At 38.8% G+C, this 69,256-nt stretch overlaps 4 protein-coding genes across 5 annotated transcripts; 2 read left to right on the top strand and 2 right to left on the bottom strand.

Moving 5' to 3' along the window:
* Positions 1-3,990: 3,990 nt before the first annotated feature.
* LOC148854318 (cytochrome P450 704B1-like) lies at positions 3,991-6,782 on the top strand. Its single transcript, XM_088941221.1, has 6 exons — positions 3,991-4,433; positions 4,531-4,746; positions 4,897-5,193; positions 5,331-5,717; positions 5,948-6,148; positions 6,261-6,782. The coding sequence occupies exons 1-6, from the start codon at positions 4,110-4,112 to the stop codon at positions 6,438-6,440; spliced, it is 1,605 nt and encodes a 534-aa protein (XP_088797347.1). The 5' UTR covers positions 3,991-4,109; the 3' UTR covers positions 6,441-6,782.
* Positions 6,783-21,043: 14,261 nt separating this feature from the next.
* LOC148854317 (galactoside 2-alpha-L-fucosyltransferase-like) lies at positions 21,044-24,869 on the bottom strand. Its single transcript, XM_088941297.1, has 2 exons — positions 24,374-24,869; positions 21,044-22,618 (listed from the first exon to the last, which is right to left on the bottom strand). The coding sequence occupies exons 1-2, from the start codon at positions 24,615-24,617 to the stop codon at positions 21,156-21,158; spliced, it is 1,707 nt and encodes a 568-aa protein (XP_088797423.1). The 5' UTR covers positions 24,618-24,869; the 3' UTR covers positions 21,044-21,155.
* An 18,476-nt stretch (positions 24,870-43,345) lies between these two features.
* Positions 43,346-56,811, top strand: RPE (D-ribulose-5-phosphate-3-epimerase). The gene is made up of 10 exons (XM_088942052.1): positions 43,346-43,700; positions 44,653-44,773; positions 45,089-45,229; positions 45,374-45,487; positions 47,260-47,338; positions 47,967-48,076; positions 48,152-48,208; positions 49,062-49,131; positions 49,271-49,356; positions 56,602-56,811. Exons 1-9 carry the CDS (start codon positions 43,582-43,584, stop codon positions 49,318-49,320), a joined length of 861 nt encoding a protein of 286 aa, XP_088798178.1. The 5' UTR covers positions 43,346-43,581; the 3' UTR covers positions 49,321-49,356; positions 56,602-56,811.
* Positions 46,121-63,827, bottom strand: LOC148854315 (phosphate transporter PHO1 homolog 3-like). Of its 2 annotated transcripts, none has more exons than XM_088942050.1 (13): positions 63,009-63,827; positions 60,706-61,069; positions 60,555-60,603; positions 60,378-60,449; positions 60,148-60,277; positions 59,763-59,883; positions 59,204-59,459; positions 58,987-59,091; positions 58,821-58,865; positions 58,581-58,730; positions 58,183-58,461; positions 57,932-58,068; positions 46,121-46,400 (listed from the first exon to the last, which is right to left on the bottom strand). In XM_088942050.1, the coding sequence occupies exons 1-13, from the start codon at positions 63,631-63,633 to the stop codon at positions 46,241-46,243; spliced, it is 2,493 nt and encodes an 830-aa protein (XP_088798176.1). In that variant the 5' UTR covers positions 63,634-63,827; the 3' UTR covers positions 46,121-46,240. The 2 variants fall into 2 exon arrangements, with proteins under 2 accessions (XP_088798176.1, XP_088798177.1); XM_088942051.1 differs by lacking the exon at positions 46,121-46,400 and adding an exon at positions 57,382-57,733.
* Between the last annotated feature and the right edge of the window lie 5,429 nt (positions 63,828-69,256).

The raw sequence follows: 69,256 nt of genomic DNA, 5'->3' as shown, positions 1-69,256 counted from the left end.
TTAGTGTGTAACTCGTGACCCAATTGGAAATTAAAATAAAATGTAGCATTTTTAACATACATATTAAACAAAAGTAAGCATGATAAATAATAAATGTATTTATTAATGATGGAAATGGAATGTAAAATTTAAAACCAATTGGAAATGAAAATGTTTTCCTATTCTCTCTCATTAAATCCTATATTTAAGATATATTTTTCTCATCATTAAATTATTGTAATTAAATCTACAATATTAATTTTAATAGTATAAAAATAAATATTTTGAAAAGTAATTTGAAAACAAAATCATTTTCTTTCCTCCCAATGGTGGGCAAGCAATTCGACCATTTGAGGTCAAATGGATTAATGAATAATGTCATAATTAAGTAATAAAAAATAAAATAAATAAGTATGAAATGTAAAAAGTATTTTTATTAATTATTAAAATGGAAGACCAATTTTAAAATCTACCTAGAAACAAAATGATGTCATAGTCGAATAATAAAATTTTAAAAAATAGAAAATACAAGGAATCACAAAAATAAAAATAAAAAGGTAGAGAAAATTTTGGGCACATATCTAATGTTATACATTTATAAAAAATAAAATATTTGGTTCATCTTTAATATTATGCATTCATTATGTTGAGCAAAAATAAGCATTATACATAAGAAATAATTATATCAATGATGGAAATGTAATACAAAATTTAATGTCAATCTAGAAATCAAAATATTTTTCTTTTTAGGTGGTGGGTTAGTGGTTTGGGTCAAATGACAGGTTGCAGGTTGATTGTACATTTAAAATTAGGTTAAGTGTGATAAGTAAAAAATATTTCTATAATGTAAATAAAATATATAGTTTAAAGGAAAATCATAGTCAAAGTCGATTGTACATTTAAAATTAGGTTGTAGGTTGGCTAAGAAAGCAACAAAACTCTAACAATCGGCTCTACATTTTAAATTATAAAAACCCCTACCTTGTCATCGTAGACTTATGTGGTTATTGTCAAGATGAGACTCTTAATCCATGTTAGGCACAACAAAAAACCTATACCGAAAATATGTTTTTAGTTTTTCTCCCGCTCCCTCTATCTCTTGATCCCCCTCCCTTATCTCTCATTCTCATAGTAATCTCTCTCTCTCTCTCTCTCTCTCTCTCTCTCTCTCTCTCTATATATATATATATATATCGATCTCCCTCAATCTTTCTCTTGCTCCCTCTCTCAATATTTTTTTTATTTTTCTTACAAATTTATACAATATTAATCAAACTATATAAACGAACTAAAGGGACCAACAACTTGTACAATCAAGTTATCAATTTCTATTAAGTTAGTGTAAATTTCACAATCAAGAGTTTCTCACATGATTTTATTGCCTTAATATGAAGAAATTAAAATTTAATTTTCATCTTAACTATGATATATCTAAAATTCAAGTAATTAATATGAAAAAAAATCACGCACAACCCATGTACTTAATTACTAGTCATTCAAAAGGAAAGAATAGCTTTTACAAATAGTGTCAAGTCTGTTAGGCCAAAAACTTTTGTTTTGTCTATTAGGTCAAAAACGGAAGAAACCTAAATCTCAAGTCTATAATTAGACGATAATTTCTTACTTTATACCTTGTTCTAACGAATTCAAAGGATAAGAAGAAATCACAAATGTAGAAAAACTACGATGACAATTCGTCCAGAAACAAAAGCATATATATATATATATATTAAATATTTATATTATTTTTATTATATATATATATCAAAACATATTTAAAACATTATTTATAATTTAAAAATTTTATTTATTTTAAGTAAATTTAATTTAAAAAATATATATTGTTATCTAAAAACATTTCAGGGATTTGGGTCCCCACGGGGAATCCATCCCCGTCTGGGATCGGGAATGGAGAAGAACAAATTTAATCTCCAATGGGGATCAAGGACGAGGATGGCCAGATGGGGGTTAATTTCAGAATCGGGGTCGGGGACGGGGAATATGATTCCCACCCCGTTGCCATTCCTAGAAGAAGGTGCAAGAAAGGGGAGGTTTTTGTCCACATTTGACAAAAGCCACATAGTGAAAAGGAGAAAGTTTTCTCTAAGGGCAAAATTGGATTTTTCAATAAGCTTAATGCACATGATGTCATGTACTAAATAATGGAGAGGCAATGTATGGGAGGTTTTTGTCTGCTGACATCATTCAAAGGGGAGGTTTAATCCAATTTAAAAAGTGAGGGGATGTTTCAGTATTTAGGTGAAACATTAGGGGAGATTTAAGTCTTTTACCCCAATTTTGTTTGTGTTTATGCTTTGGGGCTCAAAAATGTTTTAGCTATAGGTTTTTTATGTTCGTAAAAGCAATTTTTACCAAATTCTCAAAACACCATTGTAGCACATTTTTATTTCCCAACTACCCAAAAGATCTACAACCATGTAATTTTGTCCTCTCCCAGGATTTTGTATTCTAAATTATCTGAAGCTAGGTTTCTCACAGAAAACTACAAATAGGAAAGATGAATAGATGGGTTTGGGTAGCTTGAATATAACAAGCGATTAATACTGCCAAAACAACAGCTAGCTGAAATAACTGCCCTTTTTGTTGAGTCACATGAAGTTTGTTTGGGTTTCTATTTATTCACACAATACACATGTTTTTTGTGCATGATAATACTTGAATGAGAATTGTGATTATTATTGTTCATTTCTTTTTCCATGAGGTAATTCAATTATTCAAATTAAGTAAAACTTTTTTTTTTTCTTTCCATCCACGAAACCAACGGTAGTTACACATATATATGGGGAACCATGTGAATAGGGGTGTAAACGGTATTCGAAACTCTGAGTTTGAATTCGAGATTTGATTTAATTAAATTGAAATTGGATATGACATGATTTGATTCAATAAATATCCAAACTGATTACATATATTATAAATATAAGTTATATATATATATATATATATATATATATATATATATATTATTTACGCAAATAGAATATTTATATATTAATATACACATTTGTATTAATTAATTAAAACAGTTAATTGGTCTGATTTAGATATTGAATTCTCTAATTTAATTTGAATTCACTCCAATTGCAATTATAAGTTGAGATTGGCAATTGATGAACTTACATGTAGGGGGTGAGCAAATGAGAAGGTTTTACCTAGAGTTGAATGGAACCAACCTTGAACCAACTCTACCCAAGCTGTTACTAGGTAGAGTCTGGTTCCAAATTCTTGAAATCGACATCCACCTAGGTTAATTCTAGGGCCTAGGGGTTTACCTATCCAATTGACCTTGGTGGAACCGGCCTTGGAATCAAACTTGCCTTGAAATAAATCCCAATACTTAGAGGATGTGAAGATTTGAAAATCAAGTTTTTAAAGTTATATATATAATTTTGAACTATATTATTATTATAATTGTTGTTTTTATTATGGCTCAATTTGGAAGGAGTACAAATACAAATACGTAGAATGCAATACCTTGTATTTTGTATTATTTTGTATGTATTTGCACTATACATATTTGTATTTGTATCATTCCCAAACTGAGTATAAAAGTCAAATATGTAAAGAACATGTTCCATTTTTGTAAGCAGGGAGTTAAAGAAATAATAGGTTTCAACCACTAAGACCAAAACTGACCCTGAAACCAATCTTGACACTTTGACAGGATAAGTTCCAACTTTTGGCTTGGAACTGAACCGAACAAATCCATGTTAACCCCTACTTACATGTACATGCAGATGCAGTATGCTAGGAATAAACAGAGGATGAATATGTGCTACAAGAATACATGCACGTATATTTATATGTATATATCTATGTCTGTGTAGATTAGGAATATTAATTATATAATATGCATATTCTTTGCACATCCAACATATTTTTATATTTAATATGCACAACTTGAGTTAGGTTTCCCACACTAAAGGAATGAAGACATCCTTACACCCATACACAGGAAGATTGCTGGTAAAAGATAGCAGGTTCATTGGTTTCACCACTTAATCACCCACATCTTAGCTACTGTTTTCCCATACCTTTTATAAGCACCAAATCCTCTTGACATATCTGTTAAAATTTACATAGCCCTTTCTATTCATTTTGTTTCTGAAATGGAAGAACAGAATGTTTCATCAATTTCTTCATCCCCAACTGGATACAGCAAGGGAATGGTGGTGTTCATTTGCATGCTTATATCATGGGTCTTTGTTCATAGATGGAACCAGAGGAACATGAAAGGACCTAAAACATGGCCTCTTGTTGGAGCAGCAATTGAACAGCTAATGAACTACAACCGGATGCACGATTGGCTTGTGGATTATCTGTCTGAATTGAAAACTGTGACGGTTCCTATGCCCTTCACTACTTATACTTACATTGCAGATCCTGTTAATGTGGAGCATGTTCTCAAGACTAACTTTGCTAACTATCCCAAGGTAAAATATATTAAGTCAAGTAGATTAATTTTCTTGTTTGTCCTTGAAGATAGATCCTGAATTTCTAAGAAGAGCTTATACTTTTCTTTCTTTAAAGGGTGAAGTTTACCATTCGTACATGGAAGTTCTGCTTGGAGATGGGATATTCAATTCAGATGGGGAGTTGTGGAGGAAGCAAAGGAAGATTGCAAGTTTCGAGTTTGCATCCAAGAACCTGAGGGATTTCAGCACCATTGTATTTAGAGAGTATGCCTTGAAGCTCTCTTATATTTTATCCCAAACATCTGCTCAAAACCAACAAGTAGACATGCAGGTCACTAGCAACTCTCTGACCCTATATCTATATTCTACTCACAAGTTTCTGCTCTGTTATATGTCCCTAATAACATACATTTTAAATCTTACATTTTGTAACCATAACCATGTTGCATTGCTAATGGGTTCTGGAATTTCTCTTGGTTAGGAATTATTAATGAGGATGACCTTGGACTCTATATGTAAGGTGGGATTTGGAGTAGAAATTGGAAGCTTGGCTCCTGAGTTACCTGAGAATTGCTTTGCTCGGGCTTTTGACACTGCAAACATTATCGTCACTCTTCGGTTCATTGATCCTCTTTGGAGAATAAAGAAATTCCTCAATGTGGGCTCTGAAGCTCAACTTGATGAAAGCATTAAAACTATTGATGGTTTCACATACTCTGTGATTAGGAAAAGGAAAGCAGAGATACAAGAAGCTAGAGTTCACAGTAAGGATGTTAAGGTAGGCAGGCTGATGATGATTAAACCATTTTGTTAATTGTTACCCAAAATCCAAAACTAGGAACTTAGTTTATTTTTCGCTCTGTTGCTCTGTTTATTCCTCATTTAACGGATTAAACCTATGATGAGTTTTATCAGATAAAGCATGATATACTGTCAAGATTCATTGAGCTGAGCGAGGACCCAGACAACAACTTAACTGACAAGAGCCTAAGAGATGTGGTCCTCAACTTCGTAATTGCTGGACGTGACACAACGGCCACAACGCTCTGTTGGTTTATCTACATGATAATGACTCATCCACATGTAGCAGCTAAGCTGTACTCAGAGCTCAAAGCAATTGAGGAAGATAGGGCTACAGAAGAGAAGCTCTGTTTGCTTCCATACGACCCAGAAGACCACACATCATTCAAGGAAAGAGTAACCCAATTTGCAGGGTTCCTAACTTATGATTCGCTTGGAAAGTTGTCTTACTTGCATGCAGCCATTACAGAGACACTTCGTTTATACCCCGCAGTCCCTCAGGTGTGTCATCTGTCTCCAGTTCTTATTTGAGACTGATATTTCAGGAATCGTTAAGCTCATAAGGCAGTGACCGTGACATAGTACATAAAATTATGTGGGAGACATTAAAATGGTGGTCCAGAACCAGAATCCTGACCTGAGACCGGAAATTTCTACTACATTTAATGGGTTTAGTTTTTGCAGAGTAAATGTTTGGTTGGATCCATCTGAAAATGAATGTACAATTGCAGGACCCCAAGGGCATCCTAAAGGATGATGTGTTGCCTGATGGAACCAAACTTAAAGCAGGAGGGATGGTGACCTATGTCCCCTACTCCATGGGGAGAATGGAGTACAATTGGGGCCCTGATGCAGCTACTTTCAAGCCTGAGAGATGGTTCGAGGATGGCTTCTTCCACAACTCCTCCCCGTTCAAGTTCACTGCATTCCAGGTAACTTTAGTCACTCTTACTCGTACTGGAGTAGACAGACAGACAGAGTCACCTTCATTCCACAAATTAACCTCCTCATTATTATATATTAACGTGCTCCTTTGTTTTGCAGGCTGGGCCCAGGATATGCCTGGGGAAGGACTCCGCATACCTGCAGATGAAGATGACACTCGCCATCTTGTGCAGATTCTTCGAGTTCAGACTGGTGCCCAACCATCCTGTCAAGTACAGGATGATGACAATTCTATCAATGGAACATGGACTGAAGCTCACTGTAACCAGACGTTCTTAACTTGTCACTTTGTAGATTAAGCTAATTTAGGCTTTCGATCTGTTGTTTTTAGATGTGTTGTAAATCTTTTTATTTACTACTTCTACTTGAGGCTTACAACCTTTTCAATTTAAACACATGATGTTTGATGTGAAGAAGGCTGTTGCATATTCATTGCACTCTCAAGTCTCAACCCAAACCCAAGTAGTTCTTTGACATGTGAACCAGATTCGTTTCGTTCATTAAGGGGGGTATTTTGTATTGTGGAAATATCGAAGATTGCTTGGTTTGAGGGTGCAACGTAGTTTGATATAGTATATGAAATTGCATTGAAATAAATCAAACTAATGTTTTAACTTTTAATCCTGACATGGGTTGATATAGACCACATCATATATGTACACGTAGGTTTCATATCATAATGATGTGGCATAATCATGATTGGCTCAATGGTTCGATTTGATCCTTAGATTGGAATATTAGGGTAAACATATATATACATATCTTTTTATGAGCAAAAAAGAAAGGGAAAAGAAGGCAGAAAGGCCAGTAAAAAAAAAAAAGCAAGGAAGAAGGAAAAAGAGGAGGTGGGCGTTCATTAGCAATGATGACACTAACGGCAACAACAACTCTCAGATCTGACCTCTGACTTCATCTCAATCCATCCCCCATCTCTCAATCTCATTTTTTTTCTGTTAATAATTTTAAAAAGAATTAAATAAATTTTTATTAAACAGCAAATTACATCTCTAGTCAAACGGTTTAATAATTCAACCATTTAAGTCAACGGTTTTCTAACTAATTCAACATTTAAAAAAAAAGGTGGTCCAATCCAAAACCAAACTCGAAAGCATGACCAATTCCTAGGTCAAATGATTTGATCATACAATCCGGTTCGATTTAAAAAACAGTGGTAAAAGGACGCAACTCTAATGTACTGTCGACCTATTGTAACAATTGTAGAGGCTGAGTAAGGCTTTGAGTTGACTTGTCCAGAGTATTATGCGAATCCGAGTTTGAAATTTGATTCGATTGAACTGGATTTGGATAGATCAATTTACAATCCAATCAAATTTTGAGGTATCCCAATCTAATTTGATTAAGATCTGAGCCTAGTGATATTTGCATATACAAGTGCTTATTAATATGAAATATTGGCGAAGATGATTTAAATATCATATTTTTATTAAATTCTGATAATAATCAATCCGAATCCGACTCGTTTAAAGAGACCGAGGGTGGGACCATGTGTCTAAAAAGCAGTTACAAATTTACACGACATAATGCTGAGTGATCTTATCAGCCATTAGGGCTGTAAGTTGGACCGGGTTAGTTGGGTTTGAAGCCAATCTTAACTCAATCCTAAGTTCTAAATCCTCAATCTTAACCCAATCCAACCTTCAACCCAATATTTCCAACTCTAATCCTACTTCAACCCCTTACCCAATCTAATCTAATTCAAAGTCAACTTTAGGTTGGGCCCAACTCAACCTTCTTCCCATTCCTTAAAATCTCATAAAACTATTAGTATTTATTTGTTAATGTTTTTATTGGTTCTTTTGGTTTTAGTACAAAATTCAGAAAAATAAGTGTTTGAAATGACTATAGTTTTATTATGAGTTATGATAGATCTTTTATGGGCGGAAAACATTAGAGAGGAGATAAAAAATAAAATATCCAAAAAACATAAAATATGTTATTAAGGTTTTAGTGTCTTTTTATTTGAGATTAAGTGAAGTGATTATCTTAAAAGAAATACATGATAGTATGTAGTGAGGGCTATACAACTATCATACAACTAAACAAATCAATGTAAGATATATAATATATATAACACATATTTATATATGACATATACTATAGAGTCGGGTTTGGGTTGGGTCGGGTTGCCCAAGGGTTAAATCCTAAACCAATCCAAAATAAAGTTAGGTTCATGAATTTCAACCCTAACCCTAACCCGAGTATCAACCCGACCCAACCCAACTTGACTTTTTTGAGTTGGGTTCGAGCCAACCTAGCCCAAGTTGCAACCTTATCAGCTACTACCTGTTGGGCAATGATTAAAATATCGATATAATACATCTGATACGAGGTGTATCATATGAGTATTGGTAACATCAAGCATAGGATATGCTAAGGATGTCCACAATTTGGTTAACCGAACCATGGGCAATTTTTGCAAACCGAACCGATATCATTGGTTTTTTTATTTCTCCAAACTGAAACTAACCCGGTAACACTGGTTAACCGGTCTGTTGGTTTTGGTTTTTGACAAGTTTGGCTCTTCGGTTTTTATATTTATAATTTATTATATAAATACATGTATAATATTAGATTATAAATAATAAATTATATGTTATATATTATAAATATTTTAAAAATATATAATATATTTATAAACAGATTACTATAAATATAATATATGCATATATTTATATATATATATATAATGAATATATATTTATATATAGTATATATAAAATATACATATAAACATATATACTGGTCGGTTCGGTTAACTGCCAGTTTTTTTGTAGGTTAACCGAAAACAGAACCAGTCATTCGGTTTTTCAAAAATACCAAACCAAAACTGAATCGATCGGTTCGATTAATTGCATTTTGCTTTTTAGTTTTCTCAATTCATTTCGGTTTTTCATGGACACCCCTAGAATACACTATGACTAGAGGTGTATCTTGCTAGTCGTGCATATCGGACTGATATGGATATGTGTCATTCTGTATCGCATTGTATCGTCTGATACATACCGATACGAACCAATAATCCACATCGCTATGCGCGATACACGAATGCACATACGCATGCCTTTTCCTAAAAAAAAGAGCATTGAGGTGATTCAAACTTGAGCATATATTCTTAAGCCATGAAGCTATCCCAACACTTATGTGAATATGTAAAATAAAATAACCTTATATATATATTAAAACAAAGCAGTCAAAAAATTCTCTTTTTTTTTAATTTTTTTAATTTTTTAATTTTTTAATTTTTTTATTCCATGTCATTTTTGAAACAACCAATGAGATGTACTTTCCCTATAACCTAAATAATCTCTCATATATATATTAAAATAAAGCGGATAAGAAATTTTCTCCTTTTTTTGAAATTTTTATTTTATTTTTTTATTCCATGTCATTTTTAAAACAACCAATGAAATGCACTTTTCCAATAACCTAAATAATTTCTTTTCCTTACATTTCTCCTAAACTACCTCCCCTACTTTCTCCAAAATTATCTCTAATTCCTATTTATCTTCTAAGTTATCTCTAATTGCTATTTATCTCAAAAATTATCTCTAATTTAGTAGAGGATTTCTCTCCTAAATTATCTCTAATTCCTATTTATCCTCTCCCCAACTTTTTATCTATATCTATCTAAAGAAAGTTTGGATTAAAAAATTTAAGAGTTATTTAAATATTCTAACAAAATTATATAATAACTTTAAAAATATTTATTAAAAACACAAAAAAATAAATTTATATTTTTACAAAATATATCACGAAATTATGTACTTACAACCTAAAATCGGTTTTCTAGATTATCAATTTAAATTTTATTCAAATAATAAAAACTTAACATTAAAAATAAAATCTTATTTAAATATTTCAATAAATAAATATCGTAAATAACAAATATTATAAATATATAAGTAACTATATAACAAAATATTTAGTAATATGTAATAGTTTTAAATAAATAAAATTCAAATAACAAAAAAAATTAAATATTTTACATATTATTTAAATATTTAAATAAATATTTAACATAACTAGATTTTAAATAGTTAAAATAACAAAATTATGTAATAAATTTAAAAAATTTCTTAAAAGTATAAAAATAATTATGGCATAATATTGAAATTAATAATAATTCAATATCTTACAAAATTAATAATTAAATAACTTTAATAATAATTTAATATTTTTACATAATATTGTAAGTAATTAATTTCACTTATATCAATTAATAATTTGATAAAATAACTTTCATAAAAGTTGATATTTATTAATAATAACTTTAAACTCTTAATACATATTTATTACATAATTATATATTTTAATATTAATATTTATTGTATTTCAGTAATTATTTATTATTTTTTGTGATAAGTGTATTTTCAATATAATTATGTATAAATTTATTTTTGTTTTTTTATTTATCAAAAACTCTTGATAATTATTGGAGATTAAACTACTATTATTGAAATTTTTAAATTTTGTTTATTAAATATTATACTATTTTTTACTAATTTAATATATTTTTAGTACTTATTGTATTTTTGCAATTATTGTGTTTTCCATTACCAATATATTTTTCAATAATTGTGTATTTTTGCTATAAATTTTCAACAATTATTGGAGATTAAAATATTATTATTTATCAAAGATGAGACTATTAATTTATTTGAAATTATGAGTGTTCATGATTTGGTTTGGTCCTGTTGAGTTGTAAGTTATTTTGCCAACCAAACTGACCTGGTCAGTTGAAACAAACTGACCATTTGTGAAAATTGACCCACTCAAGTTGTATTAGTTTGGGTCGATTTTTTTGTTTTGTTAGTTGGTTCAAAAGATTTAAATTTGAAAATTAAATTTAAATTTTAAAAATTATAGTGCAATTGTTAAAAAATAAATTTAAAAATGAAATTTATGATATAAAACATGTTAGACTAAGAAATATGGGAAATTTCTCACTTTTTCATATTGAAAATTATATTTAAAATATAAAATATTAATGTATATCAATGGTCAAGTCATCCAATTTTGGTCGATTTACAAATGGCCAAAGCAAAACTGATCCAATATGGTCAGGTCAAGTTGATCGGGTTGATCGGTTTCATCAATTTAATGAATAAACCTAACTGAAACTAATTATAGTTATTTTTGTATTATAAAAAATTATTAAAAGTAGTATATAAAATATGAATAATTATTAATTATTTATAAATTTGAAAATATAAAATAGTTGTATACCCTTATGTAGGGGTGTCAATTGGACTCGATTTGGTCCAATCTGGTCTAGTCCAATGTAAGTCCATTACAAATGGACTTGGTCAAATCCAGTCCAATGAATATTTTGGAGCAATCCAGAGACTGTCCAATCTATTCAAATTCCTGTTAATTTAAATTGGTTTCAACTCAAACTTGGTCAATTGGCACCTATGTTCTTATTTTCTATCAATGGACCAAATTTTGGCTCAGTCCAATATAAATTCATTATGGATGGACCAGGTCCAATCCAATGTTTCATATTGGTCCATCCAGTCCGTCCAAATTCAATGTCTTATTGGTCTATCCAATCTGTTTAAATGGATTTTGATTTGGACAGAGTCCAACCCAAATCTGGTCCATTGACACTCCTACTCTTATGTGTTTCTATTAGGGTCATTTAGTAGAACAAACCTTAGAGTTTTACACATTTACTTAAACCTACCTTATACTTTTCATTTTAATAAAATATCTCATATATTTTACAACTTAATTACTTAATCAACCTTTCATTAAGGAGTGTTTGTTTTGCCATTAGGGCCATGATTTTTTATTTCAAAAATACCCTTATCACTTTTTTGTACAGAAAACAAAGTTGACCAAATATAGCCAATAGAGTAGTTGCTCGTGTCTTATTAGGGGCAAAAAAATGATATTTTTATTTTTATTTTATTTTGATAAAATTTATTTAAATGAACATTAGAGTCGGCACTATCATTTTCCATTATCATCTAATGGAAGATTGATTAAATACAGAGTAAATTATAAGTGGTGCTTTAGTAAAATACAAACTATAGGTAAATTTTATTAAATCCATGAAACTATAAGGGGTGTTTTAGTAAATGACCCTTTCTATTATTTAGCTCTTTCTTAACAAATCCCATGCATCACACAGGTCCCTGCTAGTACATATTAAATATTTATGTTTAACAGCTCCAACTAAGAATTAAAAAAATATTCAAAATTAGAATTTTATAAAATGATGGAATAAATAATATATCAAATCCATATTTGTTTTAAAAGATTGTTTCAATTTCAAGAAATTTAGATAAATATAATATTAATAATAAAATATATATTTTAATACTTAAAATTTATAATTTTGAACATGACTTAGTCTACTAATATGCATTCGTATCAAAAAAAGATTTTGAACTTTAGAAATATTATAGAAATAAAATATTAATAATAGAATAATTATTTTAGTACTTAAAATTTATAAATTTGCATAGAATATGTATTTTAAAATTTTATTTAATTTAAATTATTAATTAATATTTTAATTTACTTTAAATTACAACATATTTTTTTTTTTACAAAAATTAAAAATTGTTTACAAAATATTCAAGAATACAATATTAAATTAGATGTATCAAATATACTAATCTACATTCCTATAAAAAGATTTTTAATTATAAAAATTTATAGAAATAAAAATATTAATAATGAAATAATCATTTTAGTAGTTAAATTTTGTGAATTTGCCAATGATATGTTTCTTAAAAATTTTAATATATTTTATAAAATTTTGGTTGAGATTATATATTTTATAAATTACTAATTGATATTTTAATTTACATTTGATAATTTAATATTTAGTTAACTTCTTTGTTAATGTAGAAATGTAAAAATAGTAAAATAGAGAATAGCTGATATAATAATTAAAATATAATAGGAGCATATGTTTTGCATTTTGGATTCTTGATTGATACATTATAAATACGATTGTTTGATATCAATATCCTATTATATTAATTGTAATATATTCTTTCATATGCATTATATATATTTATACATTATTTGTTATTATTTCATCTTTATTTAATATTATTAATATACTTATGAAATTTTTATATGTTTTCCTATCATATCCAAGCATTTCCATATTATTCGTCCATATCCATACGTTTCCAAAACTTATCTATATCCAAGTTGTCCGATAAGATACTCAATACCGATACTTTAATCCTTGCTACTTGACATAAAATAAAGACTTCAATCTGGCGGTTAATGGAGAACAATGGACTTTTATGGAGGCCAATGAAGTTGATGGGATGGTTAAATTAAAGGGGTTTTTATATTTCAGTCACCTGAGAAATCTATGAATTGTGATGATTAGGAAGAAAAATGGCCACGGCTCCAACCTTCATCAACAGTCAAATCTATGGCAACATTGTACAAATTTCTGAACTCTGAAGCAAATTCATGGTTTTATGGTAGTCCATGGTTTCAACTCTAGTCGTTCTGCATTGAGAGAGATTATCTACACCTGCGTTGTTGCCCTTTCTAGGGCCATGGATTACACACATTTGAGAACATTTTTTATGTTATATATCCATCATATTGAATAAAATAATTGTTAAAATAAAAGTTCTTTTTATTTATGATAAAAATGCAATACAAAATTTAATAATAATAATAATAATAATTGTTATTTGTTACAAGCATTTAAGTTTATTTTTAATCATATTGTTACTTTTGTTAATTTTAAATTTCTATCTTAACTATGATATATCTAAAATTCAAATAATTAATATGAAGAAAAATTTCTCACATACAATGCATGTGCTTAATTACTAGTTGAAAGAAAAAGATCAACCAACCAACAAAAAAAAAAAAAGAACAAGAGTTATAAAAAAAAAGATATTATTAGAATTAAGAAAAGAGCTTAATAAAATTCAAACTCGAAACACAGTGCTTCTAATAAAATAAAATAAAGGCATCTAACTTTATCAAGTTAGTCCAAAAGCATCTACAGTTGAACTCTTAACCTACAATGCCCTGCCAGTCGATCACAAAACATGGGGCTTTCCAAAATCTTTCAACCACTAAACTCAAGAATAGATAGAAAGAACAAAAGAAAGGAAAACGCAGAATGATTGAATAGGAGTTCAAAGGTGTATCTGGTGTTTTGCTATTAAGGTTGTGTTTGGTTGCAATGCAAGTAAATTTGCATTGATGCAAAACTATAGCAGTGTAAATTCTGACATTTTTGTTTCAAATTTTAGCTTATCTTGTTTGGTTGTAGTACAAATGAAGTAAATTAAGACATGAAGTAGAATAAAGTAAAACCCAAAACAAAATTAAATGAGAATTTGCTTTTTTTTTTTTCATTTGCACTCCCATACATTTGTACTAGTGCAAATAAAATTGCATTGCAACTAAACACAGCCTTAATAACTTTATTTTATTTAGTTTTCTTTTTCAAAATTATATCTGGGGTTGGTTTTAAGCAAGGTTCAAAGTATCGATACGGGCTGATATGCCAGTAGGCATATTGGATGTATTGGTGCTTCTTTTGTGTGTGTGTGTGTGTGTGTGTTTTTTTGGATTTTTTTCAAATCTGGTTCAGAGAGATCAGTTAAGGCTCAGCTATCCTCTGAACCATGATTTGACCCGAAACACCCCTTATAGGGGTGTATCGGGAAGACCATGATATAATATATATCGACTAGTACGGACTAATACGTAACAATATTTTAAACCTTTGTTTTAAACATGACTATCCCCTCAAAGTGGTCAATGTTCAAAACATTCTTATTTAAGTTTTCGGACAGCTCTCAATACGATATGATATGATACACTTAATACGAAATGGTATCAAAATTTTTAACCTTGATTCACACATTGTACATTAAACGCATCGTTTATGAGACAAAGAAAGAAAAAAACTCATTAGTCATTCAACTCGCAAGGGTCGTCAATTGATGAGGACTAGAAGCTCGCCAGGTCTCCCGTTCACCAATTCAACCTTATTGATGAGGGCGGATTTGGCCATCTAGTGAAATTGTGACACCTGGCACTTCATGCAAACCAAGTGCAGTCTCTTGACAATTGGGCAACTCAGGAAGATCGAGCAGTTCTGCAGAGCTTGCCACAGCTTGCCACTTACAATTAGTTCAACAGAGCTCGCCACAAGCAGCTCGACATAGCTCGGGGAGCTCGGTATAGCTAGGGGCAACCCGATATAGGCAGCTATCCACAGGTAGCTGGCCACTCCGCAGGCAGCCTGGCGTCTTATGAAGAGCTTGCCACTTAGGGGCAGCTCGGCGCTTACAGGTAGCTCAGCATAGGCAGCTCGCCACAGGCAGCTGGTCACTTCGTAGGCAACCTGGCGTCTTACGAAAAGCTCGCCACTTAGGGACAGCTCGGCACTTACAGGTAGCTCGGCACTTAGGGGCAGCTCAGCATATTGCAGGAAGATCTCCTACTTGACAACCGTACTTGACAGATCCGGAGGCCTACGCCCATGTCTCTAGCTAGGCGGCGCCGTGCCTGCCAGTCCTAAGAGCTGTCCCTTGACTGGCAGAGCCATACTCTGCAGCAGCAGCCTGCACCTACCACCTCAGCTCTGGTAGTAACAACTACGACAGAGAGACAGAGGCGGTTACGCCTGACTTGACAGAGGCTGTTATGCCTGATTTGACAGGACACCACTATATAAGGTCTCCAACCCCCAAAGACAAAGGGGAGAGAATGAAAAAATGGAGGTAATCCCTTCTCTCTAGCTCTCTCATTTCTGCCCAAGCTCCCTACAATCAGAATGCTAACTTAGGCATCGCAGAGTCCCCACCGGGAAAATACCCCCAGGTCCTCTAATTTGATTCTCGCAGGTTCCTCAGCTCCCACTGCCTACAAAGAGAAGGAAAAGATGGAGTTCTCACAGGTACCTCGGCTCCCGCCGCCTACAAAGGAGAGGAGATCACCTCATGCAAAGGGCAGTCGGGTTGCGCTACACCAAGGAGCTCATGACCAAGTAGCTCACCACCAGAGAGTTCGTCACCAGGTAGCTCACCACTAGTGAACTCGTCACCAAGTAGCTCACCACCAGGGAGCTCATCACTAGGTAGCTCACCACTAGTGAGCTCGTCACCAGGTAGCTCACCACCAAGGAGCTCATCACCAAGTAGCTCACCACCGTCACTAGGTAGCTCACCACCAGGGATCACCAAGCAGCTCACCACCAAAGAGTTCGTCACCAGGTAGCTCACCACCAGGGAGCTCGTCACCAGGTAGCTCACCACCAGAGAGCTCGTCACAACGTAGCTCACCACCAGTGAGCTCATCACTAGGTAGCTCACCATCAGGGAGCTCATCACCAGGCGGCTCACCACCAGGGAGCTCGTCACCAGATAGCTCACCACCAGGGAGATCGTCACCAGGTAGCTCACCACCAATGAGCTCGTCACCAGGTAGCTCACCACCAAGGAGCTCATCACCAGGCAGCTCACCACCTCACCACCAGGGAGCTCGTCACCAAGTAGCTCACCACCAGGGGGCTCATCACCAGGTAGCTCACCACCATGGAGCTCGTCACCAAGTAGCTCACCACCAAGGAGCTCGCCACCAGGTAGCTCACCACCATGGAGCTCATCACCAAGTAGCACACCACCATGGAGCTCGTCACCAAGTAGCTCACCACCAGGGAGCTCACCAGGTAGCTCACCACTAGGGATCTCGTCACTAGGTAGCTCACCACCAAGGAGCTCATCACCAAGCAGCTCACCACCAGGGAGCTCGTCACCAGGTAGCTCACCACCAGGGAGCTCGTCACCAGGTAGCTCACCACCATGGAGCTCCTCACCAAGTAGCTCACCACCATGGAGCTCGTCATCAAGTAGCTCACCACCATGGGGCTCGTCACCAAGTAGCTCACCACTAGTGAGCTCGTCACCAAGTAGCTCACCAACAGGGAGCTCGTCACTAGGCAGCTCTCCACCAGGGAGCTCATCACCAGGTAGCTCACCACCAGGGAGTTCGTCACCAAGTAGCTCACCACTAGGCAATTCACCACCAGGGAGCACCACCATCCTCTCTTGGGAGCAGGTCAAATGACGAGGCACTTAGCCAAAAACAAAATTGATACATCACAAAAAATTGGTACGTGACTAGAAACGGTTACATCAATTGGCGTCGTCTGTGGTAACACGCTACAAAAAACTAAGTTCTCATCCTACGAAAGCTAAGTTCTCATCCTACAGAAGCTAAGTCCTCTTCTCCCAGAAAGCTAATTCCTCACTTTTTTGAAATTGAAGCTTTTGCTTTATAGATTACATTTTTTATGAACTCAAAGACTACATAGGGAGCTAACAGACTAAGTTTACTTTCAATTCAATTAAAGCCTCATCAGTCCTCTTCGCAAGGTCCCCCCTACAAAGATGAGCTCTTCGTGGCTGTCGCGGGAGTTGGCGGCCAACAGACTACGTAGGCGCCCTTATTGGTCGAGCCTTCCAAGGCTCCCGTGTGAGCTGGCGACCTAAATTTAGTAGTGCTGCCCTTGAAGGTCGAGCTCCTAGTAGCTTCTTGTAGGAGTGGGTGACCAGCATTACGAAGCTGATGCAATGCAATCATAGCTCTAAGGCACCCACCTGATCGGCTCGGCACCTTACAGGTAGCTCGGCACCTGGTCAGCTCGGCACCTTGCAGGTAGCTCGGAACCTGGTCAGCCCGGCAGGTAGCTCGGCACCTGGTCAGCCCGGCACCTCACTGGTAGCTCGACACCTGGTCAACTTGGCACCTCGCAGGCAGCTTAGCACCTGGTCAGTTCGGCACCTCATAGGTAGCTCGACACCTGATCAGCCCGACACCTCACAGGTAGCTCGACACCTAGTCAGTTCGGCACCTAACAGGCAAAGCCTATGGGCCACATTACTGCTTAAGACCCGGTCGCCTCTTCGGCACGGGCAAAGAAAGAAAAGAGTGGACTACGAGTCGCTCCCAAAGCCTACGAGCCACATTACTGCTTAAGACTCAGTCGCCTCTTCGGCATGGGCAAAGTCAAGAAGAGTGGACTACGAGTCGCTCCCAAAGCCTACAGGCCACACTATTGCTAAATACCCTATTGATTCCTCAACATGAGAAAAATCAGCAAAAGTGAACTATAAGTTACCCCTAGAGCCTAAGGGCTACACTATTGAACTGGCGGAGATTGGAACAACACTTACTAGCTCGTCGACTTACGGGCCAAAAGAAGAAATTTACTCCCTTTGCTGAGTTACCCTCAGTTCGGGAGTGGGGGGCAAATGATGAGGGCGGATTTGGCCCTCCAGGGAAATTGTGACACCTAGCACCTCATGCAAACCACTTGTAGCCTCTTAACAATTGGGTAGCTCGGTAGAGCTTGCCACAACTTGCCACTTACAGTCAGCTCGGCAGAGCTCGCCACAAGCCGCTTGGCATAGCTCGGGGAAATCGGTATATCTAGGGGCAGCCCGGCATAGGCAGTTGGCCACTCCGTAGGCAGCCTGGCACCTTACGAAGAGCTCGCCACTTAGGGGCAGCTCGGTGCTTATAGGTAGCTCGGCATAGGCAGCTCGCCACAGGCAACTGGTCACTCTGCAGGCAGCCTGGCGTCTTACGAAGAGCTTGCCACTTAGGGGCAGGTCGGCACTTACAGGTAGCTTGGCATAGGTAACTCGGCACTTAGGGGCAGCTCGGCGTATCGTAGGAAGATCTCCTATCCAATTCTCTCGCTAAGCAGCGCCATGCCTACCAGTCCTGAGAGCTGTCCCTTGATTAGCAGAGCCGTACTCTACAGCAACCGCCTGCACCCGCCACCTCAGCTCTGGTAGTAACGCCTACGGTAGAGAGACAGAGGCGGTTACGTCTGACTTGACAGAGGTTGTTACGCCTGATTTGACAGGACACCACTATATAATGACTCTGAGCTCAAAGACAAAGGGGAGAGAATGAAAAAATGGAGGTAATCCCTACTCTCTAGCTCTCTCATTTCTCTCCAAGCTCCCTACAATTAGAATGCTAACTTAGACACCGGAGAGTCCCCACCGGGAGAATACCCCTGGGTCATCTGATTTAGTTCTCGCAAGTTCCTCAGCTCCCGTCGCCTACAAAGAGGAGGAAAAGATGGAGTTCTCATAGGTCCCTCGGCTCCCGCCGCTTACAAAGGAGAGGAGATCACCTCATGCAGGTGGCAGTCGCGTTGCGTTACACCAGGGAGCTCGTCACCAGGTAGCTCACCACCAGGGAACTCGTCACCAGGTAGCTCACCACCAGAGAGCTTGCCACCAAGTAGCTCACCACTAGTGAGCTCGTCACCAGGTAGCTCGCCACCAGGGAGCTCGTCACCAAGTAGCTCACCACTAGGGAGCTTGTCACCAAGTAGCTCACCACCAGGGAGCTCATCACCAGGCAGCTCACCACTAGGGAGCTCGTCACCAGGTAGCTCACCACTAGGGAGTTCGTCACCAGGTAGCTCACCACCAATGAGCTCATCACCAGGGAGCTCACCACCAGGGAGCTCGTCACCAGGCAGCTCACCACCAGGGAGCTCGTCACCAGGTAGCTCACCTCTAGGGAGCTCGTCACCAGGTAGCTCACCACCAGAGAGCTCATCACCAGGTAGCTCACTACCAGGGAGCTCATCACAGGCAGCTCACCACCAGGGAGCTCATCACCAGGTAGCTCACCACCAGGGAGCTCGTCACCAGGTAGTTCTCCACCAGTGAGCTCGTCACTAGGTAGCTCATCACGAGGCAGCTCAGGAGCTCATCACCAGGTAGCTCACCACCATGGAGCTCGTCACCAAGTAGCTCACCACCATGGAGCTTGTCACCAAGTAACTCACCACTAGTGAGCTCGTCACCAGGTAGCTCGTCACCAGGAGCTCACCACCAGGGAGCTTGTTGCCAGGTATAGCTCACCACCAGGGAGCTCGTCTCCAGGTAGCTCACCACCAGGGAGTTTGTCACCAGATAGCTCACCACTAGGGAGTTCGTCACCAAGTAGCTCACCACCAGGCAGTTCACCACCAGGGAGCTCCACCATCCTCTCCTGGGAGTAGGTCAAATGACGAGGCACTTAGCCAAAAAAAATTGATACATCACAAAAAAATGATACGTGACAAAAAACAGCTACATCACTTATATTTTCAATTCAGTATACATTCATCAAATTATTTAGCTCTTACTCTTAACAAATGGGATTTTTCTAAAGCCAAACACTGAGAGAAGGGATAGTCCAGGTGTTTGTCAGAATTGCTTAACTGGGATTACATACATTTTATGATTTATCCAAGCCATTTTATATCGGTGGATGGATAGGTAGTTCGGTGCATTTATTAAAACGCTGTTGATTGTAGTGCTAACGAGGGATTTTACCCTCTAGGGACTACAACGAATAATAACGCCCCTCGAGATAAGGGTGTCAATTGAACTGGATTTGATCTAATTAATCTGATCCAGTCTCATCCAATCCAATGAATATTTTAGATCAGTTCAATTCTATTCAATTTGTTCAAATTCATTTTAATTTTAAATTAATTTTAATCTAAAACCGATCCATTGACACCTATATTTTTATCTTCTATTAATGAATCATATATATCTAACCCAATCCAATATAAATTCATTATGAATGAACCAGGTCCAAACCAATTTAATAAATACTTTGGACCATTAAGTTTGGACTTGTCCAATTTAATATGTTGGTCCGTTGAAATTGATTTTGGTTTGGATGGGATCCGGTCCAATTCAGCCCCTACCCGGAGATGATTAGTCGTGTTTATCAATCACCAATTCACCATTATCCTCGGCATCAACTGATATTTTCTCACAGAGTATACATAATAATAATAATAATAATAATAATAATAATAATAATAATAATAATAATATACAACAAATTCATTTAAACTTTCTAGTTTCTACCCAAAATCATATCGAAAGTTATAATGATAATACTGATGAGATAATAAATACAAACACCTAGAACTGGTCACGAGCAATCGACCAGCTTAAGGCCCCAGGTCATGTCCTCACAATGTCTCACGTGCGGGACAAATGCACCCGTATCTGCCCCTCTCTTTGCCTTGCAATCATAAAGTGGAGGAGCATGGAAGCAAGGTTCCATGGACATGGCCTGACGACAAGGTGGATCAGGGGTTGTCCTATTCTCAGGCTTGTAGAGAATCCATGGTTTCAAGCCTCCAATACCCTGAGCTACATACCCAAAGGTCGACCATGCGCTTGTGACCAAGACATCGCTCAGGCTCAGGAGATGCATCTCAGCCCATGCCTTCCTGTTGTGCATCTGCTTCTCGCTTTGTTGATACTCTTCGTGGCTTGGCTGGTAAACCCCAATCGCCTCCCCAGTGACTGTAGGGTGCTCCCAATACATATTCCTTATCTTTTCAACGTACCCAGAGGTTAGAGATGTCATCAGGACGGCTATAGACCTTTGTTTTCCCAATGGCCCAGTGATGATGGGTTTATGGACATCAACTTCCGGCAACACTTTTTCCTTCAGGGAACAAGCTAGGATCTGATCTATCACATACTGGAATGGGCCTGTGCCAGTATCAAACAGTCTAATATGGATGCCCACCCTCACATCTGCTTTAGCCAAGTATGCTTGATAATACCTGGAAATCAACCCCCATACTGAATTTGTGGGATGGAAAAGATAGCGACCCAAGTGGTGGAAAACCGTTTCTTTATCGGGGAAGAGGTTACTCAGTTCCTTGTCAAAGGATGGGATCAAGAAGAGAGATGGGGCAAAATAGTTATCAGTCTTGATGACCAACCAAGGAACATTTTGGAGATGAGATTGATCTTGATCACAGAAGAAAAGCTTATCATGATCATTGTAATCATGGGCAAGATGAAGATATACAAAAGGTGGTGGTACTGATCCTGTTGAGTTGTTTAAAACCATATTACCATAGCAATGAGGATGCCCTTGATTGAAGCTGTTGAACTGATCATGAAGAGGGAACTCCAAAGGGAGTAGCCATGACACCCCTGGAAATGGTTCACAGAAGAGATCAGTCATATCATTCCCACGGTCAACAAGTAGGACCCTATTTGTGAGAAGTGCATACAAAAATGCTGAAGCTAATGCTAGAATCCTGTTTCCCAATCCGCTAAATGATATCCATACCACATATTTACAATCTGTGGGCCCAGTGATGTGGCCAGACTTGAGCTGCTCCAATGTCCTGTTGTAGGACTTTGTATAGGCTCCACAGCGCTTATGCAAAACTTCATACCTTCGCAACCTGGATACAAGATACGAAGAAGGCCTGTGTGGTAGTGTCTTGCGATATAAGATGGACTGGTACCTACTTAGACAAGATTCCTCATCATCAAACTCATCAACAAGAAGGCCGCCAAGCAATTTGTCTTGAGTCTCCTCAACAGTTTGATCGGATTTAATGTCTTCGGAACCTGATTTTGGAACTTTTATTTGGGGAAGGGAGCACAAATTAGCAATCTAAATGAGAGGGGGGGCACCATTAAAGCAAACAGATCAAGCATTAGGAAATCAAATTGAAACCATTGAGTCATGCTCCATCCAAATTTAGTTAATTATGGAATGGACAAGAAAAAGGATAAAATGAACAAGAAAATAGTTAATGCATATTATTTGATTGCATCATCTGACTCTTCCTTTTCAGTCATAATTCAAATTTTATTTCAGAATTAACTTATTAGGTACAAATATCATAATCAAACATGCAAAATGAACTACAAATTACTCTTTTCATGAGTGCTTATTTAAGGTAGATGCTAATTTGTTTCCACAGACAAATAGGTTAGGAAGAAACATAGACTGTACAAGTGCATGGATCTGTAGATTATGCTCACCTATGATCTCAAGTGAAGCAGTAGCTGTGGAATAGTCACCCTTTATGTTGTAATTGTGAAGAAGGAATATTGGGGTTCAAATGTCAAAATAGTCACAGATGTTCTAAACTTGATACCTAATTTGTTTGAAATGGTGATTTTAGTTGTTGGGGGCGGAGAAAAAGACAAAAATACATAATAAACAATAAAGGATGAAAGACAGAAAATCAGAGAAATTACCCTTCAGGTTCTAGACCAGAACAAAAGCTTAAAGCCATCAGTTATATTTCTTTACCCTAAACAAGGTGGAAACTTGAACAACTTGAGTACATGATCTCTAATGCGGGGACTTAACCAAATACTTGAATGACACTATGGTGGTAAAGCAATTACAACATGAGAGACTGGTATTTCAATCAAAGAGGTGAAATGGCTTAAAAATGAATTTGCAAACAAGCCGAGCCGGGTTGTATTGTAAGAGGAATGAAATGCATTGAAGACATCAGAAAAAGATAATGAACAACAAGACATAATGAGACAGAGATAACATCAGTAAGAAATTCATAAATAGAAAAAAAAAACAAAAAAAAAAGAAAAAGAAAAAGAAAAAAAGGCTATAGCTAAGAATTCATATTCAAACATTCCTTCAAATTTTGAGCAGATTGAAAGGTTCTTTAATTAGTGTTTAACTGGATCAGTTTAATTACGTCGAAGTTGATATTATCCTATCTTTTCAATTTCCTCCAACCAATCCCTTGGACAATTAAAATATTAGTAAACAACCATAAAATCCATCCTCAACTATGCTTTCTTCAAGAAACAAATTAAAAAATATATACGGACTTAAAAAGAACATTCAGAAATATATATGGACCTAAAAACAGAAAAAATTCTGATCCCATAAGGAAGAAATTACTAGCTAGATATTGATTGAACGAGCAGAACAATGTTTTATTTTGAACCCTATAATTACATCTACAGAGAACAACATAGTTTAAAAAATAAATATAGCACAGTGAGAGATTTAACAATTAGTATCCTAGATCAAACATGTAGATTTTAGTTTAAGAGATCCAAATAACACTCATCAATTGTGTTCATTTCCAGTATACAATCACATTGAATCAAACAACACAAAACGTTGTTATTACGAATTAAGATGATGATCATGGCAACGGCAATGACTGACGATGATGAACAAAACGGAGTTAGAAAAACAATATCATATCGTACGTAGACGACAAATCAAGTGAATTGAACATCATATTGATATAGAAATTCTACTGGGGTTACGTAAATGAGATAAGAAGATGATAGATAAGAAGAAAACGCATGATTTGATTTTGTAGATATCGTGGAAATAAGTACCTTCTTCGGTTATTAATAGAAAATCTCTTGCTTCTGCAAATCCCCGAACTCGATCTGACTTCATGTCTCGATAAATGATGGAGACCAGAACTGGGAAAATCATTAAACATACAACCAGGATCCCCATCAACTTCATCGTATTGAGTCCAGTACTCTTCCTCCCTGCTACTTGAGAACTACAGTCATTTGCCAGATCTGAGTGCTTCGGTGGAGATATTTGCGTCCTGAACCTCTTCGTATCCATCGACTTCTCAGCTGGGCTACTCAATTCACGAAAAATGAGATGAGTTTTACAGAAGGAGACTTCTTGGATTTGATCTTGCAGAGGAACCGTGACTATGATTATAAAACAGTTGATCAACCTTCATGCAGAGAGGAAGGAAGACGTTTTAGAAATGCGAGGGTTTATCTAATAATTTTCGAATCTAATCCCACTGCCACCAGGATCTCTGACTATAATTAATTGATTATAAAACGGCTGGGCTACCGTCGGTAGGATCTCTGACTCGTCGGGGTAGAGACAGTAGATCAAATCACACTGCCATAGGATAGGGTTGGGCTCGTTTAGCCCATGAGAAAGAAGGGGTAAAATAAAAAAACCTTCGGTGGAGTTTTTGACAATCATAAAAAACCTTCTCTAAACTTTTAAAGAACTCAACAAATACCTCCACCTAACGGAAAACGTTAAACCGAAGCTTCAATTTTTCCAAATACCCATTATACCCTTTTGTTAATTAATTTATATACATTTTTACTGAAATAGCCCAATACACATAAGCTTTATGCGAAGTTTTATTGCAAACAATGATTTCCACGCAACGAAGCTCTTACATGAATTGCAGAAACTTTAATTCATCGCTTAAACTCAATGACAGAGAACAACCACAACATCCCCTTTGCCATTATGTTGATGATTGGCCCAAGAACCACTCTGATTGCTCTGGCATTCCCTAGCCTGAGGTGGAAGAAATCCAATCAGATCGGACACAATTCTTTATTTCAATCCTTATGGCTGGCTTTATTAGAGTTCTCGTCATTCTCATCTTCACCCACCCATGAGAAAGGAGTATCAGATCTTTTGAGCACCGCTAGAGAAAGGGCCGAGTCTTCCATTAACCATATGATACATTGTTCGTATTTTACTTCAAAAAGGAAGAGAAAGCTTATGTGCATTGGATTATTTTAGTGAAAATGTATATAAATTAATTTATAAAAGGGTAAAATGGGTATTTGGAAAAAATATGCATTAGTTTAACGTTTTCTGTTTGAGTCAGTGATAGAAGGGAGGTTTTTGTTGAATTCTTTGAAAGTTAAGGAGAGATTTTTATGATTATTAGAAACTTTAGAGGAGGTTTTTGAACTTTACTTAAAAAAGATAAATTACAAAGACGGCCTAGTCAGTGACAAAGAATCTCTTATATTTTAACTTGCAATAAAGATCCCTTGAAATTTTATATTGCAACAAATAGCCCCTCAATCATTAAATTAGATGATGGGGGGCGTTAAATCATCAAAATACCACATTAAACTTTCTCTATGTTCTTTTTCTTACCCATCTTCTTTAAAAACCTAACTAATCCAAAAATACCATCATTCCTTCTCATCAAGAAATACTTTTGTTATCTCACCGGTGATCCTTACGGGAAAAGGAAAGAAATCTCTGCTAAGTTAATTAAAAAAGGGACACTCACCGTTGGAAAAGGAAAAAAACTATGGTGAATTAATTAAAAAGGGATATTCACCTGTTGGGTATGGATTTTCAAAACTCAAGACATTCTCTGTTGTCTTTACTATAGCCATTTTAGTTAATTTTAAAGCACAAGACAATGAACAGCATTAAGTGTAAAACAAGTAAGATGGTTTCATAAATTAAAGAAAGGGTAGTTTGGGTATTTAGAAAATTTTAAACCGTTGGATGAGAAAAAATCTTTTTTGAAGTTAATTGATGGAATGCCAATAGAGGGATGTCTTTGTCTAATAGCTAGAGTTCAGAGGGGATCTTTGTCACCGACCCCATAGTACAAGGGGGTCTTCCTAATTTACCCAAAAAACCTATTAAGGTTTTTGAAAAACAGCCAAAACATGGACGATGGTCTAAAATCAAAGCTCCTATTGTACGTTGAAAAGGGTTTTGCTCATGTGATTGAACATAGAGGGACTATACCTGTTGATGGGCCACGTAGTTTGACGGATAAGCTTAGGATTTCTCAAATAAGCTTACCCAATAATATTATATATAATAAAAATATATATAATAATATTTAATATATATTAGTTTTCAAACTATTATCAAATACCAATTTACAATTTGGGAAATAGGAATGAGCTTATTAGTCTATTAAATTACATTGTAGGTAGGACTTTCCATATCCAGACCGGGCCTTGAATTTTATACAAGGGAATATAAGATATAGGCCCAATGGTCAAGTTGGGCTCAAGCTCGAGCTTGGAAATTTTTTGTTAATAAATACACAAAGTTTGGCCTGGCCTGGTTCGTGAACAAGTCTACTAAAGGCCTTTATATCTATATCTATGCTACTAGACCCTTGGCTTGTGAACCTTTTTGACTAAAATACCTCTATCTTTTAAGGTGGTTCCTCTCAATTGTGAAATTATAAAAATATTTTGGATATTACTTCTCAATGCATTTTCTTTCCATCATTAAGTCTCATATTTAAGGTATTAACTTCCATTCACATTGAATCCTAAATTTAAGGTATTTTATCTCTTGTCATTAAATTTTATTTATTAAATACATAAGTACTAATATTCATAGTATAAAACCTCTATTTTTGAAATAAACTTAAAAACAAAACCAACTTTCTAAGTGGCAAGAAAGCATGTCAACCATTTGGGTCAAATAGGTCTATCCATGATGCCATAATTAAATACTAAACGTTTAAAAATAGATAAAAAGAGAAAAAAAAATCTTTAAAAGATTTTGGACAAATCTCTAATATCATATATTTGTCATATTAAATGGAATTGAAATACAAAATTTAAAACTGATCAAAAAACGAAACCATTTTCCTCTCTAAGTGGTGGGCCAATGATTCAGCCCATGATGTCACAATTAAATAATAAGATTTTTCAAAAATAAAAATACAAAAATTACAAAAGTAAAAATAAAAATGTCACATTTTTAATATTATATATTAATTCATGATATTAAAAAAAGGTAAGTGTGATAAACAAAAACTCTTTATTAATGGTGTAATAAAATACAAAATTAATTTAAAACCAAATGGCTTAATCTGTGAGGTTATAAATAAATAATAAGATTTAAAAAATATAGAGATATAAAAATAGAAAATTTGGCATATTTGTAATATTATATACCAATCATATTAAAGAATAAATTTGATGAATAAGACTTATGTTATGGGTAATGGAAATGGAACACAAAATTTAAAGTTGTATCAAAAGGGAAAATATTTTCCATTCGAGGTATGGATTAGGAATTAAATTGTCTAGGTTAACCCATTATGTCATAATTAAATAATTAAAAACTAAAAATAGATAGAAATGAAAAAAGCTATAAAAACATAAAAAGTTTATAAAAAATTTTGAAGGCATCCCTAATATTATACATTCATCATATTATATAAAAATAAGTGTCATAAACAAGAATTATTTTTATTGATGTGGAAATGGAGTAATAATTTTAAAATTGACATAGAAATAAAACAATTTTCTATGTTATGTCTAGCGGGCCAGTCCATGATGATAATTAAATAATAAAAATTTTAAATTAAATAGAAATATGAAAGATCATAGAAAATATAGAAATTCTATAAAAAACATCCAGACACATCTCTAATATTATTATTGTTATTATAATTATATATCTAATTGTGAGGATAGAAAATGTAATTTGAATTATTACTTTCAACTCATTCAATTTTCTCTTATTAAGACATATGTCAAAGGTATTAATTCCAATTTATCTTTCACTGAATCTTATTCTTGACTAAGATATCCCTATTTTTGAATTTGGTCCCTTTCTTATTGTGAAAACATAGAATGTAATTTAAGTCGCTACTTTTCACCATTCAATTTCCTCTCATTAAGTCTAAAATTTAAGGTATTAACTCCCACACTCTTTCATCCAATCCTATATTTAAGTTATTTTTGTCTCACCAATAAATTCTATCAGTTAAATCTATATCCACTACTTCTAACATTATAAAACCCATGGGTGCAAAAAAAGACATATAAAACCATGTCTTTAAAATGGATGAAAAATGAAACCCTTATAATGGATTAACCCACAAAGTCATAGTTAAATAATAAAGTCTATATCATACCTATACTACTATAAAAGTATGAATGAGAGTGTGAATTTTTTTTTTAACTAAAAACTCCTATTTTTGAATTGGGCCCCTCTTTAATTATGAGGACAAAAAAGTAAATTGAACTACTATTTTTTACCTCATTCAATTCCCTATCATTAAATCTTATATTTAAGGTATTAACTTCAATTATCTTTTATTAAATCCAATTACTTACTATTTTTGTATTTGGTCCAATTATCTTTTATTAACTCATTCAATTCCCTATCTTTTATTAAAATATAATTTGAACTACTACTTTTCTTCTCTTTCAACTCTCTTACATTAAGTCTTATATTAAAGTTATTAACTCTCACACTCTCTCAGCAAATTTTATATTTAAGCTATATTTTCTCTCACTAATAAATTCTATCAATTATATCTATATTTAATACTTTTAACAATATAAAATCCATGGGCATAAAGAAGCAATATAAAACCCATGTTTTTTAAAATTGACCCAAAAATGAAACCATTCATTTGTCTTAATGGCAAGTAAGCAATTCAACCATCCAGGTCAAATAGGTCAACCAATGAACTCATAGTTAAGTAATAAAATGTTTGAAAAAGAAATAAATTCAAAAAATATAAATAAATAAAAATTGAACAATCTCTAATTTTTTATATTAATCTTATTAAATAAAGATAACTAAAAAAACAAGAATTGTGTTTTATCGATGACGGAAATGACTTACAAAATTTAAAACTAACCTAAAAATGAAATTGCTTTCCTATTTGGTAGGTCAACAATTCCACCTTTGGGGTTAAATGTATTTGTTTTTTTTTTTTTTTGCTCTCCCCCTTCTTCTTCTCTCTCTATGTCTCCCTCTTTGTGTTCTTGATTAGCTTTGCTCTTTAAAAATTCTCAACTTCTCGGTTTTGCTCATCGACAATAATGGCTTTGCCCCATTCTTTTCTTTCTCTCCTCTCTCTACTTTTGTTTCCCTTGATGTTTGTGGCTCACTTTGCTATTCCTAGCTCGGTTTTATAATATTATAACATAAAATTATTAAATTATTAAATTATTATGAAATTAAAATTGTTATAATAATATTATTAATTATTATTTTTATAAATTATAATAGTATTGTTAATTAATAATAAATAATCATAAAATAAGTAAAATATAAAGTAATATGTGTTAAATAATTAAAACAAATACAAATAAGGCATTTGAAAATTAGTAAAAAGTATTTAAATAATGAAAATGGTAAAAGAATTACTATATTTATAATTTATTAAACAACAATAAAAATAATTTAAATTAATAATTAATAAAAGTTATAAATATTTTTGTGGGACAATGTGCGATTTTGCATTATAGATATCAATTAGACTCACACGTGTCTAATGTATTACATACATCATGTAACAATCATACCTAGACAAAACTTACCAAATGGTTTTGCTATTTTTCTGTCTTTTGGGAAAATCTCTCAAAATCACATGTTATCAAATGGTCAAGATATTCAGAGCCCAGCTCCCAAAGCTTAGTAGGTTTTTTATTTATTTATTTAACAAACTTCCTGTCTACATTTTTTTTTTTTTTGTGAAAAATAGTAGGTCTTTAATCTATTGAACTTTTGAATGATTTTGTTAGAAAGATTTGTGGAATGGTACTTTCTAAGTGAGGATTAGCCTATAACCTAATAACTTAAATTATTGGGTAAGATGAGAATTGGGATATGCTCCTCACAAAGCGTACCTCACAACCCAGCCTACGGTGTTGGGAACATCTTCCCATGAATAACAACACATAGGACGAGAGATGTTTTTAATACATAGTGGGATGAGGCTATGAGATCTGTGCGAGGTGCACTCTATGAGGAGCAGATCCGGTCTCAAAAGATGATGTCCAATTCTTTTGTGTGAATTAATACCAACTCAAGGGCTCAAGACCCAATCCTCAACTAGAAAAATCCTTTTTTAGGAAAACATCCAAACAATCCAATGGGCTTCACATAGTACCACCTTAAGGCCCAATCTTCCTACGTGCTTTCAATGCTCAATAGTCTTTTTATTTTCTTTCTTTTTTTTTGAAATACTTCAATAATCTTTTTAGGATCATTTACTAAAACACTCCTATAATTTCTTTAATTTACTAAAACCTACCCTGTAGTTTGTACTTTACTAAAACATTTCCTACAATTTTCAATTAATTTACTTAGGGGGTATTCTATAGTATGGATGAGAGGTTGGTGGGTGTGGACTGGTACACACCACACCCTATGGCATGGATCAATCCACACCACACCACAATCCACAGCTATTCTGAACTATGGATAGATTGTGTTCACCGGACCGGTTCACACCCACAGTGGTGTTCTGTAAGTGTGGTGTGGGACCACCAAAATTTTTGATTCCATGTATCTCATATACATTTTATGGAAAATCTACATAGTCGATCATAAATGTCTAATTTTTGCATTTTATATGGTAATTGAATTGAAAAAGAAGGCATCAATATGTAGATAATAATTGCATTTTTAAATAATTAAAAAGTATTGATGAAGGATGATTTGACCCGATCTATGAAACAGTGACACGTGGACACTGACCCAACGTAAGCGACAGCTCAACATCGTGGTCTGGTATAGCTAAGTAAACAGGCCCCAAAAGCAACTCGCCACGACGCGAGCTCCCAGTTCCCCGAGCTACCCCCAAAGGAATATTCCGAGGCAACTTCAGCTCGCAAGCTGAGAAAAACAACTCGCCCGAACTCCCAAGCGGACAAGAAGTCCCGAAGAATAGTTTACTAATGGCACTCCAGAAGCATTCCTAGCTCGCTACAAAGTAGCTCGCGAATGGATCGCACAAGCATTCCATAGGAAGCTTCTATCTAATAGGCCGTACCAGTCAGACTACGCCATATCACCTACTGGCGGCGTAGTCTCTGTCCTTTTCGACAGTTTGCACCCACGTCTCTCAATAGGTGGAGGCGTGCCTGTCACCTTGAAGACGTGTCACTCGCCCAAGTAGGGAGTACGCCCCAACGGCCACCTACGTAGCCCTAGCAGGTAATGACTGCAGTAGGAGATCCGGTGGCGATTACACCCAATTTCCCAAGGAACGCCCCCTATAAAAGCCCTCAGGGCAGAGGAGAAACTTCTTCTGAAAGGTACAAACTAAAAAAAAATCTCTTGAGTACAGGAACACTGCGCGACCTACACTCTTAGCCCTCATTTTTTCTTTCATTTCCCCTACACAGTACTAACTTAAGCATCGGAGTATTCCCACCGGGAAAACCCCCGGGAATCCTTCCTTTCCTCTTCTCAAGTCTCGCCCATTGCCAGCAAGGAGCCAGTCAGCGTCAGCGTCAGCTAGGAGTGCCCGGATCGCGCTACATCATTTGGCGCCGTCTGTGGGAAACGCTTCAAAAGGCCTTTCTCTCTAAGCTTTTTCAATCCCTTCTTCTTCCTTGAAACAGTCCAACGCTCATGGCCTCCTCTAGCAATGTAGGACGAAGCATGGAGATGGATAACTCCAGGGAACACTCCCAGCTTCCTACTGTCTGCATCGGACAGTTCACCATCCCCCTTTCAGCAGATGGAATCCCCAGCTTAAACGTGCCTCTCACAATGGCACCTGTCATCACCCCATTTCCTGCTACAGTCAGGACAACCTTCACTGAACCTTCGGTCGTGCCCCCGGCGGCCAGCCCAAACTAGTTGGAGGACCTGGTGCAGTGCATGAGGGCCATGCAGGCTCAAATGCAATAGTTCCAACAACTTCAACTCTACCAACAGCATGTACTGCATCAGGTCTTCCAATACCAATACCAGCAGCAGTTCCCCCAACTGCCCCAGCCTCAGCTTCAGTAGCCTCAACTCTCACCTCAGCGCCTACCTTCGCAGCAAGCCAGATCTTGCCACCATAACGAGCACTCCGGTCGAGGAGAGCCCCCCCAAAACCTCCCAAAAAACTAGGCCTCCCCCCACGGCAGACGGGAGAGACCGGCCACCCCGATCTCGCCGCGGGCGGATAGGTCGGGAGGACCCCGGCCGGGCAGGTCTACGTCGCCCCGACAGTCGAAGCTTGGAACCCCGACAGTCGGTTTGAAATCCTAGCAGCAGACTCTAGGCAGACCCCTTCTGTCCGCAGCCATCTTCAGTGGACCGAGCTCCCCCCGGCGCAAACAGTCTTGGATAGCACGGAAGTGAGCAGCACAAACGCCGAGCCCGTTAGGAAGCAGAAGCGCCGACGTCAAGCTCGCCAATCTGTCACCAGCGACTTGCCCGAGCTCATGGGCAAAGAAGAGGTATGTTCGGCCAAAGCCAAAGCTCCCCTTCTCTCAGTCCCGTCCCCCTGTCCTCCAAACTTTTGGCAGTCCCGATGCCCAAAGACTTCAAACTCCCTTCTCTTGATAAGTACGATGGGGCGTTCGACCTAAATGATCACGTAGACGCCTTTCAATCACAGATGCACCTAGCGCGAGCCAGTGAGTCGTGCATGTGCGTGGCCTTCTCCACTACTTTTAGGGGAGCAGCCCGCACGTGGTACCGGAACTTGGCGCCCAGGTCAATCAGAAGTTGGGTGCAGTTCGCACAAGCCTTCATGTCGCACTTCGTCACCAGCAAGCGATGCCAGCGAACTGAAGAAAACATCTTTAACATAGCACAAAGGGAGGGAGAGTCCATCAGGAGTTATATCAAGCGGTTTGATGATGCTTGTATGTAGATATCGCACCTGGATCCCATTGTATGCCTGGCAGTGCCCAAGAAAAGTGTGAAGCATAAGGAGTTCAAGTGGTACATGGTCATCAACCAACCCGCGACCATAACTGAGTTTCTAAAGCTTGCTGATAAATTCATAGCCATTGAAGAAGAGATCAACCAGAAGGGGGAAGGCGCATCAAAAAAAAGGAAAAGAGAAGAGCCACCCATTCAAGTAGACACCCGAAGAAAGAAGGAAACAGCTTGGGGTGCGAAGCCGGGCCAATTGTTCCGAGCTCCTACACCAGACCGAGATAATTACACCCCACTGAACGCAAAGCAGGCCGAAATCCTAATGGCAATAAAGGGCGCCCCATACGTGAAGTGGCCACCCCGTCTGAAGGGGAACCCCAATGAAAGAAATAAGAGTTTGTATTGTAGTTTTCACAAAGACCATGGTCACAGCACCGAAAGCTATAAAAACCTCCACGACGAGATAGAGGAGCTCATCTGCCGCGGATATTTGAGAAACTTTGTCAAAATAATAATAATAATAATAATAATAATAATAATAATAATAATAATAATAATAATAATAATAATAGAGCAGGTCGGCAAGCGGAGCACGGCAGAGACGCTCCGGAATCAAGCAGCAGGCCGGCCAAACAACCGTAGAGGCAGCCTCCGGAGGAGAGGCCAGTTCGAGGAACCATCCACATGATAGTGGGAGGTTCAATCGTTGTGGGTTGCACCTTAGCAGCAGCTTGGACGTCAGTTCATGAGGCTGCCCAGGAAGAGCAGAACCCCCCAAAGTGGCCGAAGATGAGAGACCCCATTTTCTTCATGGAAGACGACGTGCGAGGGATCCACTATCCCCATGATGACGCACTCATGATAAATCTAAGGATCAACGACTTCGAGGTCAGGCGTGTACTCGTGGACTCAGGCAGCTCGGCCGACATCCTCTTTAAAGCTGCGTTCAACCAGCTTCAGTTGCAAAGAAGTGATCTGAGGCCTACGGACACCCCCTTAGTGGGCTTCAACGGAGAGGAAGTCTGCCCCCTTGGGAAGATAACAATACCCGTAGAGATAGGCACATAGCCTTAGGTGGTCAGATTCGAACATAACTTCCTGGTGGTAGCGACCCCCTCTCCCTACAATGCCATAATAGGTCGACTAATCACCCATGTCCTACGGGTGGTGGTCTCTACTTACCACTCGGCTATGAAATTCCCAACAGATTTCGGAGTGGGAGTGGCGCGAGGCAACCAGCTCGAGTCCTACAAGTGCTACGTCACTGCCCTAAAGGGAAAAACCAAGGTGGCCAACGACCTCGAACTGGAACGACCCACGGAGCAAGGCGAAGAGCGAGCCGTGCCCACAGAAGAAATAGTCGCGGTCCCAACCTCAACAACAGACCCAGCTCAGACACTTCAGATCGACGCTTTCGTCCAAGAGCCCCTACGATCCAAACTGGTAAGTTTTTTACTTTGAAATTTAGATATTTTTGCATGGTCTGCGGCAGAAATGCCCAGTATAGACCCCGGACTCATAACTCACAAGTTGAACAGTGATCCTGTAATTAGGCCCGTTAGATAGAAGAAACGTAACCTAACCCCATAACAGTGGAAAGTGGTCGATGAGGAAGTTGAGAAGCTCCTCGCGGTGGACTTCATAAGAGAAGTCTAATGCTTGAGCTGGGTAGCCAACCCCATCCTGGTAAAGAAGGCCAACAGCAAGTGGTGCATGTGCGTCGACTACACCGACTTGAACCGGGCTTGCCCAAAAGACTGCTTCCCACTATCCTGAATCGACCGTCTGGTGGATGCGACCTCAGGGCATGAGTTGTTTAGTTTCTTGGACACCTATTCAGGCTATAACCAGATCAAGATGAACTCGGCAGACGAAGAAAAAATGGCCTTCATCACAGAGTTCGGCCTCTACTATTACAAGGTTATGCCCTTCGGGTTGAAAAACGTAGAGGCAACCTTTCAGAGACTTGTAAATAAATTGTTTGCGCAGTTAATCGGCAAAAAAGTAGAATGCTATGTAGATGATATGGTCATCAAAACCCAATTCTCATATGAATTAATACAAGACTTGCATTCTGTTTTTGAAATTTTGCGTAAGTTTAACATGAGACTAAATCTGAACAAGTGTGTGTTCGGCGTGACCTCAGGTAAATTCCTGGGTTACATCGTTAACCGGCGCGGCATTGAAGCCAACCCGGACAAGGTTAAGGCCGTCTTAGACATGAAACCACCCCGTAAGTTGAAGGAGGTTCAGAGGCTGAATGGCCGCATAGCCGCCCTGAGCCGCTTCATGTCCAAATCGGTGGACCGTTGTCTGCCGTTCTTCAAGGCAATCAAGAGTTTGAGTGGACCCAAGACTGTTAGCTCGCGTTTGACGAGCTCAAGAATCACCTCTCTAGTGTGCCGACCTTAACCCGACCTGAGGAGGGCGGCATTTTAGAACTGTACCTCTCGACGAGCGACGAAGTGGTCAGTTTGGTACTAATAAAGGAAGTAGATCGGGTCCAACAACACATCTATTATGTTAGTAAGGTGTCGCATTTGACGAGCTCAAGAATCACCTCTCTAGTGTGTCGACCTTAACCCGACCCGAGGAGGGTGACATTTTAGAACTGTACCTCTCAGCGAGCGACGAAGTGGTCAGTTCGGTACTAATAAAGGAAGTAGATCGGGTCCAATGACCCATCTATTATGTTAGTAAGGTGTTGCAGGGAGCAGAAACGAGATACCCGGAGATGGAGAAGCTAGCATACGCATTGATAATTGCAGCTCAGAAGCTCCGCCCGTACTTCCAAGCTCACATTGTTATCGTCCTTACCAACAAACCTCTAAGACAAGTCTTGCTTAACCCCGAGGCCTCTAGCTGATTGACGAAGTGGGCCATTGAGCTCAGCGAGTACGACCTCCAGTACAAGCCGCAAACTACCATTAAGGCCCAAGCCTTGGCAGATTTCATAGTTGAATATACGTTCAGCTCCGAAGTTCCCAGTCCAGTCGAGAGCGAGGCTCCCCCCTCGGGTGAGCCTGGAGCTCTCGGATCAGTCAAGTCTGAAACTCGTGAAGTAGTAGCCAGTGTGGCACCTCTCCTAATTCGACCAACCGTGAGCTGGGGTGAGGAGCCATGGATCCTTCACATAGATGGCTCCTCGAACCAATAAGGCAATGGTAACAGAATAGTGCTATACGGCCCAAGCGGCATAAAATTAGAGTCTGCATTATGCTTCGAGTTCGAGGCATCCAACAATGAAGCATAATACGAGGCGTTGATAGCTGGACTAACTCTAGCCAGAGAAGTAAAAGCCAAACACAACGTTATCTGCAGCAACTCCCAGCTTGTGGTCAACCAAGTCACCGACGAATACGAAGCTCGCGAGCCGACCATGATCGCCTACTTAGCCAAAGTCAGAGAGGCCCTGCTCAACTTCCAATCACACTTCATCAGACAGATCCCTAGGTCGAAGAATGCTGAGGCCGACACCCTATCCAAGTTAGCCAGCACTAGCGGCATCACCATGAGAACCGTGTAGATAGAGGACCTGTCTCGGCTTAGCATTCTCAGGGTGGCAGAGGAGGTTGCTCCCGTCGTTCAAGCAGAGCCAAGCTGGACTGACCCGCTCGCGAGCTTCTTACTACACGGGAACCTCCCTGCATACCGCAATGCAGCCAGAAAGGTGCAGCGCCAAGCAGCCAAATATGTCATAATAGACGGGCGGTTGTACAGGAGATCCTACACGCTCCCCTATCTACGTTGCTTGTGACCCACTGAAGTTGAGCTCGTACTCCGTGACATCCATGAGGGTCTATGCGGTGGGCACTTGGGGGGCAAGGCCCTCGCCCAAAAGGCACTTCGACAAGGGTACTATTGGCCAACAATGAAAGCAGACGCTATTGAGCTCGTCAAAAAATGTGAGAAATGCCAGAGACATGCCAATATTCACCACCAACCTGCTACCGACCTCAAGTATCTCACCAGCCCGTGGCCCTTCGCGTAGTGGGGCATCGATCTACTCGGGCCATTCCCACCAGCAACGGGAGGAAGAAAGTTCTTAGTAGTGGCGGTGGACTATTTTACCAAGTGGGTAGAAGTCGAGCCCCTCGTGACGATCATAGCCCGAAATGTCCAAAACTTCTTTTGGAAGAGCATCGTATGCCATTTCAGACTACCTCGAGTATTGATTTCCGATAATGGCAAATAGTTCGAAGACATCAAATTTCAAGATTGGTGCAGGGACATGGGGATCCAATGGAACTTCACTTCAGTCGCGCATCCTCAAGCAAACGGTCAGGCAGAAGTCACGAATAGAGCCATCCTCTACAGACTAAAAGCACGGCAGGACCGAGCTAAAGGATTGTGGGCAGACGAAATACCGAGTGTCTTATGGGCCTACCGAACCACAGAAAAGACCGCCACGTGAGAAACACCCTTCAACCTCACCTATGGCACTGAAGCAGTGATTCCCGCAGAGATCAAAGTACCTACGTTGCGCCTGGAAGCGTACAACGATCAAACAAACGAAGATGAGCTACGTACCAACCTCAACCTACTCGACGAAGTGAGGGACCTCGCGTACATTATGACCGTAGCCTACCAGCAGAGAGTAGCTCGGTATTATAATGCCAAGGTCAAGAGGCAAAACCTCTATGTTGGCGACTTGGCCCTTCGAAAAGTTATGGTGCCTGAGCCTAGTGTTGGCAAGCTCGGGTCTAATTGGGAAGGTCCTTACCGAGTGAAACAAGTGCTTGGGGAAGGAACATATGAACTCGAGACCCTCGAAGGGAAACAAGTACCTCGGGCATGGAATATTGTCAACCTGAGGCAATATTACCCGTAGAAACTTAGGAGCAGGCTACGGTCCCTCCCAAAGTCTAAGGGCCATAATATCGAGCTAACATGACCTCGGCACAAGAAGACCCCAGTTGCCACTTCGGCCTAGGAGAAATTCAGGAGCGGGCCATCGTCCCTCCCAAAGCCTAAGGGCCATAATACCGAGCTAACATGACATCGGCACAAGAAGACCCCAGTTGTTACTTTGGCCTAGGAGAAATTCAGGAGTGGGCCACAGTCCCTCCCAAAGCCTAAGGGCCAGAACACTGAGCTGACAAAGACCTCAGCGTGAAACGACAATGGCAAAGGCATGAAAACATTAAAGGCATAAGTAGTTTGGGTATAAAGCCCGCAAAACACAGTTTGTCCCAATACATTGGTCGAACCGAGGAAAATCCAACCGATGCTTAGTTCGGGCATACGTTACAATCACTCTGCAATATAGCACGCGGGCCTTAAACGTGACAAATCAGGGTAACGCCTACCAAAGAGCCCTACTTCAGGTATGTAACTTCAACAGTTCAAGTGATGAGATTGCTTTAGTAAAAGTAAAGTCCATCATACTCAGAAGGAAGAATTCATTCATGCATTCAAAAAAAAATGATGATGAAAAATGAATGACAATGCAATAACCGAGCTAAACGAGCTCGGGCAAGGTTCCATCGCCATGGGGCACAACCGCCCAACTGAAAAACTTGTGAAAGACTGGGTTTATGGCACTCGGAAGCCACAGAAGCCCAGAGAAACACCACCTCAAGAATCCGCCTCCTCTTCCTCCGGAGAATCGGGCTCCTCTTCATCCGCCTGGTCCGCTGTCTCAGGAGACAGACCCTTCATAGTAATGCTGTCGAGGTTGAGCCTGGAAAACTTCTTTCGAACCAGCCACCGGTAGAGTTTAAACCCCGAGCGGTATGAACCTGAACAGTACTCCGCCTGGAGGTCGTGAAATTCCTAGAAGCCTTTAAAATCCCAGACTGCTCTCTCTCGCTCAACCTCCACCATTTAATCGAAGTTTCGGGTCCGGTTCAGAAGAGTGGACTCCAATTCCTACACCTGTTGCCTGAGAAGCTCCCTCTCCCCTGCCATCCTCGACGACTCCTCCCTGTAGCGTGCGCTCTCTTCAGTAAGCCGAGCGATTTGAGCTTCCTGATCATGAACGAGCAGCTCCTGAGACTCACTCCTCTTGCGGGTATGCTGGAGCTCGCCCCGGACCCGATCGAGCTCGCCTTGGAGCCTCTGGTTGGTGGAACGTTGGTCGAGAGCATCAACACGATGGATGTGCATCTGGAGAGCCATGGCATGAATGACAGAATTCACTTGTCGGCAAGAAAGAAAGATCATAAGACAACGGGAAAGGGTAAAACAAGAGAAGAAAGGTCACTTACCACCATGCAGTGAGCAGAGGTGAACGCGGATAAATCCTCAGGCTCCATGTTCCCCCATTGAGCGATTTCTTCATTGGTCACCGCTTTTCGGCTCCTCCGACGGGCCACCAGATAGTCATTTACCCCTTCCTAGTTCCCCACTGGGAATCGGGGGTAAGGACGGGGCTGAAGAGGGTTGCCGGATGCCTCCCCTGATTGAGGGAGTTCGCTCCCCCCAGGGTTAGCCCCACTAGTCCCTTCAGGGGGGCATTGGAACCTCGGGCGAAGGAGAGGGAATGACCAATTCAGCGGACCTGAACTCAGTGCTCCCCGAAGGCGGGGTTCGGTCAGGGCGCGTCCTCTTCGCTTGGCGTCTCTAGCTACTCGAGAGAAGGCGGCACGAATCAGCACTGGACATGATGGCTGCCACAAGACCACAAGGTATTAGTCCGATAATAAACAATGCATGTGTACACAAGTCGTAAGGCACTATGCAACCTAAAAGACTGACCTACCCGGGCTCAAGCCTGCCTGCACGAGCTTCTCCTCGGCTAAGTAGTTTGAGCAATGGAAGCCTACCGACGCCCAGGACAGCATCATTTTCCGAGTCTCAGGGTCCAGCTCGACCCTAGGGTCCTGAACAGCGCCCCTCCAAGCAGTAGGAAAGGACCACCCCTCGGGGTTATGGACCACAAAATAGTCCCGCTTCCAAGCAATAATCCTATTCAGTAGCTCGTATAAGAGCTTAAAGCCGCGACGGGGGGAGAGGTAATAAAAATGCCTCTCCGGAGGAACCCCAGGAGCAACATTCTTTATACAGAGGATAGATGCAAAAATATCAAGATCTAAAGGGAGACAGTACTCGTAACACAAAGATATAGTCCCAACCATATTCCGAATGGCGTTGGGATGAAGTTGGTCAATAGTGACGTTAAAGTGATTCAGCACCTCCACTATTTATAGCCCCCGCCCTTTCAAAACTAACGGTTCGGATCAAAGCAGATCCAACAGTCCGCAGATTTCCTGACCGCACGCCTCCTAAAAATCGAAAGCGATTGGCTGCACGTCTTCCACGATCGAGGTAGTCGCAGCCGCATGATGTTCGGAATTAAATGCCACCTCAACATGTTTTCGAAATCCGAAAAGTCAGGGAAGACAGAAGATCTCTTGATTCCCACAAATGCATTTAATGGGGGTAGTCAATCAAGTTTGAATTTTGGTCAAATCAGTCTATCGTGCTTCATAAACTCCCTGCACTAAGGCAGTACTCTTAGCCCAAGGAGTGGGGGGCAATTGATGAAGGATGATTTGACATGATCTATGAAACAGCAACACGAGGACACTGACCCAATGTAAGCGACAGTTCAGCATCGTGGTCCGGTATAGCTAAGTAAATAGACCCCAAAGCAGCTCGCCACGACGCGAGCTCCCAGTTCCCCGAGCTACCCTCAAAGGAATATTCCGAGGCAACTTCAGCTCGCAAGCTGAGAAAAACAACTCGCCCGAACTCCCAAGCGGACAAGAAGTCCCGAAGAATAGTTTACTAATGGCACTCCTGAAGCATTCCTAGCTCGCTACAAAGTAACTCACGAATGGATCGCACAAGCAGTCCGCAGGAAGCTTCTATCTGATAGGCCGTACCAGTCAGACTGTGCCATATCACCTACTAATGGCGTAGTCCCTGTCCTTTCGACAGTCTACACCCATGTCTCTCAGTAGGTGGAGGCGTGCCTGTCACCTTGGAGACGTGTCACTCGCCCAGGTAGGGAGTACGCCCCAACGGCCACCTGCACAGCCCTGGCAAGTAACGGCTACAGTAGGAGATCCGGTGGCATTATGCCCAATCCTGCAAGGAACGCCCCTATAAAAGCCCTCAGGGTAGAGGAGAAACTTCTTCTGAAAGATACATACTAAAAAAAATTTCTTGAGTACAGGAACACTGCGCGACCTACACTCTTAGCCCTCGTTTTTTCTTTCATTTCCCCTACACAGCACTAACTTAAGCATCGGAGTATTCCCACCGGGAAAACCCCCAGGAATCCTTCATTTCCTCTTCTCAGGTCTCGCCCGTTGCCAGCAAGGAGCCGGTCAGCGTTAGCTAGGAGTGCCCGGATCATGCTACATCAAGTATTATTTTAAATATAAAAAATAAAAAAATTAATATTTTAAATCTTATTATATTGATAAAAATATTAAAAATTTAATATTTAAATAATGAAAAAGAGTTGAGAAGGAGAATCATCAAACTTGTGCTAGAATTAACATTAAAAAAATATTATTTTATTGATAAAATATTAAAAATTATTAAAAGATTAAATAAAATGAGAGTAATTGGACCAATGTAATGCAGGTACGTTACACTAAAACCTTCCCACAAATTGTCTACACCATAGTGTGGACCATCCACAAGAAAATATTGGGGACGATAAATTTGGGTGTCGCCCATCCCTGTCCATGCTATTTTGTGGACGGGGACCGTCCACATATAGAAAAACGCCATATCTTATCGTGGACAAGACCAAAATGGTCCCGTCCACGATGTTTACACACTACCAAACACCACCTTAATCGACCTTCCATAAGATGAAAATAGAAAATGATAGTTTTAACCTTAATATCCATTCAAATAAATTTAATCATAAGAAACTAAAATGAAAATATCAATTTTGCCCCTAGTAAACATAGACAACCACTTTATTTTTCTCTATTTGGTCAATTTTATTTTATATATAAAAAGTGTTAGGGGTACTATTGGAATAAATAACCACGGATCCATATCCTTGAACATTTTTCACTCAGTTTAGGGGTACTTTTGAAATAAACAACCATGGGTCCATGCCCTTTAACATTTTCTAATTACTTTAGGTGATCACGTTTCGATTTTCATATGGCAAAACAAATAGGTCTTAATGAAAAGTTGATTAAATGAACTAGGACCCATTCACTTTTCGATAAGTTATTTATCTGAGTAAATGCAATTACTTGGGTAAGTTTTTCCTAGGAAACACTTACCCAAGTAAGTGTATTTACCTATGTTCTTTTATTTTCCAAGTAAAAAAGGAAATGACCATTTTAACCATAAAAATTCATTATTAAGAGGGCATTTGTGTCTCATTTAAGTGTTGGAAACTTTCCCCCAAGTGGAAAACTTATTTACCCACCTAGGAGATGGGTATCACATACCTAGGAAAATAAAATTTTCCCACAAAATTCCTTTGACCAACTTTCTCCCCTCTCAAAACCCTTAAGATGGGGGAAAGTTGGCCAATGGGATTTTAATTCCCATTGACCAAAAACCCCTTTTTTTTTTTCAGATTTATGTAGGGACCAGGGAAAGTTTAATTTCCGGGTATCACTTATTCATCTCCTAAGTGGGTAAATAACTTTCCCACCTTGGGGAAAGTTGCCAACACTTGAAAGAGACAAAAATGTCCCTTATAAATAATGGATTTTTATGGATAAAATGGACATTACCTTATTTACATGGGAAATAAAAGAATATGAATAAATACACTTACCTACGTAAATCTTTCATGAAAACTAATTACTTGAATAAGCGCATTTAACTGAATAAATAACTTACCGAAATGGGAACGGAGGCCTAAAAATACGCCCCCCAAATGAAATTTCGGCCTTGTTTGAAAGATAGATGTTATTGACACAACGAGTGGATTTTTTGATAGGTAGTGGAAGATGCCAGTTTGATGGATGCAGACGTTTGTGAAAGTTTTCAAGTGGCGATATAAAAAAACTACCCTCGCAATTCTTAAGATCTGCCATTTTAGACCAGAACCAGGGGCCAACCGTTGAGGATAAATATGCTCACGACAAGGTTGCCACGTGTCTTGCGTAGGTTCGTTTGCTTTATTCACCCAGGATTTGGTCCGGAGCTGTCTGACTTGAAACAAAGGAAGAGAAAACTAACTTAATCCAGCGACCGGTGGGAGGGACGAGGGAGTAGGAGAAGAAATCCGGAAGAAGCACCTAACCCCAAAGAGGGAAAAATGTCTGCTACAGCTTCTTTGTGCTCGACGACTCTTCAATCCCAAATCAGTGGCTTTGGCGGCGGCCTTAAGCTTCGAAGATCATACCTCTCTCCTCCCAATTCTCTCACCTCGACAAGGTATCTTTCTTATCTCTTTTTCTCCTTTAATCTTTTATTTAGATTTTTATTTCTGGCTTTCTGTTTGATGGCTATTAGACTATTAGTTACTTAATTGAATCATTAGTTACATGTCTTCCTTTTGTACTGATGAGATCAAAGCTATTAAAACGAATTTATGCAGCTCGGTCGTAATTTTTTATGGAGTGAATCGAGGAAGATATAAGTAATTCTTGTCCCATAAAACACTATACTTTGGAATTCTACAATTCCATACACGATTTGGCTTATAAATGCCGGGAAGTATCTTGAAGTTGTAGATTTAATCTTTTGAGGTATAAATAGGAATCGAGTGGCTTAATTAAGGATGAAGAGGTTAAGGGAAATTATCTTCTTCTTTGAACATGAAAGGATTTTATGCAGGATGGGTATTGAAAGGAGGTTAGTTGAAGATGGACAGATTAAGATTTTGTTTAAAAATGAAGGAACTATGTCCTGCATATCCATAATTTGGATCTTCAAATTGCACCTTCCTTATTTGTAGTTATGCCAAGATGAACTTAAATTTTCTAGCCTGGGCATGTTCTGAAAATGGGTGAAACAGTATGTTTAATAATCTCATTGCAATTGGGACTTAATTATGTATCAGTTTTGGGTATGCAATTTGATTCGATTGAAGTTTTACAACTCACTTAATTGCTATCATATGAGGGCCTTTGTAAAAGGTCATTACCTCCCAAACCTTTTTATTGCATAAAGTGGCAGCTATCAGACTCAAACCCATGTTCTCACACTAGTAAGCTCAAGATTTTTCCATTGAGCCAAGCAATGTTCCCTATATGAGGGGCTTCAGAATTGAAGCGGAAAGTTGATTTTTGTATGGTGTTTGGAAGATGTCTCATCTATTTCTTAATATGTCCAGTGATCTATAGAGTGCAATGTTATTAGCATTATGCTAATTTCCTTTGTTCAGGTCCAGGAGGAAGTTTCAAACAACAGTGAAGGCAACTGCACGTGTTGACAAGTTCTCAAAAAGTGATATCATTGTTGCTCCATCTATTCTCTCTGCCAATTTTTCTAAGTTGGGTGAACAGGTTTTCTTCTAACTATGCTTCAGGTGTCTAATTTGAAAGTTTCCTGATGTAATTAATGGGAATATGAAACTGCTTGAACTCCCAATGGGAATATGTTTCTTGTTTTACATAACTTCTCCGTTATGTGTATCTAACTTTTGCATCAGATGTAGAATCTCTCTGATACTAGATTTAGAATTTGTATGGTATAGAAGCTCTATGACTAGCATTTAGCATTTTTATGGTGATCTTTACCAGTCCCTTCTATATTGTTAGACTCTTTAAAAAAATGAGGGGGTTTTCTTTGTGAGTTTTCAAATATTATTCTCATTTTAGGTAAAAGCAGTGGAGTTGGCGGGGTGTGATTGGATTCATGTTGATGTAATGGACGGACGCTTTGTTCCAAATATCACAATTGGACCCCTTGTAGTTGATGCGTTGAGGCCAGTGACAGATCTTCCACTGGATGTACATTTGGTATTGTTCCCTTTCCTTTAATGGCCTGAACTAGTTGGTGCATAGAGAAAGTCTAAAGCAGTATTTTTGTATTTTGTTGCATGAGTCCCATATTGATGTTGGATGGTCATCAATGATGGCTAATTTGAAAGATAAACCTTGCAGATGATTGTTGAACCGGAGCAGCGGGTACCAGATTTTATCAAAGCTGGGGCTGACATTGTCAGTGTTCACTGTGAACAATCTTCCACTATCCATTTGCATCGAACACTTAATCAAGTAAGATTAACTCTGAATTTGTGATTATACAAGTGGGTCAAAATATTGTTTGGACTAGGGAGATAATATCAAATTTTCATTTTTGCTTCTTGATTCCTTTTAGGGAAAAAAATGAAAAACTATATATCTAGATGAAAATGATACCACGCATAGTTCTGACCTGACTTGAACTGCACACAATTGACTGCTGGGCCATGTATATGCAATTAACAGGTCTGTGGGAGTTTTGACATTGGTAATGTGCATCAAGAGTCCAAAATCTGATGGAAAGAACCACCATTTGTTTATGGACAAGATGGATCATGACAAGTAGTTACCCACCTATAACTGGCTTTATGGGAAAGAAGATAGGTTGGCAAACTAGCTCTGTGTGTGTGTATGTTTCCCGTATCTCACCTCCAAAACACCCGTCTCCCTCTCAGCAGCTGCCGCTTTATCTCTTCTTTTTGACCCAGCACTTCTCCACTCAGGAAATCAGACTAGTACAGCTGGTTATCTGGTGCAGGTTTGCTCATGATCTATTCTTCTTGTACACAAACCCAACCTGAAATTCCACTACAGTCCAAGACTTGGATTGGGGAGGTCTCAAAAGAGAACAATAGGATGTCATAATATCATAGTACTCAAACCCTTCAGTGCATTTGATATTTTTAGGTTCATAAACTATTTTGTTTTCAAAAATGTCAAATCTAGTCTTTTGTTTAAGCGTATTGCTTCCCTATTACACAATCTTCATGTCATTTGATGTTGGGTTTAATCATCTGGACATGCTTGTGCAAAACATTCATTGTTAATCCCCTTAATCCTTGGTGATGAAAAGGAATTTTGTTGGTTGAAGATGCTGTTGAGTTCATTTGGGAAGCTGTCTGCTTCTTTATTAGTAATGGTAAAGTTGACATTCCATTCAACGCATCTGCACATACAAATTGAATTAACATGTAGAAACCAATGAAACATAGTACATTATAAATAAATCCAGAAACCATAAACATTGATACATACAAATTGACGACTTATAAAGAAAGAATAAACAAGCAACAAAATAATAAGATACAAATTCCTAAATGCAAATGGAATTTATATGTACACACATCAATAGGTTATAATTTATAAAGAAAAAAGAAGTAAAAATAGAAGTACATAAAAGGGTCAGTACCCAATGATGGTTCTAGCTATGTGGAACTGAAAACTGGGACCAAAATAACAATAATATAAATTGAATATATATTTAAACACCAGGCATGTATTTTTTTTTTCCTTTTTTTGGTTTTTTGATAAACCCACAAGGGATGTATTGTTTATGTAGTCATTTGGTGATATTGACCAAAATAACCATCCCTATACATGTTAAACTTTAAACTCCTATTAAAATTGTCTAGGATCACTAACTTTTGAGGCTTATGCTTCTTATAGCCTCAAACCTTGAGGCATGAGGTGTATACTCCATCTGACAAGGGTCTAACCCTCAAATCAGGACATCGAGTCTTAAGCCTAAATGCAGCCTTTGTGTGCCTTGCCTCAAGGCACACGCCCCAGTAAACCTTTTAGGATAATGCATTGAATTGCACAGGCCCTGATTTACTTGGACTGTAATGCATTTGCAGAAGGGAAAGGACAAGGAGAAAGCTAAGCCTTTTTCTGATTTTAATAAGAGGAAAAATGTATCTGATTTTTTTTTGGATATCAGTTTGTGAGAACAATATTCAATTGTTTTATTTATGCCATATCTGAGTGGTGGTTATTTATTTATTCATTTGCTTCTTATTTTTCAGGTTAAGAGTCTAGGAGCTAAAGCTGGAGTGGTTCTAAATCCAGCTACCCCATTATCTACTATAGAATATGTTCTTGATGGTAAGATTTGTTTTGTAGTACCTTCAAGAACCCTTCAATAATGAAAAGTGTTACCCTGGTTTCATAATGAAGTCTAATCATAATTTATTTCAGAAAGTTACTTTGTTTAACTTCCTGTTGGTCTGTTTTGTTTATCTTTGTGATGGGTGATATTAGCTCAAACAATGGGGAATTCCTTCATCCATAACTTGAAGTGGCTATAAATGACTTGAATTAAGAAGAATCGACAAATAGTATTCACTCCTTGAGTAGTTTCCAATTAAAGCACTCTCATCTTCCTGACTCTGTTTTCTTAACAATCCTCTTACCCCTATCTGCCTTTTTGGCTTCATGTTTGATAGTCTATCTATCCTTCTTTCTATCTAACCACATTGTCTGAGACAAAACACATGCTCTATCTATCTATCTATTTATCTACCTACATCACATGCAACAGTCTATATGCTTTCTGCCTTTCAAGAACTGAGAAAGATGATCTACATAAAAATTTTGACTAAGGCCTTGGAGCTCTCAATTGTATCTCAAAAGTTATTCTTGGTTTAATGTGTTTACTTTATCATATTATAATTTTTAGGTTTAATTATAAAATGGACATGAAAATGACCAGATTATTATCTCATGTTGGCAGTGGTTGATCTAGTATTGATTATGTCAGTAAACCCTGGATTTGGTGGGCAGAGTTTTATTGAAAGCCAAGTTAAGAAAATCTCTGAATTGAGAAGAATGTGCGCTGAGAAGGTGAATAATTATACTTGTCTATTATGCAAACTTACTTTATCCGTAGGATGATATTTTGGACTTGTACCTTGGCAGGGTGTGAATCCATGGATTGAAGTTGATGGTGGAGTTGGTCCAGCAAATGCATATAAGGTGCTCCAATGAGATTTTCTGTGCTTTTTGTGTATGGTTTTGCTTGAATGGAGATATGATCCTAGGTAGATAGTGTTGCAATTTTTTTATGTTCTGCATGACAAGTTGTTATACATGAGGTCATGCTTTCAAGTCCAGCTAACTCTCCAGAAAATAAAAGGGAACTCCAAATTGTTGGGATCTGGATCTGATTATGATGCTTGAAGTGTGAATATATTCATACAACAAAAAAAAAGGCTAATTACATGTGTTATGTTTGTGCCTTGAATTCTCTGTGGTGACCTGCTTCATGAATCCGCTCCAAAATAATTTGAGAAAAACCTGAAGGCAAAATTTTATGGACCCAATCCATATTCAGCTCATAGGTCCGAACTGAATACGAAGAGTTATGTATTTCGGGGGTTTTCTCTCTTGTACACTTAGTCTTTGTCTTACGAGAGAAGAGTAAGACATTGAGTGTATTTGGGGTTTAGGGTTTTCTGTGAGTGAGGTTGTGAGTGCACAACTCTGTATTTCTTCTCCATTTCTGACTACATAGTGGATTTCTTCTCCTCCTTTGCCCGTGAACGTAGGCTATAAGCTGAACCACATAAATCTGTGTGTTCTCTGTGCTCTCCTCTTTGTCTCTGTTTTACTTTCATTTTGGGTGCCATTCGAATCTGCTTTTCTTGGGTTTTTTGCAACAACATTACCAAATCAAATGTCAAGTTGTCAGGCTCTAAGAGTCAGCAGATCTACTTTTTTTTTTTTTTTCTATATCTTATGCTTAGATGCATTTTTATCTAGGCTTCATTCCATGCTTTAATCTATTATAAACCATAACTTATCTGTGACTTTTGTTATATTCTGACAGGTTATTGAAGCTGGAGCGAATGCATTGGTTGCTGGTTCTGCTGTCTTTGGAGCTAAAGATTATGCTGAAGGTATTGATCCATTATTCCTTCCCAAAATTTTCACATAGACATTTACTTAATCTGTTTTCCTGCTTTCTGCTAATGGCTCTAAAAACTTCAGAGGTCTACCTGCCTATTTACATGCATAAAATGTTATTATTGCATGCAGCTATAAGAGGGATCAAGACCAGCAAAAGGCCCCTAGCAGTTGCGGCATGAAGTATTTATTGTTCCAAAGATTGGGTCCTATACAAAGTTAGTTCCACATTCTTCACTTCCATGTATATTTCCTTGTTAATGTGCCCAACAACTCCATGGATTTTGTGAATTGAATGTTTCAGTTTCAAAATATGACAGAGTCATTTTCATATGCAGTATGGCCTTTGGTAAACATGTTAAAAGAAAAAATGAAATCTGATGACAATATCTGTCATTTAGTGCTGTAAATAGACATGTTTTTCTTGGAAAGAAAAACTTTTCTTTCAGCATATGCTTGTCATTATTCATTATTTACATTACTAGTGTAACAGGGGTTTATGGTTTATATGATTAGATATATTCATGCCAATTTAAATATGTGGGCATCTGATGTGGTTTTCTTTCGCAATGTCAAATTCATACCAAGTAAAATTAAGAGAAAGGAAAAATGTGAAGTAAATAGTGTAGCATTCAATTTAATGAGTAGTAATGTTCCATGTACAGAACATAATATGCATGTTTTCAAGGGCCTCACTAGAAATAATATTCTGATACGTGCATGTGCATGCATGCACTAGGCACACAGCAGCCGAAGACCCGGTCAAAGTGGATAGCAGCAGAAGACCCGGTCATGTTAGCTCTTAGTTGGGATAAGCCTTAGCCATTCAGTTTTAATTCTGTTAGAATAGATAAGTCTTCAATTCTGTTCCTAGATAAGTGCATTCTGTTTTTCTGTTGATAAGCTCCTAAGATTAAGGGGCAGTAGTTCCTATTTCTACTCCCAGTTTGTAGCACAATAAGGCTATAAATATAGCCTGAATGAATGGAGTTGGCATTGGCTTTTCTACAAACAAACTCTCTCTCTCTCTTCTCCTTATTCTAGACCCTTCTCCCTCTTGTTAGATAACTTGAGCGTATCATTGGTATCAGAGCCGGTTCGACCATGGACACCCGTGGAAAGACTAACGTGGAGTTCCGCAATGAGGTCAATGAAACCTTAGCGCGACATGAGTCGAGCATCGACCAAGTGAACACTGTCTTACAAGCAGTGTTAACCGAACTCCAAGCCCTTCAAGCCTCACGAACCACTCCCAATACCACTCCCGAGACCAACCCCTTCGCCCATGAAGAATCCTCACTTCCCCATACTTCCCATTCAAGCTCCACCCATGACCACCCTCATCAACACGCCAAGCTGTCATTCCCAAAATTTAACGGGGATGATCCGAGCGGTTGGATTTATAAGGCGGAACAATATTTTGAATTTCAAAATATTATTCCGGACCAACAGGTGCAGATAGCTTCCTTCCATTTGGAAGGCATCGCCTTACAGTGGCACAGGTGGTTGACCAAGCATCGTAGACCGCTCACATGGGAAGAACTCTCCAAAGCGGTGTTACAACGGTTCGGCCCCACCGACTATGAGGACCCATCAGAGGCATTAACCCACCTGAAGCAAACCACCACTGTGACGGCTTATCAAGAAGCCTTTGAGAGGCTCTCTCACCGAGTTGACAGCCTGCCCGAGAGTTTTCTCATTGGCTGTTTCATTGCAGGACTTCGTGATGACGTTCGTTTAGATGAGAAGATCAAGCAGCCTCGAACCTTGATAGAGGCGATTGGAGTGGCCCGGTTAATTGAGGAACGAAATCACTTACAGCGGAGAGCTAGCCAGCCGGTTCGATCCCCATCAGCCATGACAACCCAGAAGGCGTCACCCAACCCCATGGCCGGTGTACTTGGGCCTCCACCAAGCTCGCGCGCGAACTAGGTTTCCAGTGCCCCTTCCCCAACATTCCGGCGACTCACCAACCAGGAGGCGCGAGAACGTCGTGAGAAGGGGCTATGTTACTACTGTGATGAGAAGTTCACCCCCAGCCACCGTTGTGCACGTCCACAAATGTTCATGATTGAGGATCCAGAACCGGCGGACGTGGAGACAGTCGAATCAGAGGAAGAAAACCAAGAAGCCATCCCTGAAATCTCCTTCCATGCTATTGCAGGAGCTGAGCACCTGCAAACCATACGTGTTCTTGGGAAACTGAAAAACAAGAACGTGACTGAATTAATTGACGGCGGCAGCACCCACAACTTCATTGACCAAGCCATCGTCTCCAAGTTCGGGTTGCCAGTGAACCGAGACAAGAAATTTCAAGTTATGGTGGACAATAGTGAAAAGATCGAGTGCATGGGGCAGTGCCGAGCTCTCACCCTCGCCATTCAAGGACACCCCGTTACCGCTGACTATTATGTTCTTCCCGTCGCAGCATGCTAGTTGGTGTTGGGAGTACAGTGGCTAGAGACGCTTGGACCCGTCGAGATGGATTACAAACAACTAACCTTGACGTTCAAAGGGACTCTCTTGCACCTTCCAAGGATTGGGACGAGCCAGCATCGAAGCCTTAACCAACAAGGAATGCAATGGGTTACAAGGTACAGGATTTTTTTTTCAAATAGTTCCTTCACATTAGAAGCGGCCAACCAGGTTTTCTTCCACCCGAGATGGACCACCTTCTCATCGAATTTTCTCATGTGTTTGAGCCGCCCACAAGCCTACCTCCTAAACGACCACATGACCACCAGATTGCATTGCTTCTCGACAAAGGACCGATTAGTGTGAGGCCGTATCGATACCCATATTACCAAAAGACCGAAATAGAGAAGATGGTGAAGGAGCTTTTGCAGACAGGGCTGATAAGACCAAGCAATAGCCCATTTTCATCGCCGGTTTTGCTAGTGAAGAAGGCTGATGGAGCTTGGCGGTTTTGCGTGGATTACCGAGCACTGAACGAAATCACTATTAAAAACAAGTATCCCATCCCCGTGATTGATGAATTATTAGATGAGCTCTATGGCACCAAATTTTACTCCAAACTAGATCTACGGTCGGGATACCATCAGATTCGAGTGCAAGAAGAAGACGTTCCTAAAACGGCCTTCCGAACACATGAAGGGCATTACGAGTTCTTAGTGATGTCGTTCGGTTTGACGAATGCACCTGCATCTTTTCAAAGCCTCATGAACGACCTCTTCCGCCCATACCTCTGGAAATTTATTTTGGTCTTCTTCGATGACATTTTGGTTTATATTCTAAATCATGGGAAGACCACCTATCTCATTTGAGAGTTGTTCTAACTGTATTATCCTCTAACAAATTATTTGCAAAAATGTCAAAATGTCAATTTGGTGTTTCGCAGGTCGAGTACTTGGGTCATGTGATCTCAGAACAAGGCGTGCCCGTTGATCCAACCAAAATACAAGTTGTTCTCGCATGGCCTACACCGATGTCAGCAAAGGGGGCCCATGGCTTCCTCGGGTTAGCAGGATATTACCAGAAGTTCATCCGCGACTTCGGAAGCATTGCAGCTCCCTTAACCCAATTGTTGACCAAAGGGGGATTCCAATGGAACGAGGCAGCAAGTTGGCCTTTCAGCAGTTGAAGAAGGCACTCACTTCACCGCCAATCCTACGTCTACCAGATTTCTCCCAACAGTTTGTGATTGGCGCCATCCAGCAAGACCAACCGGTGGCCTACTTCAGTGAAGCATTGAAAGGTTCAGCCTTGGCATTATCAACCTATGAGAAGGAGATGTTGGCTATTGTCAAAGCCGTTAAGAAATGGCGCCCATATCTACTTGGGAAACCATTCACAGTTTGCACCGACCAAAAAAGTCATAAATATTTACTCGAGCTGAGGATAACCACACCGGCACAAACGCGGTGGCTACCAAAGATACTGGGCTACGACTATGAGATCGAGTATAAAAAAGGGGCTGAGAACCAAGGTGCGGATTCCTTGTCACGTATGGCTGAATTTCAGTTTCTTTCCATCTCTATACCACACGCAGACTGGTGGCCGACGCTACAGGAAGAGGTCAAACAAGACACCTTTTATGGGGAATTGATGAAAAAGCAACCCTCCCACAAGTTGCTTCAACGGGATGGGGTATGGTTCAAGGGGGACAAGATTTATTTGAGCCCCGCCTCCACCTTGATTTCAAAGGTGGTGGCGGACTGCCACTCATCCCCTGTAGGACACTTTGGGTTTTATAAGACCCTCTCTCGCATCAAGCACAACTTCCTTTGGCCCCACATGCGACGGACGGTGAAGGAATTCTTGTAGCAATGTGACGTATGTCAACACTTCAAAACAGATTGCATGAAACCAACGGGATTGCTTCATCCATTACCAATTCCTACTCAAATGTGGACATACATCTCCATGGACTTTATCGAAGGATTGCCTCCCTCCAATGGGTACACAGTTATCATGGTAATTGTGGATCGGTTGACAAAATATGCCCACTTCATTCCCTTAGAACACCCATTCACTGCCACCACAGTCGCGAAGGCATTTGTTGCCAACGTTGTCCACCTACACGGAGTACCAACATCCATTGTTAGCGACCGTGACAAGGTATTCATTAGCTCATTCTAGTAGACACTTTTTCAGATGCATGGGACGAAATTGTGTATGAGCTCAAGTTACTACCCCCAAACCGATGGGCAAACCGAAGTTGTTAACCGGACGTTGGAGCAATATCTACGGTGCTTTGCAGGTGACCAGTCACGAAAATGGTTAGAGTGGGTTCCTTGGGCAGAATACAGCTACAACACCTCCACTCACTCTTCCACCAAAATGACACCCTTCGAAGCAGTCTACGGGATCCCACCCCCTAGTCTCCTGACCTATGTACCAGGTACTGCTCGAGTAGGGGCAGTTGACGAATACTTGTGTGACCAGGGCATCATCCTACGCAAGCTACAACATAACCTCCAGGTAGCCCGGAATCGGATGAAATGTCAAGCGGCCAGCACCGACGAGAAGTCTCGTTCGTAGCAGGTGACTTCGTGTATGTGAAGCTACAGCCTTACCGGCAGACATCGGTGGCGTTTCAGCGTTCTATGAAGCTCGCCCCACGTTATTTTGGGCCATACCCAACCATTGAGAAGATTGGTCCAGTAGCCTACCGCTTAGCCTTGCCTCCCGGCTCTCAAATCCACGATGTGTTTCATGTTAGTTTGCTACGGAAGCACTTGGGACCCATTACCCCTACTTCCACTCAGCTTCCTCCAATCTCGGATACTTCGACCATCCTACCCCAACCAGAAACAATCTTGGATCATCGTATTATTCACAAGGGCAAATACCGCCCAAAATCCGAAGTCTTGGTCAAATGGATTGAAGCGCCAACTGAGGATGCAACCTGGGAGAATGAATGGCGCTTCAGAAAATCTTATCCCGACTTCCTTGCGGACAAGGATCCTTCAGGGGGGAGGAAATGATACGTGCATGTGCATGCATGCACTAGGCGCACAACAGCCGAAGACCCGGTCAAAGTGGATAGCAGCAGAAGACCCGGTCATGTTAGCTCTTAGTTGGGATAAGCCTTAGCCATTCAGTTTTAATTCTGTTAGAATAGATAAGTCTTCAATTCTGTTCCTAGATAAGTGCATTTTGTTTCCTAGATAAGTGCATTAGATAAGTCTTCAATTCTGTTCCTAGATAAGTGCATTCTGTTTCCTAGATAAGTGCATTCTGTTTTTCTGTTGATAAGCTCCTAAGATTAAGGGGCAGTGGTTCCTATTTCTACTCCCAGTTTGTAGCACAATAAGGCTATAAATATAGCCTGAATGAATGGAGTTGGCATTGGCTTTTCTACAAACAAACTCTCTCTCTCTCTTCTCCTTATTCTAGACCCTTCTCCCTCTTGTTAGATAACTTGAGCGTATCATATTCCGAAGAGAGGAACATTTAATAATTTGACTTCTCAAAGTATGATATCATAAAATAAGCAAAACCTCTTCCTCAAGGGTCCTTTCTGTTGGTTATATACACGTGGTTGATACTTCATCAATATGGGAGGAAAAAAAAGAAGAAAAAAAATGGTTGAGTGATACTTTGATAACTGTTTGCAGTGGCTTCTCATTAGCAATGTTGCATTATGGTTCAACAGAAGGAGGCATTGCTTGGTTAGTGGTAAAATCTCAGGCTAGCAAGCATGAGAACATGGGTTCAAGTCTGACAGTGGCCACTACAGCTTCAACCTGTGCTGTTAAAATTTTTGTGAAGAGTTTGGAGAGTTTATCTGCTTTAAATTGTTCCTCCTTGATTAGTTATTCAAAATTTTGTACCAATGTTTCTTTTTCTTTTTCTTTTTGGGTTGCTTGGTGTGGGAGTTGATCATTGAGTGTGGAGTTTCTATCTTAGTATATTTAGTAGTTAGAGGTGTGGCAGTACAGGAATTTTACAAGCTGATGCAATTGAGATAGAATGGATCCCTGCCTTTGTTGGTGGTCTGAATCCAGTAGTCATCCGTTTGAAATGGGGATAGAAGAGTACGGGGTCCTGGCTACAAAGTTAAAATTTTCTTCCTTAAATTATTTTGTTGGATTTTTTGGGGATAGGGAGCGTTATTTTAGGGTTGAAACTTGGGTTATGGGCCCGGCCTGGAAGCCCAGGCCTGGTGGATTGTAAAATCTTCATATTGGGTGCCTGACTTGCACCCCTAGTCTTTTTCTCGGAGGTGTGTAAGCACCATATTTTCCAAACATGATCCTTATATAGATGATAGTAGTTGAACAAATTTTTACAGTTGGTCATCTGATATCTTGACAGGTAGGCGTGCTAGATTTTTCTGACACTTCTATCAGATAGTGAAATGATCTATTGCTTTCTATTACTTTGCTGGTATTTGTTGAAGATTTGGTGGCAAATTATTACTTTTTTTGGGCAATATTGGGCGATTTTCTGTAATTTACAGAATCAGAGATGCTTGTTCATGCATGCTAGGACCACATTCGCTGATAACCTTATAGAAGTTGTCATGGTATATGTTTTAATTCATTTTTTTATTTTAATATATTTTCTCTCGTAGATGGAACTTGGAATTTTTATTTGCACATCAATGCAAGGTTTATCCTTTTGCCAAAAATAAAAATAAAAAAAAAATGTTGCAAAATTGAAAATAGGGCACAAGCTTTACAGGTCAAGAAAAAGAACACCTTACTTCATTCTAATTTTACCTAACTGAAATTATGTTCTTTTCACAGATCTCTTAATATTGTATTGTGTGTATTCATACTTATTGCTATACTTGCACAGCATTGCATCAAGCTAGCAACTTATGTAAATATTTTGAGGTCGTTACCAAATATAAAAAGAAAAAATTTCTGCATTGCTTATTCTTCATATATTGTGCTAACGGAGGCATAGTTGCATATTATAGAGAAGGCAGGCTTAATGTCCCATTTGGCCAGATGCTCCAGCTAATGTATATATAATTCTCTTCATGTTTGCAGATATTATTTCACAGAAGGCTGAACTAAGCAGAACTCTACTAGCTGATATCAGCGGTCTTTTTCCATTATATTTCTGTGATCTTCTCAAAAAACAATAAAGAATCCAGCTTGGTATTTGGTTAGGGTAGCATATGTTGTATAGGAAATTAATTGAAGTAAATTGTGATTGCTTTTCTGTTTAAGAAGTCATTTTTCTAATTTTATGTTTAATGATTCCATCTTCCCCCGCCCCTCCCCCCCCCCCCCCCCCCCCCAATAGGAAGGTTTTTGGCATTGCTGTGTTTCACAACCACTGTGTTCATACTTTCTTCCCCTTTAATATTAGGCTGCGGTTTTTTAATCGATCAGCATCACCATTCACAGTTTAAGCTTTAGAGGTAGCTCCATCTCATACTCATTCTGGAGCACAACTGCATGCAGAGCACCACCTTGGCTGCCCCTCTCTGTCGCATTGTGAAACTCTAGTAATATTTGCCTTTCTGATTCTATAATAAAATAAAAAAAAAGCTTATTAACTGTCATTTCTATGCCAAGGCATAAATTTTAGACAAGCCTGTGAGTGGAGTCATTTGAAAAGGAGAAAAGAAAAACCCAATAACTACTCATCCAGTTCTTCTGTCGTTCTGAGACGGACACCTGTGTAATGATTCTGCAATATCACCTTGGGGTGTTAAAACTTAAAAGGCTTTAGTTATCTGGGAGACGGTTGGGCCTCGTTTCTGCTATTCTACCAACTCTTAGTTTCTGTCTTTCCCCCCATTGTCCCTGTGAACGCCCAAATGATCCTATTACCTTCCGTATGAATTTATTCAATTTTTATGATTTGTCGTAATACATTGCAAGTGACATAAGTCACAAGTTCGAGCAATGTCTAAACAGAGAAATTTTTGTTGTACCGCTTACAAATGTACCTTACATATTCAATTCTACAAGCTTTGATTTTGGTTCTGTGTGTTGTTGTGTTTAATTTTTAAGGATTTTGCCACGGAAAATAGTAAAGATTTGCTTGTGGGCTTTCTGTATTCAGTCTTCCTACTCATCCCTATCTTCGTCCTCGTCATAACTGAAGGGGAGTGGTACTGATTTGAAAGCACGATATTTTCCAACATTGTTCAAGTGCTCATTCTCCAACCTGAACAGAGGAAATTCTAATTATCATCAGAGAAACAGAACGAACAGCATATGGAAGAAAATGGTTCCTTTTCCTTGCCTACAAAAGGTTCCTAGTGAAGGAAACTTTCTTTGCTTTTCTCAGCTATGCTCAGAGAGGCAAGAGTAAGATTTCAAGGGATAATCTTAATTAACTGAAGCGTTTAACTGTAAGACATACCTGAAGAAATTCCATATGCCACGACGAATGATCTCTAAGGTGGCAAAGATTGCAACTAAGGCTTCTCTGTGTAAGAAAGGCACCTTCAGAGGCAACACAGTTTGCAGCCACGCAAATCTCAGCAGCACATTCAATATCTGCAATTAGTATGTGTGGAAATATGTGAAAGATCGATCATACTAGACTAAGACTGGGAAGTGGGAAATCAATCAAAATGCTATATAGTTGCTAGATGATGCTGCTGTACATACCATGGCTCCAAAATAAACACCTTGCCGTGAGATGAGAAGCTTGTCTCTCAACCATGGGTTCTTCGAGCGACGTTGCAGAAGTCCCCAATCAAAAACCAGGTCCCAGTATGTACTCACAATTGCTGAGACGATTGAAGTGGCCACAGCCATGATTCTCCAAGTCATTCCCTCTGAAAGGCTGTAAGCTGTTCTCATGACAACAGCTAGAACAGTTGAGAAGTACTTCAGGGCGTTGTATCCTTGCATTCGGTCCTTTTCTTCAATCCAGCGCCGGATGCACTAAAATTAAATGAAAACACCTTATATCTCGAGTTTCAAGTGCCAGAATTGAAGATGGATCAACATGGAGCTTCAATGCAATTAATGAAGGTAGCTGGAGTACTGGAACCAGTGCCTACCTGAAGGCAGCGGCACCAATATGGAATCACGGCGACAATGTAAAGGAAAACTTTATAAATTTCACTTTGTTTGCAAGCGTTTCGTCGGTGTTTGTAGTCTCCCCAGATATAGTAGCAGACATAGAATTGCAGGCTTCTGATAGCTTGGACCTGTAATAGAACAATAACAAGCATTTGTTGGTCAGATTCAAACAAACTGGATTACTGGTACAAAGCATCTAATATGGGTCTTCACCTCACCTGGCTAGTAAGCTGGTCTGCCAAGAAGAAATCTGGGAGGGTGACCTGTAATTAAATTAATTAAGGATAACATGCTTGTAAATAAATATATAATTTTCTCGATCTGCAATTTCGTCATCCATCATGTCCCTGAAGAATTTCTCTTCAGCAATCAAGCCAGCATTACCTTGTAGAAAGGAGAACACAGGCAGTGGAATGCACACCTAAGTAGGAAGAAGCGGCTTGATCGATATATGATGTTGAATGGGCAGAATGCTATGACAAGTAGAAGCTGCACTGAGAAGGATTATTAGTCAAATGCAGACCCTTTGTAATTCTAATTAAAGCTTCATCACCAACAGATCTAATGGGAAGAAGTTGATGGGTGAGCCCAGGAATCATACAATAACTAGTCCCAGTGGCAGTAGTTCACTGTTGCCGTAGTCCTTTGTTTCTTGATCCATCTCCATGTCCAGGTTTGAGATCACAGTGCCAAGTGCAAGAACTGCAAGACCAAAGGCGAGGAGCAAGACTTCTCGATAACCCAACTCGGTTCCTTGCTTCAAACCCAATATGAATGAATAATTGACTCTGTATCGCGTCCAGAAGTGTATATTCCCGGCGTACATGACCATATGTAGGAATATGAATCCAAACAAGCTGCAGGTATCAAGCATACTTGCTCAAAATTGTGAAATCTTCCAATTATATATGTAACAGCTTAGATTGTTTCCTGCATCGATTCGACCTTGCTTTTACAGTATTTAAGTAACTACGTGGTCTTTCTGGCTAGCTACAGAAAGCAGAAAGGAGAAAAGCTATACTGCAGGCTACTTTCTCAAATTCAGAGCTTTGTGAATCATCCATACTTATGGGTATCCATGATTCATTCATACTCAATAACTACAGTAGTGGAATTAGTGATAAGGGACACGAGGAGATATCTCTGATTAATTAGCTGACCTGTATAGTGGAAACATGTTATCCATGTATTGAGTACCCTCTTTCTTTTCTATGATATGCCTGAGACGTATAATGATAGCTATGACTACTATGAGAGCCGTTACACAGCCGCTAAGATAACCTGATCAATTACCACAATATTCAATTTATCAGTTACATTCATATTGATAATTGATTGATTGAAATGTGAAATGGGTTGGTTTGATACAAAATAAGAGAGAAACTAATAGACAACTTTTCAGCCTAAGGGATCGATCTCCCTTAATTTTCACCTTTGTTTTTTTTTTTTTTTTTCTTTTACATTAGAGCATTAATTAAGCAGGTCGAAGGTAAAATTAACAAACCAACTCATTTCCTCTCATAGAAGTAGGTAGTAATTACATACCCACAGAAAAGGTTACTCTATGCCTTTCTGGCTTTGCCTTGGGTCTCAAGATGTTCATGCCTCTACTGCGGTTGGAGTTTGCGAAGTGCTTGATGAATGTAGCTTCCACCCTCTCCATGAGCTTAGACAACTGTGAGGAGCGAGAGAACATACAAGCCAATGAATGACAATTAATTATGAGCCAACGGATTCATCAGAAGAAGAATTGATACGTGGTACGTGGTACTTGCCTCATCAGAGTTGCCGAGGTAGGAGTTATCAAGCATTTTCATGTAAGCTCCTGATGCACTTCGTGAGGTCACCTATATTATTGAAGTGTACGTATAAGAGATCAGCAGGTCGATCATTTGAAATACTTAAATATAAATTTTGGGTTTTATATATATATAAAGCGGAGATATGATCACCTTGTCAAATTTCTTCATGATCTTTGAGAAGGCCAAAAGATTGATAAAGCTGGTTCATTCAGTACTAAAGAAATTAGATGGTTAATTTGCAAAACTAAAAGATAATAAGGCTCCCGGCCCACATCGGTGGAAGATGTCCAGAAATTGTCACCTGTAGCTCTTGAGGAGTCGAAGTTTATGATAAAACTCAACAAAAGCCCGGTTCAGTTGTTCCTGAATTCTCTTGAGCTCCCGTTTTCTGAAATTCAACTCTGAACTTTTGGAGAGTTTGATGACGCCTTTTAACGTGGACACAGGAGACTCCAGTGGGTTGATGATCTTCACCTGGTTAAGGACATCTAGTGGAGCTGGTCTATTAGCTTTGACAATACTGTTCGGCTTCTTTTTATGGATAACATGATGGCTAATTTTGGTTTGGCTGATGATGTCAGCTGTTTCCTCAACCTCAACCAACTCTTCTGATGAACTTCCTCTGTTACTAGCTTCAGCTTCTTCTATGACATCCATGTGCCTTGCTGCAAGTTCATTATTATCTGGTTATTATAAATTTCAAATTAATTGAATATCGGAAGCTAGCCGATTTAACCAGTAATGAATTGAATTGAATAATCACTCAAACGAATCAACAATCATTCATGCAGATATACAAATTAATATTGGACAAATTAAAAACTTTTAACTGGCTTTAAGCCCCTTAACTCTAAATTTTGAAGTTTTCAAACCGTTGTTGCCGTTGAACTGTTTGAAATGTCACTTGGTGTCGATTGATTCCGGTTTGGGTTAATCCCAAACCTAAGAATGACTTGATTTGACCCAGGTGGTTCAACGGTCGACCCATTTGACTAATACAACCGGTGACCGACGGGTTACAGATTATATGCATATAATGTAAGAAAGCTTTTAATGGCCATAATTTTGTGTTTAGTGGTCAAGTTTGGATGATTTATATTTTTTGTTTTCAGGTAATCTTTGCAATCTATGCATTGCAAGGAGCCAAGGGTGCCTTGGCCAACTATTTTTCTCAAAATATGTTTTTTTCGTCCGAAATCTTAATTTTTAGTATAAAAAGTTAAATTAAAACTTATACATGCACGAGAATGTCCTCAATTAATTCATGACAAGATGTCCTCAATTAATGCATGGCTGGATGTGGTGTAGGAATAAACCCCAATTCATACACATACAATGATCTGTCATGGATTCATGGGCTGACCTGCAACATGGAGGGTAAACAGTAAAGCCTCTAGGTCTGTTTTTCAAAAACTGCTCTAATAAAAAATCTGATGATGCCAGATTAAAACGTGAAGATTCATTCATTTAATAAGGTGTTCAAAATATTGATACACCCCAATACTTTCAAAGTGATGAATTGATATTTTTTTTTCAAAACATCAGTTTTAGACATATTTTTCTATTATTTAATTAATAAAAAACAGTTTCCTAAAAACAGCTTTAAATGTGTATCCAAAATCCAAAGATCCGATCCGGATCAGGTAAGCATGCACAACGTTGTAAGTAGGATGAATGAACATTTGAAAAAATTTTTAACACCTGCCCTTAAAATACCTCCAACATGGAGTTTTTATTGTTCAGATGTCAGATTATATTTATCAAGTACTCGTTAAATTTGAACATTGTATATTAGATTTAGTTCCACCCTTATGAGTGGGATTTTTATTAGATGGCGAAGTCATTGTTATGAACTGCGTTGGTTCAAGGCTGAAGCTACATTCTTTACCCCGAAAAATAAAGAGGTTGGAGCTACATCGCTGTTGCAAAGGTTAATTACGACGGTTGCAGAGTACTAATTAAAGGATAAATGCTATCACCTAAACCACCAATATACTTGATTAGCTTGTTCCACCGAATGGGCATCGATTAAAGTGTAAATAGTGACTCATCGACCGACCAGAATGCGAGTTAGCTTCCCTCCGGCAGCTATCGAACGGGTTCCGGTTTGAATTCACAAATGACAAACCAGGAGAATAACTGAATTACCACAAGTCAGACAATTGGTACTTAAAATAACTGACACCTAGGGGAGGATTTCTTTTCTTGGGTAGCCACAATATAGGAAGTACATTTGGTAAACACTTTGTAAATATTGTGACAACTGTTAAAAGTTATTTTTATCTTTTTCAATGTAATTGAGGGTATTTCAACTATTTCATTAATTGCTATGTATTAATTATTTAGATCCAAACAACATCCACATTATATGTTTATGCGCATATAGATATTTTACACGTAATAGGAAGTGCATGAAAAAGTGTAGGTGACCCGGGTCGTATAGTAATGCATTGTGATCAGCAGATCCGAACTCGAGCCACCCATCTTTCTTTGTCTGGTCCACGAATAGAGGTGGTGTTTCTTGTTTTTTTATCACAGGACCCACCATATATACGAAGTCTCAAGTCTGTACGATAATATTAAATTGTAGTAATTACTACTAACCTGCAACAGTAGTGGTTCTTCTAGCACCGGAGGTAGTGGAGGCTGTGACAGTAGCGGCGGAGGTAGCGACATCTGAAGCAAGACGACTGATCTCGGCGGTTTCGTTGAACCCCAGCGACAGCGTGGGCTTCTCCACTTTAATCCGAAATGCTATAAACGCTTCCATCTGTTTATTCAACATGGCGGCCTCTTTCAACATCCCCTCCGTTTTAGACCTGCAAAACTTGTTCACTTTGTTCAACTCGTCATCAAGCCTCCTCAAGAACACCAGCTCGTACTCTCCTCCTTCGTCGGACAGCTTGCGAAAATCAGTCCGGTAGCACCCCTCGGATCCCTCTCCCTGCGCTGCCTTCACAAGTATTACATGGTCCTGATGATCAATATTATTGTCTTCTCGGTTGGGGGAGATCTTCACACCATGGTGCCTTTGCGTTAGCCCGCTGAACGCACTGTACAAAGACATCTTTCGCTTTAGGAGGGAAGCCGATGTAGCCCCCGCCGGCGACCTGTTTCTTTGCTTGAAGCGTTGGATATCTTTGAGTAGGGACTTGAGATAGTTGTAGTCCATGTAGGCTTCCTGCCACTCCGGCACCATCTGTGAAGCAAATTCCTTGCCGAACTTCATCTTTCCTTCTTTTTTTTCTTTCGCCGGTCGAGTAAGGGGTAGGAGTGTAGGACCGTAGGATGGATGGTAGAAACTCTTTAATTAACACAATTTATATATATATGGAGGCTTGACACTTATATCTTTTTTGCTGTCTAAAATTACTAACAAGATTGCTACGTATAACACAAGTTTCTCTATATTAAAAATTTATAGCAATGGCATGTATAAAACAAATCTTTTTATATATAATTGACTCCATGGCATTCAAAAATTATAGTAGTGCCACATACAATTATTTAATATTATAATATCCTATCAAATCTTCTATTTTCTATCTCAATTTTTATTTATTCATTTATTTATTTTATTTTTATTATTTAAACATTTATTTATTATTTTACTAAATGATTTATTTATTTAGAAATAATTTATTAACAAATTATTCTCTCCCCTTGAGCCTAATATTTAGTATTATCAACGGATCGATCTGGTTCGAGATAGCCTATACCAATCCCACCTCAATAGACTTTTTTTTTAATTTATTTATTTTATTTAACAAAAATTAGGGCTAAACCAATGGGTTGCGTCTATCTTAATGGAGCTAAATTGACCGAACACAAATAAACGGGTTTTAGTTCTATGATTTTATTTTGATTAATTATTAGATTGATTGTGGTGCTTAAATTGTGGTGAATTTATTTCTCAATTTTGAATTATTTCTATATTTTGTGGTTTATTTTGTATAACAATATTTAGTGTTTAAATTGTGCTGCATTGTGGATAGTTTACTAAAAATTAATAATCCTAAGCCACAACCCAATCTACCTTAACCCAAGCCCAGACATGGGCCACAGACCACTCCGCCCTGATCCAGCCCATGCATAGGCCACTACCTAGTCCAGCGGAGCCAGGCCCAAACATAATTCATTATTCATACAATTTGCATGAATTTGCCATATTATTAACACTCTATATATCCTTTGATCCTTTTATCATCAAATTGGACATTACATTTGGGAAAGGAAGGAAAGAGAGTAGTATATATGAAGCAGATCAAAATGGGCGTTGAATCAAGAAAAAAGTGAATCACTCGGAAAAGTGACAAATAAGAAAATGATGAGCTGAGATTATTTAATTACTGTAAGTAGTTGTCTCTCACCTTGTGATGGGGTCTTTTTTCTTTTTTTTTTTTTTTTGCGCAGTGATCGGGTCATATCTGGTATATTTACCTAATTATACATGCAACTATTCTAACTGAAAGAGTTTTACTCTCATCCTATCATAAAATTATGAATTCAATAAAAATTTATCATTATTAGTACATACAAGAGTCTTCCAGTTCTTACCAGTCAAGCTCTTTCTTACCAGTCAAGTAGTACAACAGCTGTATCTTATCTTATAGCCTGGCGCGGCGGGTCGCCTTTTGAATTCAGTAGATAGAAGAAACAATTAGATAGATAAGGAGTAGGTGGGTGAGTGAGTCCTCATTGACCTGAGCGATTTCGATCACCTAGCAGGCAGCTGAAGCCGAGGTATAGATATATAGATATATGATCAATGGGTATTATGTGCATCATATTTTATCTCTACCTTTGGAGCTTCTATCTTGAAATTAGCTTCTGTTGATATCGTTCTTCAGAAAATGGTGATATATCAGCGTTATATAAGAAAAAAATGGTGATTTAGGAAATGTCAATATGTTTGGAATTATTTTTTCATAAAAAGCATTGCTCCAAGTCATATCTTAGAAATTGAAAAGGCGTGGGTTGGAGCAAGGGTGAATTTGACGTTTTCTCAGATTTAGAGCACTAGTACCAGTGCTGAAAACAGATTAAGAGCACTAGTACCAAACAAAAAAATGCACCATTTTCTCAAAAATGGTGCTTCCAACATCTGCAACATCGATGCCAAACACATACCTAATGAACAGAATAGTATAGTGTTGGTTTAATGTCTCTCTCATTTACACCAAAAAAAAAGAAGGCTAATATATAATAGTGGTATGTGTATATATCTTAGGTAGGGTTCATAAATGCCAAACATAAATGTCAGTTGCTGCCATGCTAAACCAACCATATTAATTGATTTGGGCTTGGAATGTCAACAGACAATATAAATTAGGGAAGATTCCAGATTAGTACCCTATACTTTGGATCTAATGCCACTTTGGTCCTCAAAACGTGTCAATCTAGTACTTGCCATTAATCTGGCCGTTAACCAGTCATTAAATGCCATTTGAAAAACAAAAATGCCCTTCTAATGTCATCTAATTCTCTTTATCAACCATCCAAACATTGACAAAAGATAAATAATCCCAAATCCTTGCATTTTTTGCTCAAGAAAGTTGAGGTCACCAGAATGCCCACTAAGATGTAACCCCAACTTTCTTGAATAGAAGAGGCAATGATTTGAGACTTTCATTTTTATCAACATGGAGATGGTTGATAAAGAAAATTAGATGACACTCAAAGGGCATTTGTGTCTTTTCAAATATCACTTAACGACTGATAGATTGGTTAATGACAAGTACTGGATTGACACATTTTGAAAGTTTGGATATTGAATTGTCATGTTTTAAAGTTCAGGGACCAAAATGGCACTGGGCCCAAAGTACAGGATACTAAGATGGAATTTTCCCTATAAATTATTATTTATAAACAATTAACCATGTCAATGGATAGGGTTAAATGGTGAATCCAACTTGACCCAATTTTATAGGGCTGTGCTAGGGTCAAGTATATTCAGCTTTAAGATCTGGTTAAGATTATGATTCTTTGACCTGAGTCAAGTTCAGGTTTTGGTTGATTCGCTTAGCTAGATCATGATACCCCTGCATGTATGCAAAGTATTTTTATAACTTTTTGACTTCTAAATAGCTTTAAAAGTTAGGATTTCTTTACATTTTGGTTTTGTTTTTTTAGGGTAAAATACAAAAACCTTCCCTAAAGTCTGTGACAATCATAAAAACCTTCTCTCTAGTTTCATTTTAATAAATACCTCCCCTCAACTTTTGAGAAACTCGACAAAACCTCCCTTCCACGGAAAACGTTAAACTAGTGTAGCAGTTTCTTAACCGATAGAACCAAAATATTTGAGTGCCCAAGACGCACTGCCGCTATATATCGGGCACCCATCCGATAACACCACCAACTTATTGAACATCTGGTACAACCAGCTCGATGGCTGATGTATCGTCGTCACCACCGTTCTCCTGCCTCTTGCAAGCCCCTGCAATGTTGCCACGATACACTGAGCAGTGGTGGAATCGAGCCCCGACGTGGGTTCACCCAACAATAACAGACTCGGGTTCACCAGCATCTCTTGCCCGATACTGACCAGCTTGTAGGTGATGCTACAGGAGAACTTCCCCGACATAGGTTAGCGTCTCCAGCACGGTGCAGTGGGGATACAGTGGGGATACAGTACGTCATCTTGTGACACAAACCCAATTTTACGCTTTATGGGGCCAGAGAAGGTCTACGCGTTGTAGGTGATGCTGCTGGAGAACTTCCCCAGAAGCCTGTCAACCAAGGCCATCAAGAGCATCGTTTTCCTGCTACCGGATGGGCTGAGCATTGCTAGGAGGTCGCCCGGTCAAACAACCCCAGCAACGCCGTTGAGTATGGTGCGTTCAGCAGGCTTGGGTTCCGGTGCAGAAAACCAACATTCTCCGGACTTCTCCATCTTTATACTGTAACTCACATCTTCAAACTGCAAAGAACGAATGCATGTACGATGAAATTAAAATTCAACGATACATATTTAACTTGAGAGCACGAAGAGCATAAGCTTCATCTGATTACATTGAGTGTGATAGGGCGCAACGACCCATGTAGTAGTGAGCACTAGCGGCTGCCCATGGCTGCCTATAGCTGCTCAGGCATCTGATTCTCCAAAGACGGGTTGACATTACTGGACGAAGCAGGTAGCTCAGAGCGTGGCATGCCCATGATATTGTCCGAGCTGCAGTTCACAACGGGGACATTATTGTTAGATCCATTAGTACTGATTCCAAGCTCTTGCTTAAGGGGACGCATCATCTTGTCTAGAGTAGTCTAGAGAGAAGGTGACCGAGAAAAGAAATTAAATGGGTTTGGAAGACAAAGATGAAGTAAGGTTCCACCCCTTTATATATGTAGACGGACGGAGAGAGAGAACGTTTCAGCTCTTTCAAACCATTGCAAACAGCAGGTAGGAGGCTAAACGTCTTTTTTATTGTGAAAAAACGAAGATTTAACAAAAAAAAGTAAAAAGCACTCAAAAAACTAATCGGGTCAGCGCATGACCCGTTTGATAGTTTGGGAGAAGAAGACGACCTATGCGGGTCACTAAGACCTGTCTTCGAAAAGCTTGAATACGAAATGATGGGTCCAACCGATCCGGTCCGTACAACCAAACCTATGCATCATACGGGTCTAATCGGTGTATTACACGAGTTGCTTAAAAGGGTAGAATGGGTATTTGGAAGAAACTACTACGTCAGTTTAATGTTTTTTGTTTGGAAAGGTGAGGGAAGGGAGATTTTTGTCAAATTTCTCAAAAGTTCAGAAAAGATATTTATTAAAATGAAACTAGAGGAAAGGTTTTTATGATTGTCAAAAAAATTCAGAGGAGGTTTTTGTGTTTTACTCTTTTTTTATTAAAAATATGACTCCTTAAAATCTAAAAAACAAATTACTATTAAGAAAATACAATTGAAATAATAGGGATTGTATTGAGCCAGATTGGATTAGAATATAATGGATGCAAACCTGTACTAAACCTGACCTATTGACATCCCTAAATGCCTGGTTGGGGTCCCATTTAATTTGCATGAAATTTGAAAAAAAAAATTGTGGAGGTGGTGTTTCCGTACCATAGTGTAGACTTTTTTGTGGTTCAATTGGTTCTACTGCATCACGGTCAGACCTTCTGAATAATGTTCATTTGGTTTGGAGTGTTACGCAATCTGAGATAGACCATCCACTGATGGTTCTGATCTATAAATAATGTCGAACTTCATCTATACAAAATTATTCTGGTTTATCCACCCAACAGTCGATTAAACGTCGTTGTACCTTTTTCTGTTTTCCTTTTTTTCTAATATAATTAATGTAGGGCACCCTAAATAATATATGAACCCGGATTTCTGTAATTTCATCCGGTCGCAATATTTTACATTTGACCCTGGGAATCCGTATCTTCTATCCATATGCAAATTTGATATATTTTTACGGAAAAGTACACTGTAGATCTGCAGAATTTTGAAATTACAGCCCCTAGTAGCTCTCTCTATAAATCGTATTTTGCTTATAAATTTGATATCAATCCATGGTTAGGATTTATCCTACCTGTATGATGGGACTAAGAATTCTGAGTGGCTGAACAGTCATTCTTCCTATATTTTGGGGGCTATGGTGTCTTGTAGGTAGTGTGTCTTATTATAGCAGATCCTGACTTAGTATTTATAAGGATGCCGTGTAGTCTAAATTTTGTCAAATAACACCTTGGGTGGTATGGGTAGAAAAAAATAAAAGAAAAATAGTTTAAGGTTCATTTATTTAGTAGAAATGGAGGTTTGAAATTAGAATTAGAATGGTTATCGGGTGAAATCAGAATTCTATTCTTATTATGGAATGGCATTCCCCTATTTAAGAGAATG

Source organism: Nelumbo lutea, chromosome 4 (genome assembly GCF_056320005.1).
Source record: "Nelumbo lutea isolate HS-2025 chromosome 4, American lotus-T2T, whole genome shotgun sequence".
Lineage (NCBI taxonomy): Eukaryota > Viridiplantae > Streptophyta > Magnoliopsida > Proteales > Nelumbonaceae > Nelumbo > Nelumbo lutea.
This window is presented reverse-complemented; position numbering and strand designations above follow the sequence as displayed.

Excerpts from the sequence above, each read along its gene's own strand:
- LOC148854318 (XM_088941221.1), top strand. The coding sequence starts at position 4,110 with ATGGAAGAACAGAATGTTTCATCAATTTCTTCATCCCCAACTGGATAC. Across the intron at positions 5,194-5,330 it reads TTCACAGTAAGGATGTTAAG|ATAAAGCATGATATACTGTC; the intron begins GTAGGCAGGCTG and ends GAGTTTTATCAG. Across the intron at positions 5,718-5,947 it reads TATACCCCGCAGTCCCTCAG|GACCCCAAGGGCATCCTAAA; the intron begins GTGTGTCATCTG and ends GTACAATTGCAG.
- LOC148854317 (XM_088941297.1), bottom strand. The coding sequence starts at position 24,617 with ATGGATACGAAGAGGTTCAGGACGCAAATATCTCCACCGAAGCACTCA. Across the intron at positions 22,619-24,373 it reads TCTATTAATAACCGAAGAAG|TTCCAAAATCAGGTTCCGAA; the intron begins GTACTTATTTCC and ends CCCAAATAAAAG.
- RPE (XM_088942052.1), top strand. The coding sequence starts at position 43,582 with ATGTCTGCTACAGCTTCTTTGTGCTCGACGACTCTTCAATCCCAAATC. Across the intron at positions 43,701-44,652 it reads AATTCTCTCACCTCGACAAG|GTCCAGGAGGAAGTTTCAAA; the intron begins GTATCTTTCTTA and ends TCCTTTGTTCAG. Across the intron at positions 48,209-49,061 it reads GTCCAGCAAATGCATATAAG|GTTATTGAAGCTGGAGCGAA; the intron begins GTGCTCCAATGA and ends ATATTCTGACAG.
- LOC148854315 (XM_088942050.1), bottom strand. The coding sequence starts at position 63,633 with ATGAAGTTCGGCAAGGAATTTGCTTCACAGATGGTGCCGGAGTGGCAG. Across the intron at positions 58,731-58,820 it reads CAGACCAGCTTACTAGCCAG|GTCCAAGCTATCAGAAGCCT; the intron begins GTGAGGTGAAGA and ends GTTCTATTACAG. Across the intron at positions 58,069-58,182 it reads GTGTTTATTTTGGAGCCATG|ATATTGAATGTGCTGCTGAG; the intron begins GTATGTACAGCA and ends TACTAATTGCAG.